We start from the raw sequence: 70,319 nt of genomic DNA, 5'->3' as shown, positions 1-70,319 counted from the left end.
CTGACCAAAAGGGTCGACGAGAAGTTAAGCCAACCATGACCCTTGAAGGTCTTTGAAAGAGGTCAAAAGGTCACACAGATGGATATTGAAAGGGTCACTAGAGGGTCAGGATTTGTGAATGGACCATATAAATTGCTGTTCACTGAAAGGACATCATTAATGTCAAATTAAGTTTGGGGAACTGAGAACCATTAATAAATAACCACTTGATTGGGACTAGTGGTTGCTTGAGCGGGATCATAGCCTTGCTAGTCCCTATCTAGTTAGCAATGCTACTAGGACTCCTTGGGGGTCCTTGGCCTATCCACAGGGGGTACTTGAGAAGACTCATGAGACCATAGGCCTACTGCTAAAATGCACAAGGGGGTACTTCAGGGGTACTCCGGGCAGAGCAAAATTCAATTGGTGGTACAGTAACTGGAAAAAGGTTGGGAACCACTGCACAAGGCTATGGTAGGGAGAGGGAAACTACTTATGCGTGTGCCATTCAGAACAGAGAATTATCCATGTATGGAGTTGATCAAAGGGATAGAAAATATCTCTTCCTGTTTCCTTAATGTGAAGCTGCACTTTTTATGGCTAGAATAGAACATAATTTTGTTAATTTGTTGGGTGGGTGTCACTCAAGCATATAAGGGCTTTCTTCCACACTTGCTTGTTAGGCAGATTTATTTTCCGCTTTAGCTAACAAGTTTGGAACAGCAAATGGTTTGGTGTGACGCCGACAAAGTAGTGGAAGAAAACAGATTGGCAACAAGGCTATAGTCTTTGGCTGCTGTTCAACTGTCCTCCTCCTCCTCCCCTATAGATCAACCCAGGAACAGTGGGCTTCTACAGGATCCAGTACAGCTCAGGCATGTTGGAGAGCCTGCTGCCTGGTATCAGAGACCTCACCCTGCTGCCTGTTGACCGTCTGGGCCTGCAGAACGACCTCTTCTCCCTGGTGACTGACACAGACTACCGTCAACACTACACCAACATGCCCTTTAGCTCAACGCTAACGCTCAATAATAAATTGGATATGTATGGTAATGGTGCTTGTATATAAAGGCAGTCATGGACAGGGGAAGGGTCAGTTCCTGTAACAATCATATTCAGCGAATGGCTTGAAAGTCACCATAGAAAAAGAATTCCTTTCTGCCACAAAACCCTTAGGTTCTTTCCTCTTCCATATAGCAAGGCCCCATCTGTCTAGCCTAGCGCTACAGTAGCAAAGAAACACAACCTTTAGTGTATAAACAGATCATTTTTGAGGAAGCCCAGGGTCAAAGCTTCCCCTAAAATAAACTCTAGCTGCTCAATGTTGTAAATGTGGAATCCACACATATACAAGTAAAGGAAACCCCAACATAAAGTGTCATATCAAATTTTATTTGTCACATGCGCCACAGTGAAATGCTTCCTTAAAAGCCCTTAACCAACAATGCAGTTTTAAGAAAAATAAGTGTTAAGTAAAATAGAACAAATGTCTTAATAGGGTGTTTGGCCACCACTAGCCAGAACAGCTTGAAAACACCTGCAAGTTTCTGGAACTATATTGGAGGGTGCGACACTGTTTTTCCATGGAAAAAATCCATCATTTGGTGTTTTGTTCATGGTCGTGGGAAAACGCTGTCTCAGGCGCCATTCCGGAATCTCCCATAAGTGTGCAATTGGTTTGAGATCTGGTGACAGACAGCCATGGCATATGGTTTACATTAGGGTTACCCAACCCTGTTCTTGGGCCACCACTAGCCAGAACAGTGTAGGGTTTCGCTCCAATCCCAGTTGTAACTAACCGGATCCATCTTATCAACCAGCTAATTATTAGAATCAGGTTGGCTAGATTAGGGTTGGAGTGGACCTACAGGACTGTAGCTCTCCAGGAACAGGGTTGGACAGCCCTGGTTTACATAGTTTTCATACTCATCAAACCATTCAGTGACCACTTATTCCCTGTGGCTGGGGGAATTGTCATCCTATGGGGGCGTAGTTGGATTGGTTGTTTAGCAACCAAACCAACGCGTGCACTACCTTGGCGTGATCCTGGACAACACCCTGTCGTTCTCCACTAACATCAAGGCGGTGACCCGATCCTGTAGGTTCATGCTCTACAACATTCGCAGAGTACGACCCTGCCTCACACAGGAAGCGACGCAGGTCCTAATCCAGGCACTTGTCATCTCCTGTCTGGATTACTGCAACTCGCTGTTGGCTGGGCTCCCTGCCTGTGCCATTAAACCCCTACAACTCATCCAGAACGCCGCAGCCCGTCTGGTGTTCAACCTTCCCAAGTTCTCTCACGTCACCCCGCTCCTCCGCTCTCTCCACTGGCTTCCAGTTGAAGCTCGCATCCGCTACAAGACCATGGTGCTTGCCTACGGAGCTGTGAGGGGAACGGCACCTCCATACCTTCAGGCTCTGATCAGGCCCTACACCCAAACAAGGGCACTGCGTTCATCCACCTCTGGCCTGCTCGCCTCCCTACCTCTGAGGAAGCACAGTTCCCGCTCAGCCCAGTCAAAACTGTTTGCTGCTCTGGCACCCCAATGGTGGAACAAGCTCCCTCACGACGCCAGGACAGCGGAGTCAATCACCACCTTCCGGAGACACCTGAAACCCCACCTCTTTAAGGAATACCTGGGATAGGATAAAGTAATCCTTCTAACCCCCCCCCCCTGAAAAGATTTAGATGCACTATTGTAAAGTGGTTGTTCCACTGGATATCATAAGGTGAATGCACCAATTTGTAAGTCGCTCTGGATAAGAGCGTCTGCTAAATGACTTAAATGTAAAATGTAAATGTAAATACTACTATGGGCCAGAATAGACAGGGTTGGTTTAGACTGACACGTAAATTATATTTGGTCTCCAAATGTTTATTGAAAACATACATTTGCACAATGAATACGTGTTGTCTCTCAAATAGTTGTTGGTTAGATAGCTAGTGAATTTGAGCCATATTAGTATAGACATGACATCAGTCAAAACAAGATACAACTAGCTGAAGCGAACCGTCTACGATTCCCCACATGGCAGCTTGTCATTGTTGCTATCTGACCGTTCAGAATCATAAAAACGCACACGTTCCGGACACATCGATGCACGTATGTCAGCCAACCTGTCTATAGCTGTGGTAGCCAAAATAATTCTCTGCCCAGCATTTTTATACATTACCCTAATCATCATGATGATAATTGCTTAATTAACTCAGGAACCACATCTGTGGTAGTGGTGCGTGGGTCATCCGCAACTGCACGACTATGTATTAAAAAAAGAAGCCATGGGCCGGACCCTAATCCGCAAATATAGGACATGCACTGTACTATAGGCTACAGTCAGACGGATGTAGGATTTATTTTTGCTTAATTTAGATGCGTTTCTGATTTATTTATATATATATATATATATATATATATTAATCTGACATTTTGGTATGCTATTTCGAGAGCTTGGGCCTCAGGTTTAGGCTGTCCCTGTGATTTTCAAATGCACATTTTTTAATCTCCGTGAAATGAATGAAAATTATACAATTCTAAAAGTAACTTCTATTGCCATTGCCAATATGTAAAAATAGCCTACATAAAGCTCAAATTATATTGCAACCTGCAGGTAAAAAATTTCCAGATAAAAATAAATATCCTATAAATCACATTGGCTTTGCCTGTCTGCAAGGAACTTGAAACATTGCATGAACTTGGTCCAGCCGGAATCTGGTGCTTGCAACATTGTGTGAAATATTCTGGGTCCTCAGTTTCCTGTACCAATGAGCTCCAGACACACAGCTGTAGGCTATTTGCGCAAGGGCTAAGAAGTAATCAGGAAGGCATATTTTATGACATTTATGACGTTTCCACCGGATCTGAGCTTTACTTTCTTTCCCCTTTCATGCTGAGTGGTAATCGAAAGGGAGAGAACTGGAAAGATTTTTCAAATAGGCTACGTTGAGGAAAATATTGTATTTCTCAATGGATGTAAAAACAGACTTTGTTTACTTGCTGTTTGAGGCAAATAAATTTCTTTGAGATGCTCCACAGTGATGTCAAGTTAAGACAATCAGAAATGGTATCAGATCACTTATAGGCCTACATTTAGTCCTAGTCCTACTTCTATGCGTAATCAGGTGTGTGTCCTTACTCAAAATTGACAGAAGCGCTTCAAACAAGGCAATGAATAAATTGACAACTTGTAAATGGAATGAAATAAAACCAAACTTTCTTTCTCACAAGTGTAGCCTACGTTGTGCGCTCTGCAAACATGCCCACTCCTAGAATGAGAACAGTAAGACTGTAATAATAATAATATATTGAATGCATTAACAGAAATAACTGTAACCAAACATTGTAGATTGGGAATTAACGGTAAATGTACTAGTGTGCCATCCAAGCGGCCTCCACGATGGATTAGTCCACTCAGAGGCGTGAATCAGACAGGTTTTATTTATTTTTTTATGTGTATGTGTGCGACTGCTCGAGTACAAAAAATATTGGTCGATCAATCAACAGCCTATCGACCAAACAATCTACCATGTCGGCTAAATGGGTTCAGCCCTACTAAGGTCCTATCTACATTTTTGTCAAAATCTAGTTATTGACTTGTTTTGTTCAATGGTCTCTACCTATATAGTACTCTAAATACCCCAATTCATGTTAAGTTCAAAAGAATACAAGATAAAAAATTAACACCATTCAAACCAATGAGTGTTTGGAACTTTAAAGCCACTTATCTCAATCGTCTTTTTGCGGATGGAACCTTATAGACCCAAGTTCTCTGTCGTTTTGACGGTTGTAAGGAAATAGGAAGCTGTGAAAACGACCCAACGTGTTTCTGATAAGTTTTCAGTTCGGCTTGGATGTATATTTGATGTGGTAGGAAATCTGATCAGCTTTTATGATGCTGATTTAAGATAGCACCTCTACAGACGTTCCCCCTAACTGCATTCGCATTCTCTCAAGATGCTGAAAGAAATCATATTTCAAAATATATATTTGGTGCTGCAAGAAATGCTTAATTCTGCAGGAGTTAATATTAAGGCTATGTGAGAGGTTATAGACCTACAGTCGGTGTGTCTCAGTGGATCGACATTCACTTTTTCTGTCCGTTCCCAAAAGTATTTGGTGATTGGCATGTAGGCTATTTGGTGCGTGTACAGTTAGGCCCAAAAGCTTATAGGCTTACTTACAAATGCCAGATGACCTAAAAAGAATGAAAGAAAAACCTCAATGTAACCTGAAGATATATAAATTAAACATTAAAAAAAAGTGTTTAATGTATTTTCTCTTTATTCAACCTGCCACCCACCTGCCCTTCATCTACACAATATTTAATGAGCCTAAACCCGCCCAGCGGATATACCCGCGGGGTCTGCGGCTTCTGAGTCAACCCGCGCCTCACTACTGTTTGGAAGCACCTGCTTTCGACATACTTTGTATCCCTCATTTACTCAAGTGTTTACATTATTTTGGCAGTTACCTGTACATGTTGTTGTGTGTTTTGTGGCCATGTAAACGTAACTTATGGTTGGGTAATGATACTTCTCCTTTCTCCCTCTGTACCCATGAGTATTAAGCTCTCCCGCTAAGATATGTCATGTGAATTGTTAAGCATTGATTCTTTGGCCTTTTTCTCACCAAAGCCTCTTATGAAGATGTTTACTGTAGACGTCAGATAAACAATGTGTAATCTAATCAACTTGTTTTCCTGCTTTATCCTATTCCTCAAAAGCTTTATTGTCCCATTCATTCAGGGCTCAATTACAAAAACTGTACATAACAATACTGTGACAATAATATTCCTTCTCTTCTATTCCTTTTACCTGTCCTTTATTTTCCTCTTCTACCTCTACCCCCCCATTCCTTCTCTTCTTGTCCCCCATGTTCATCCTATTAATCATTTTAATCTTCCTCAGTCGCGCGCTGGCATGATCAGCACGGTGGAGGTGCTGAAGCTGATGGAGGCCTTTGTCAACGAGCCCAACTACACGGTGTGGAGCGACCTGAGCTGCAACCTGGGCGTGCTCTCCTCCCTTCTCTCCCACACCGACTTCCACGAGGAGATCCAGGAGTTCATCCGGGACCTGTTCACTCCCATCGGCCTCAAGCTGGGCTGGGAATGCAAGCAGGGCGAAGGTGAGCCCCCTGGGGCCGGTGGTAAGAGCTAAGAACTGAGCTGCCGAGTCATTCCGGAGTCTATCCTCAGCCTTAAGCCCCAAGTCAATTGATGTAGCTCTGATTGGGTTGGATAGGTGTAAGAGATTGTAATCGGTCTATGTTGCACTCTTGATAGGCTTGGTGGGATTTATTTTCTGTTATATTGCTTACACCTATACGATCCTTTCAGATCTGCTCAAGTGCCTAAGGGTTAGGGGCTAAGGGTCAGGTTTGGAATTAGGCAAGTGTTTTGTGTAGTAGGGGTATCAGCCCAGAGCTGGTGATGTATGGATTTACTGGCTCCTGGATTACCTAGCAGTAGATAAATTCTGTCCTTCTGGATGAAGTTCAGTGTGTCAAAGCGCTTGTTTTTAACGTGTTTGAGACTGACTGGCGCTTTTTTTTCCTTTCTCCTTCTGTTCTCCGGCCCCCGGTTCTTCTCTCCTCTTCCCCCCTCCTCTCTCAGGTCACCTGGATGCCCTGCTGAGAGGTCTGGTTCTGGGGAAGCTGGGGAAGGCAGGACACAAGCCCACGCTGGAGGAGGCCCGGCGGAGATTCAAAGACCATGTGGAAGGCAAGCAGATCCTCTCTGCAGACCTCAGGAGCCCAGTAAGTTGTTCTGCCACCCACACACACACACACACATTTATTCATAGAAACACACATGTATTCTTAACATGTAGTTACATAAACAAAGGCCCCATTCCAAACTAACCTTTGACCTCTAACCCTAGGCTCTTGATGACTTTCATGAATGTTTAAAGGATTTGATTGGTCAGCAATTTGATAATGTCTTCACCTTGGCCTCTGGTTTGGCTAGGTGAAGCTTCTTCAGTACTGCTTTCAGTACTGTCCATTAATTTCAATCAATTGTGGTCAACATTTCAACAATGGGCCTGTGGTCATGTTATTGATCCTACTTTCAAACAGTGACTTCTCATTTGTAGATCATTTCTAAGTGCTAATGATAGTTATTTAGTACCATCATGACTGGAAGTAGATGCCGTTTATGATGAGACAAAGACATAAAATTATTGTAAAATCAAGTGATGAAACCATATTGAATGACCATGTGTATGGTTTTTGTTTCTCTTCAGGTGTACTTAACAGTACTGAAGCATGGCGACAGTGCCACGTTGGACACAATGCTGAAGGTAATTCACACCAGCTAACGGTGTATTCACTAGTGCACACCGTAGCAAAATGTTTTGCAACGAAAACAAGCATTGGATGAATTCAGATTAGTCCCTCCCTGTTTCGCCCCATTTGGTTCCTAGACAATACACCCCAGCCAGGCCAGCTGGTTGGAGATCAGTCTCCTCAATATCATGAGTCATATATTGTATCATGAATGATTTCAATTACATTTCCTCAGTCAGATGAACAGGATTACCAGCTTGTTCCATGTCCTAGACTCTCGTTAGAGCCCCACCAATAATCTGACAGATAAAGCTTTAATCACAGTCAACTGATGAGAATTGATATAATTTGATTTCGTCCCCTAAAAATCACATCAAAGGTAAATTATGTACCGTAATTTCCGGACTATTAAGCGCACCTGAATATAAGCCGCACCCACAGAATTAAAAAAATATATATTATTTTGAACATAAATAAGCCGCACATGTCTATAAGCCGCAGGTGCCTACCGGTACATTGAAACAAATGAACTTTACACAGGCTTTAACGAAACACGGCTTGTAACAAAAATAAATAGGCTTTAACGAAACACGACTTGTAACAAAAAATAAAAAATTAGCAGTAAGCTTTAGTTGTCTTTTTGCACTGAGTCAATTCCTCACGCTGCTGTTTCCAACGTCTTATCATCGACTCATTAAGACCAAGCTCCCGTGCAGCAGCTCTATTTCCTTTTCCAACAGCCAGATCAATCGCCTTCAACTTGAAAGCTGCATCATATGCATTTCTCCGTGTCTTTGCCATGATGAGGGTGACAAAAAGACTACCGTAATCAGAATGATGGGAAGTTTGAGAGCGCTCGATTTAATCTAAACAGTAAACAAAAAAGTTGTTTGACCGTAACCCATTCAGCAATTTCATTGGTCTAATGAAAGCTTCATGCCGCCAAAAAACTGAGCACGTCACAGAATGTGTTTTTTCGGAGAATTTTTTTTTTTAAAGCGGGAAAAATCCATATATTAGCCGCGTCATTGTTTAAGCCGCGTGGTTCAAAGCCTGGGAAAAAAGTTGCGGCTTATAGTCCGGAATTTACGGTATATGTTTTTCTTTCACATTATCGCTGTCTAATCTCTCCCATCCTCTTCAGCTTCACAAGCAGGCTGACATGCAGGAGGAGAAGAACCGCATAGAGAGAGTGCTGGGAGCCATCTCTGCCCCCGACCTCATCCAGAAAGTCCTCACCTTTGCCCTCTCGGTATGTACACACAACCATTCTTGCCCTGGCAACTGGAGTGTTACTTGCTCCTGCTATTTTGTCAGGAGAATATAAAAGACAAAACAAAAATCCCTAGAAGCATTAGTATTTACACCTGGTGTTCTATTTACACCTGGTGTTCTATTTACACCTGGTGTTCTATTTACACCTGGTGTTCTATTTACACCTGGTGTTCTATTTACACCTGGTGTTCTATTTACACCTGGTGTTCTATTTACACCTGGTGTTCTTTTGGTCTCACTTTTATGGTATTCTTTCTTGAATATAGCCGGTGCAATTGTTAACACTGGTGTTAACTAGCTTTGTAATTGTAGCCTTCCTAGTTGTTTTGGTCATAGGAGTTTGCTTATAGGGTGAGCATGATCAATTCATGGAAATTGGCAAAAAACAGACCCCTCTGTCTCCCCTACCCAGGAGGATGTGCGTCCGCAGGACACGGTGTCAGTAATCGGGGGCGTGGCCGGAAGCAGTAAGCATGGAAGGAAAGCCGCCTGGAAGTTTGTCAAAGACAACTGGGAGGAGCTTCACAACCGCTACCAGGGCGGCTTCCTCATATCACGGCTCATCAAGGTAAAGGCTCCGTTCATTAAGCAATTTTTCTCCAAAGCATTGTTTAACTGTTCTTATTCTCATATTTTCCTCAGCTCCTCAGAGGGCACTGTATACAGTGCATTTCGAGAGTATTCAGACCCCTTGACGTTTAACACATTTTGTTCTGTTACAGCCTTATTCTAAAATGTATTAAATAACAACAATTCCTCAGCAATGTACACACAATACCCCATAATGACAAAGAGAAGAAAGGTTTTTAGAAAAGTTTGCACATGTTATTAAAAACTAGAAACAGATACCTTATTTACATAAGTATTCAGACCCTTTGCTATGAGACTGGAAATTGAGCTCAGGTGCATCCTGTTTCTATTGATCATCCTTGATGTTTCAACAACTTGATTGGAGTCCACCTGTGGTAAATTCAATTGATTGAACATGATTTGGAAAGGCACACACCTGTCTATATAAGGTCCCACAGTTGACAGTGTACAGCTGAAGTCTGACGTTTACATACACCTTAGCCAAATACATTTAAGCACAGTTTTTCACAATTCCTGACATTTTAATCCTAGTAAAAATGCCCTGTCTTAGGTCAGTTAGGATCACCACTTTATTTTATGTGAAATGTCAGAATAATAGAGTGATTTTATTTCAGCTTTTATTTCTTTCATCACATTCCCAGTGGGTCAGAAGTTTACATACACTCAATTAGTATTTGGTAGCATTGCCTTTAAATTGCTTAACTTGGGTCAAACGTTTCGGGTAGCCTTCCACAAGCTTCCCACAATAAGTCGGGTGAATTATGGCCCATTCCTCCTGACAGAGCTGGTGTAACTAAGTCAGGTTTGTAGGCCTCCTTGCTCACACACGCCTTTTCAGTTCTACCCACACATTCTCTATGGGATTGAGGTCAGGGCTTTGTGATGGCCACTCCAATACCTTGACTTTGTTGTCCTTAAGCCATTTTGACAACATTGGAAGTATGCTTGGGGTCATTGTCCATTTGGAAGACCCATTTGCGACCAAGCTTTAACTTCCTGACTGATGTCTTGAGATGTTGCTTCAATATATCCACATAATTTTCCTTCCTCGTGATGCCATCTATTTTGTGAAGTCCACCAGTCCCTCCTGCAGCAAAGCACCCCCACTACATGATCCTGCCACCCCTGTGCTTCACGGTTGGGATGGTGTTCTTCGGTTTGCAAGCATCCCCCTTTTTCCAACAAACATGACAATGGTCATTATGGCCAAACAGTTCTATTTTTGTTTCATCAAACCAGAGGGCATTTCTCCAGAAAGTATGATCTTTGTCCCCATGTGCAGTTGCAAACCGTAGTCAGGCTTTTTTATGGCGGCTTTGGAGCAGTGGCTTCTTCCTTTCTGAGCGGCCTTTCAGGTTATGTCGATATATGACTAGTTTTTACAGTGGATATAGATACTTTTGTACCTGTTTCCTCCAGCATCTTCACAAGGTCCTTTGCTGCTGTTCTGGGATTGATTTGCACTTTTCGCACCAAAATACGTTCATCTATAGGAGACAGAACGCGTCTACTTCCTGAGCGATATGACGGCAGCGTGGTCCCATGGTGTTTATACTTGCCTACTATTGTTTGAACAGATGAATGTGGTACCTTCAGGCGTTTGGAAATTTCTCTCATGGATGAACCAGACTTGTGGAGGTTTCTTGTTAACAAGACATTTGTGGAGTGGTTGAAAAACGAGTTTTAATGACTCAAACCTAAGTGTATGTAAACTTCTGACTTCAACTGTATATCAGAGCAAAAACCAAGCCATGAGGTCGAAGGAATTGTCCATGAAGCTCAGTGACAGGATTGTCGCGGCACAGTTCTGGGGAAGGACAACCATCTCTGCAGCCCTCCACCAATCAGGCTTTTATTGTAGAGTGGCCAGACGGAAGCCACTCCTCAGTAAAAGCCACATGAAAGCCCGCTTGGAGTTTGCCAAAAGGCACCTAGGACTCTCCGACCATGAGAAACAAGACTCTCGGGTCTGATGAAACCAAGATTGAACTATTTGGCCTGAGTGCCAATCGTCACGTCTGGAGGAAACCTGGTACCATCCCTACGGTGGTGGCAGCATCCTGCTGTGGGGATGTTTTTCAGCAGCATGGACTGGGAGACTAGTCAGGATCGAGGCAAAGATGAACGGAGCAAAGTACAAAGAGATCCTTGATGAAAACCTGCTCCAGAGCGCTTGGGACCTGACTGGGGCAAAGTTTACCTTCCAACAGGACAACGACCCTAAGCACACAGCCCAGGAGTGGCCTCGGGACAAGTGTGAATATCCTTGAGTGGCCCAGTCAGAGCCCGGACTTGAACCCGATCGATCATCTCTGGAGAGACCTGAAAATAGCTGTGCAGTAACGCTCCCCATCCAACCTGACACAGCTTGAGAGGATCTGCAGATAGGAATGGGAGAAACTCTCAAAATACAGGTGTGCCAAGCTTGTAGCGTCATACTTGAGGATGTAATCGCTGCCAAAAGTGCTTTAACAAAGTACTGAGTAAAGAGTCTGAACACGTATGTAAATGTGATATTTCTGTTTTTCATTTTTAAATCTGCAAATATTTCTAAACCGGTTTTTGCTTTGTCATTATGGGGTATTGTGTATAGATTGAGGTGGAAAAAACATTTTAATCAATTTTAGAATAAGGCTGTTACGTAACAAATGTGGAAAAGTCAAGAGGTCTGAATAGTTTCCAAATGCTCTGTATATATTATAAGAGGAATCTATTATGGAAGACTGGTAGCTTTTGCCTTTGGCCCAATGACCTAAGGCAACTCACTTGTATTTTCACCCCTCTTCACAGCTCTCTGTGGATGGATTCGCCATTGACAAAATGGCTGCTGAAGTGAAGGTGAGCATCATATTGGTTTATACCTCTTAATATAGTGGTCTCGCTCAATAAAATGGTTTAATGTTAGCTATACTTATTTTAGTTAACTTCTCTCGTTCTAATTCTAAACGCGGCCATTTTGTGTCTTCCAGAGTTTCTTCGAGAGCCACCACGCGCCTGCGGCTGAGCGCACAGTGCAGCAGTGCTGCGAGAACATTCTCCTGAATGCCGCCTGGCTCAAGCGCGATGCCGACGACATTCACCAGTATCTACTGAAGCGCAAAGCTCCCCCGGTCTGAACAACCCAGTCCCCCCCCCTTCCAGCGCGGACCTCCCTGCATCATAGCTGCCTCGGCCCCCCCTTCTCAGTCCATAGACGGACGGAGAGCGAGCATACTCAAAGCAGGCTTAATTTCTCTAAAAGAAAAAAGAAAAACGACGATGACGTCAACAAACAAGCCAAGAATTTAACCAAGCGTTGAAAAAGAAAAGACTATTATACATAAATAACAAGGCAAATTCATTTTTCTGACAAGGAATGTAGTTACCCCCATTCTGCCCATTGGAAGATGATACATGAGTTAGGTTACTGGGGTTTAACACTCCCAGATATGATTTGCGAAATGGCTATCCCAGCGTGCATCCCAAATGGCACTCCATTCTCTACGTTGGTGCACTATTTTTGACTTGAGCCAAATGGGCCCTGGTTAGTGCACATTATAGGGTGCCATTTGAGATGCACACCAAGTCTGAGTGCGTACTCACACTCCCGTAGTTACGACACGCAAAATATGAACACTTGCATACACACACACACAGCCTTGCATCGTAGTTTGAAAACTGTGAATTTATTTTTCTCATCACCCGCTCCTACTCTATGGAGAAAAAAAAGCATGAATTATATGATATATCCTGTGTTGCTGTTCACTTTGTTTGTTTTCTGTACAAACAAATTATTTTTTTCCTGCCATCGGCGTTTCGCAGTTGCTGGTTTTTACCCAACAGGTGTTGTGATTGGGTAAGAGCACAGCTGGGCAGAATGGGGTTAATATAGCGTGTGATGTTTTGTTGGCGGTAGTTAAATGAACTCATAGCACTGATCTCCATCTCTAATAACGGTTAGGACAAAAGGTGAGCAGCGCTAGCATGGTACTACATGTATACTGTTTAATGCAAGCATTCTTGCAAAGACGTTCCACAAATCTCAATAGCGATGTTCATCGTTACCTTACCTGCCCCTCTTCCCCCTCCATCCATCATCCTACTCTGGCATTTGATACATACCATCCCCACATCAACCCCCACTCCCATCTTCTGTCGCCTGTATTCTCAGCCCTCTGTAAAGTTACAGAATGATGTATAGTATGGCAAAGGACAAACATGCATATTTAAATTGTTTCTTTATCTGCCACATTATATACAAAATGACATCTTGTTTTCAAAAACCTGTTTTTTTTAAGATGCAGTGATTTATTTTAACGTTGAGGAAAACTTTCATTTATTCTTAAGAATTAGTAAAACACTACTTGGGCCTTTAGTGCAGTTAACACCAGGAAACTTTAGTTTAAAAACTTAATGATGTACTGGCCCAATTTGAACTTTGAAATGATAGGATTTACTTAACACTGCTATTGAACTCTGAAGCCTTAAATTGGTAAAGTGGTTTGCAATAATTATTACACTGAAGTGGGTGATATTCCACTGCAAAGTAAAAATATTGTTTCTAACATAACAGATCTACACACAGACTTGTTGAACGAGTATATCTATATAAAATTTGATGTGGCTTAGAAAACATTTACCGGAGAAGATCATCAAAATAATTATCACTCTTTCCCTGGAACATTTGTTGTGCTTTTGTTTAAAAATACAGTTGGTGTTCATTAAAGTAAAAAAAAAAAAATGACTTCAATGTGAAACTATTACAGTTTATATATGATTGAGGTGTGAGTGTGCTTGCCTGGAAACCAGTTGATATGTAATTTAACAATTCTTAATCCAATTTAATACATTTTAGTATGATCGTAATAAGCAAAAACATGATCATAAATAGATTAAACGGTTCTAGGAAAAATGGCAATAGAAATGACCGATGTACATAATTAAAGTTGACCTAAATAAGAATAAAGAAAATGGGTATGATGTGTAGATGGTGGGAAGTAAAATCAGTCTATACATTTTGTTTCACAAGGTGTAAACTTGCGGTGGGGGATTTTGGTATATCTGAGGTTTACATCAAATCAAATCAAATTTATTTATATAGCCCTTCGTATATCAGCTGAAATCTCAAAGTGCTGTACAGAAACCCAGCCTAAAACCCCAAACAGCAAGCAATGCATGTGAAAGAGGCACGGTGGCTAGGAAAAACTCCCTTGGAAAAACTCCCTAGAAAGGCCAAAAACCTAGGAAGAAACCTAGAGAGGAACCAGGCTATGAGGGGTGGCCAGTCCTCTTCTGGCTGTGCCGGGTGGATGTTATAACAGAACATGGTCAAGATGTTAAAATGTTCATAAATGACCAGCATGGTCAAATAATAATAATCATTGTAGTTGTCGAGGGTGCAACAAGCACGTCCGGTGAACAGGTCAGGGTTCCGTAGCCGCAGGCAGAACAGTTGAAACTGGAGCAGCAGCATGGCCAGGTGGACTGGGGACAGCAAGGAGTCATCATGCCAGGTAGTCCCGAGGCATGGTCCTAGGGCTCAGGTCCTCCGAGAGAATTAGAGAGCGCATATTTAAATTCACACAGGACACCGGATAAGACGAGAATACTCCAGATGAAACAGACTGACCCTATACATGCCGTTATATTTTCATTGCAGTATTACGCTGCAGTCCATCGCTTTGTGGTAGTGGGTGGGGGAAAAAAGGACTCAGTTTTTCATCATCTGATTGGTCAAACTTCCTTTTGAATGTCAGGTTGCTTCCGAGAAAAAAAAACGTTATTGGTAGAACGGCTGTGACGCTAGTGGTACCAAAGCAGAAAGTAAGATGCAGTACAATAAAGTTAAAAAAAACACTATAAAGTAACGTGGAAATATCCTTCACTATGAGAGATTGTCTTTTCACCTTGGTTTACAGTACCGTGATCGGATGATGCATTGATATGCTAATAAGTCTTCAAATCCAGTTAATTTTTTTACCCCTTTCTATAATCCTACGCACAGTGCTTGGGAACTGTAATACTAGAAACCTGATCTTGACGGCTGTATATAGCGGGGTTGGGGACCGCTAGACTAACTGCACTTCATGCATTGATCAAAACATTGATGTAATGTGTAAGCATTTTCTACAAAGAAATATTGCTCACAACATTCGACCAATGTGTAGTAACTTTTTGTTGTAGGCTACTAAAATGGTGTTTCGGGTTCAGAGCTCCTCTAGCAACTACATTACTGCTGGGTGAAGCTTACAACCAAGTTACTGAGGGGTGTGGGTATGAACTTGACAAATAGATCAGGTTACTGTAAATAACTTAGAGAGAACTGGTTAGGATCACAATTGTCTATTTATATAGATGTTCCCATATCAAATGTACATTTTTTAGGATGACGTGATTAATATAGGCCCAGTGTTACTTGGTTGTTTGTGTTCAATTATGAATGTGCTACTTTCCCTGCACCGTAGGCGGCGCCAGAGGATGTTTAGGTGTGAGATACCCCGGAAAACGGAAGACGTGAACTTTACACTGACTGGTTCGTTAGTTAATGGCAAAACAATAACCATTACTAAATCTGTGCTCGGTACAATGTACTGGTGAGTAGCTAATTTTCTTGTTCCACAAACCTGCTAAATATTGTGATAACAGTAATTGTTGCTTCTCGTCGCCCCGGAAAGTTGTTTGTGCTAGACAACTAACGTTAACGTTAGATAGCTATGTAACGTTAATTTAGCGTAGCCAGTTAGCAAGCTAGCCAGCTTGCTCGGATGAAGAACGCTGGCAGCAGTAGTTTGCTCCTTGCAAGGCTGATGAAATGTAGCTATGTTCATATCAAGTAAAATCTATTTGCAAATGCATTGTTAAATATATACATTTTGTATATAGTTAACTAGCCACCAGAACAATACTTACTTGACGTTTTGCTATCTAGCTAAAGTGTCCACATCATGGCCACGCGCTGTCAAACGTTGCAAAGCAAACAATTGCTTTAGGACTGTAGTCTGCGTTGGCGCATAACTGAGTCTAGCTTTATAACCTATTTTGTTAATGGGATTAGCCCGTCTGTGGCTGCTCTAATAACTAATTCACAGGCCAGCGATTTAGACGGTCATGTGCAAGGCAGACAGACAGGGTGGGCGTAACGTCTTTACAGATAGCTACTCAAGAAGTAACTGCTAAACATGTGTCGTATAGTACAAGGTTGCAGAGCTCACACATTGCTAATCTTTAGAAGAAGCTAGCTTGCTACTGTATTTATAGAGCAGAGATAGTGCATGGCTTGTAGCCAATACAGTGCTCTACAGACAGGAGGTGTCAGTTTTCTAAACATCCCTTAAAAGTCAGTTGGCAGTCTGACACTGTTCTGGCTGACGACCATATTTCCCCCTTGAGGATTTGCCCTGTACAAGCTTTACCATGCTTATACTGTACTGTAGGTAATGCATTTGTTTCTGTGTTGCCCTTCAGGTTATCAACAGATGGTAGAAGGTGGGTGTTGTCCAGTTGGTGACTGACCATCCATCTCCGCTATGGTGCCGTGCAGCAGCCTGCTGGCTGTGGCGTTCCTCCTGTCTCAGGCTGGGGGGTTCCTGCACTCTTTGGAAGAGGACGCCATTCCTAAGGAGTGGGTCCTGCTCCACGTGGTGCAGGGCCACATCGGGGCGGGGAACTACAGCTACCTGCGGCTCAACCACGACGGCAAGATCATCCTGCACATGCGCAGCCTCAAGGGGGACGCAGACCTGTACGTCTCGGACAAAACTCTGCGGCCCAGCTTCGACACCTACAAGCTGCAGTCTGCCACCTGCGGCCAGGACGTGGTCGTTGTGCCTGGAGACTTTGTGAGGCCCGTGGGGATTGGCATTTACGGCCACCCGTCGCACCACGAGAGTGAGTTTGAGATGAGGGTGTTTTATGATCAGACTTCCCTCCAGGACCCGTTTGATAAAAGGTCGTACCCCTCTGAGGAGGACGGGGGGAAGCAGAGATATGCTCCAGAGGATGACTTTGAGGAAGAGGAGTCCATCTTCTGGACTATTTTAATCGGTATTCTGAAGATTATACTTGAAATTTTGTTCTAAGAAATGTGTGCTGCTGCTGTCTGCCATGTGCAGTTAGAATGAGAATACTTGTGGTGTAGTCGAGCTGAGCGCATGTGTTAATCTCTGGGCCCGGTTTCCCAAAAACATTTTAAGGCTAAGTAAATCTTTGAACCATAGGATGCTTTTGGGAAACCTGGGCCTGGCATTGGTGATCTGCAATTAACCTGAGGGGAAGAATTGGAAAAATCTAAGGGAATATTTTTTATTTCGTAATTCTTTTGATTAATGACAAAGGCAATGCCTCAATACGTTGCTTGTCAATCAGCCTCTAGGCTGAGGCTTACCTCTGTGAAAAAATTATTGAATCAAACCACTAGTATTTGCATATCTATATCAATTTTGCCATCTGATTTAAATGACTGGGTTATGTTCTGTATCTATGGACGCAAGCCAGACACATCTTAGGTTGCTACCCAGGCAGGCTGGTCATTAATTCTATCGGTTGCCAGAGACCCGACCCAGTCGTTCACTCTTTTTGTTCTGTATCTGTGGACGCAACCCAGTCGTTCATTCGAAATGTTCCCTTGCCAAGCTGGCTGGCAACATTCTTATCCCTTGCTTGCTAGCTAGCCAACTACGGTTAACTTAGTCAAGTCAAACAGCGCAACCAGAATAACAGCAACGTAGCTGCGTTTGTTTAAGCTGATTTCCAGAGACATTTCTCATCAGGACACTGTTCGGAGGAGTTAGCTAACACAATCCCTTCAAACTGAAGCTGGAAAGACTGCAAATTAGCTGCATTTCGTTTTACCGATCCTATTGACATTTCTTTGTGTATATCCATAAAAATGATGCCAGTTGATTCGTGATTGACTGGCTGAGAAAAGCTGCCTGCCTATCCTGTCCCGACTCCCGACACGTTCATTACTGTGGGACAGCTGGAGATCCAATTTCAATTTTGAAACAATTTTTCAAATGTCAGAGATGGACAGCAAGGTTTATACAAACCTCCGCTGTTGAAAATCAACTGCTAGTTGAAAAGATATGGGAGACAGGTATTTCAACGTCATAGCTTTAGCCGGTGGTAATTTTTGGAATAGACACCGGCTGGAATGCGTCCCAAAACACCAGACAGAGAGAGCGTTCACTAAGTGTGTCATTGAGGCATGTGTCGATACTGATAGGATTGGAATAAAGTCAACGCTGCTCTCTGATCAGCTTTCTCCATTCAAATCTTACCTTAACATTCAAATTATTCCACGATACTGACGATGGATCAGCTCATAGAAATCACATATGGCTAAAATATTAGGCAAATCAAGATTTGGCACATCATGAAATGTATATTAAGACAAATTACAGACAGTATCATACAAGTAGCAAAATGGAACTCAATTAATTGAACATGAAATGTATTTCAATATGATTTGAAATGGGCCTATATCCTACTTACTGTAGGCTATTTATATTTTAATGCAGTCATCTCGGTTTTAATTTGAAGCGCGTTTTTATACCTCGTTTGTATCAATTGCAAAGATGTTGGCATCTTTGTATTTGTAGTGAACTCTGTTCTTAAGTTATCAGCAGTCAGAAGTGAATTAACTGTGATTTTATGTTTAGTGGAGATCTGTGTATCAAGTGACGCCGGAGGGCAAAAAGCATCTAACGATGCACTTAGCTGTGCTACGAGTGGTCTGAGCCAGGCATTCGATTACGAGCGTTTAAGTCCAACGATGGTTTTTGGAAACAGCTCAGAGATTTAACCATGCGCCTACAAAGGTTCTAACGATGAACTTCGCCTTAAGATGTTTTTGTGAAACCGGGCCCTGTTCAATAGGTTCCAAATGGGAACAAATTACTTGAAGTGGAGGCGGCAGGCACTACCTGAAACTTTTCAATAGGAATGATCTTTTGCGTTTCCATTTGAAAACGTTTGCTCCCATGTGTGCCTAATGAACAAGACTCCGGTCTAAATTGGTGTCCTGGGTCTGAATTATGCAACAACTAAATATCAGTACACCAGAGAGCAGAGATGTTCAACAGTGCCTTTTGATCTGTCATGTCTTGGGTGAATGGCAATGCAACATCTCATGCAAATGGAATCATTTTATAAGATTTTCAAATAAAGATGTTTATCTTTGCAAAACACCTAGTGTCAGATTGTCTGTCTGGGATATCACAATATTTTTGTAAAATGAATTCGGATTCACTAAGTGCAATGATTATCACAGTTTTCACTTGACTGTACAAGTATCTGACTCAGTGAAATGCATATAGGTTTCTCTTACAAGCAATATTTGTATATTTTTCTTAACATTTTACATGCATGCATGCATGCTTGAACACACATCTGGCATGAGGCAAAAGCAAGAGGACCCTGCTCCACACACTTGAGGGTGTCCTCACAAAAGTTTCTAAACTAATTATAGATCGTTTCTTGTGAGTGTCCTACAGGTTTCATTCCATGGAGGTCACTTTTCCCAGTTGATAAACGCCTTTTTATTTACATTTTTTGTATCCTTTTCCTTTTTTCGTTATTTATGAACACAAATACAAAAACAAATATACAAAAAAGAGTACATAAAACTAACACACGGGCATTACATATCGAATACATTTTCAATTTGTCAAAGTTTTATGGTGCGTATTGCTTTTTTTGTTTTTACATTTACTGATTTCAAAATATAATTTAAATCATGTGAAGAGGGGTTTGCTTTTTGCCCACTTCATTTTATGGATAAAGGATCTTCCATGAAATATAAACAAATTAACAATGAAAGTTAAATCAGGGTCTATATCATTTGGATCAAAATAAAACAGTCGTTTAATAGTTGTTTCTTTTAAAATGTAACTCAAATCTTCTGACGTAAAAACAGTCCCAAAATAAATGGTCAGTTGATAAACTCGTCGGCGGTGATCCTGTTACCTGCCTCCATTTTGTGTTGGACGGCCCATTTCCGGGTTTCCGAGAAACAGTTGTGAAGGGAGAATCTCGCTTTGCTTGCTGGTCAAGACGAGAGCAGAATAAAAAGTACATGAAAATAGAATATAAACTGGAGATACGCGTACCTCGAATTAGCTTTTGCACATAAATAGAACTTGTTTACAGCCATAGTTCGCCAGCTAAATTCCACTTGACAGCTGTCGCGGGTAAACAGTAACTTAGCTAGCAAGCTAACTTTGGGTATCGGATTTAGTTGATTTCGCTAGCAAGCTAATTTAGCTGCTAGTGTCCCACAGTTTTTATTAGATTTTCTAAGCAAGTAACCAAGAGAGCCGCCTACTGTCTGCGATTGTGTTAACTAGCAAACTTGCCACAACTGCAGTTTCCATTCATGTTGTTATTGAAGACGAGACTCACAATCCTTCGAGACGGGGTAAGTCTGCCAATCCACCCAGCTAATGTTAGTTAGATCAACATGTTATCCAGATAATGACTAGTTAACACACTTTATATACATGCTACTTATATTGCTACATTAATTCAAACAGTAATGCCCAGTTAAGTAGTTCAACTTTTAGGCCAAGAGGAAGGAATTGCATTTCTTTCCCTAACTTTAATGTTTTTGGGCTCGCTCACCTGTCACCTCTTGTAGATTGACGGAGTGTGCATAGACATTGGCTAGCGACTCGAGACCACTTCTGATTTGGAATGTTCCCTTATCAAATCTGTGCTTACAGTTCAGTAACAAACTCGGTAACATTTTCTGCATATCAGAAAGTGAAATTCAAGTGACACTTCAGACTCAGGCCTGCTCGTTTTAGGGTTGCTAGTTTGTTTAATATGACTTTAGGCCCAAAATAGTTAATGACATCATGCACTTTTCCCCCTCTCATTTATTTCCCCGTCCACAAAAGCATAGAACTAACTCAATTGGTCACATATTAGGTTGGAGAAGCTGTACACTTCCACTACCTTGTAAGAATGTAATAAAACCTCAGACATAGGATTAACATTGTAGTCCATTGGCAATTCTCCAAGTAGGCGCATGTACAGGTGGTAACTGCCAAAAGAATGAAAACACTACAGTAAATCAGGAATGCAAAGTATATTGAAAGCAAGTGTTTCCACACAGGTGTGGTTCCTGTGTTAGTTAAGCAATTAACATCCCATCATGTACAAAAATGCTGGGCAGGCCATTATTTTGTCTACCATGGCTATGCCCCCATAGGATGACAATGCCCCGTGTGGAAGCATGAGGGGTCACTGAATGGTTTGATGAGCATGAAAATGATGTTACCCATATGCCATGGCTGCCTCAGTCACCAGATCTCAACACAATTGAACATTTATGGGAGATTCTAGAGACATTTTGATTGGTGTAAATGGTTGGTGCTGGTAGGGCAAAAACAATAACGTCAATGGATGAGTCATGAAGTGGTGGGCTGTGCTGTCCACTCTCGGTTTCTCTCACTCGAGGTAGCAACTTACAACAGCTGCTGCGTTTCCGTTCTTTATCGCCTCACTGGCAAGCTCACCCGATGACATTCCATTTGTTTCCCTCTTCTGTGAAAACCTTTTCAAACACTCTTGACAGGTAGCTTGTGGAATGGAGTTTAGGGGTGAGCGAAGGAGGGTGGTGTTTGCTGCGCGGCCTAGCTCAACGTGCTGTATGTCTGTATTCACAATGAGCTCCGCCCAGCCAGCGAACTGGTTTGGGGAGCTCTACTGAGCTGAATCATTCTAGAGTGAGTACATGCATGTAGAATTTGAGGATAGCTGTTTTTAGTGTGGGCCACGTCATCATTGTAGTCAACAACTACAAATAGAGGTGAATTGTAATGGTCCTTGAACAGATGTCCCAATGATATCTTGACTTGCCTGAATGACACTACAAGGATATATAATTTTACTCTGACCCCAGTTCAGTTCAGGAGTGTTCATTTTTGACCCTGTTGTGTGCATTTAATTGAGCCGAGTCTCCCCTCTGTCTTGTTTCGCAGGAGTTTGAGGGTGTACCCAGAGCTGAGACGGTGAACAAACCTCCCCCCAAGGTGCCCACAGAGGGACAGGATGCCCGTCCCTCCTCCTCCCCCTCCTCCTCCAGGACCACCCCCTCCCCCCACCTTCAACCAGGTCAGTCCAGCTCATAAACCGATGTTCAAAACATGATAAAACTCAGAAGTCCTCTGAAGGGTTTCTAGAGATTCATAATTACATGATAAAATAACTGAAGTCACTCATTATTTGCTGTTGTATTGTTAAGGATGATACGACACCTTCTGATGTTAGATACTATGCCTAATATTATTATGACCACATTTCCCATAGTATGATTTCTAGGGTTGATATGCCATGTTAATAAAGGCTGCAATTTAATGATGCAGTTTTTACCTTATAAACAAATCCAAACACAAACCAAGAAGGTCCAAGCTGGCCAAACACACACCCACGTAGGCACCATGTAGATTACTATCGACTTGCACCATAATGCTGCATTGCCATCTACTTTATCTGTTGCTATAACGACAGTACGTTATGCAGTTCATGTTATCATTTGCATGGTCAACCTAACTAACATGGTGGTTTGCTCATATCCTCTCCTCAGGCGAACACTACTGCACCTAAGTTGAATCGGGGTGAGGCGAAGGGGAGAGGAGCGTTGCTCTCTGACATCTCCAAAGGAGCCAGGCTGAAGAAGGTTGGAGTGGTCAATGACCGAAGTGCACCTATTATAGAGAGTAAGTAGCATAGTAAACATATTGGAGATAGAAACTAACTTTTGCAATCTCCTCATTTCCTGCTGACTCACACACACACACACACACAGACTATACATGTACGTTTATACATACATACAGTACCAGTCAAAAGTTTGGACACCTACTCATTCCAGGGTTTTTCTTTATTTGTACTATTTTCTACATTGTATAATAATAGGGAAGACATCAAAACTATGAAATAACACATGGAATCATGTAGTAACCAAGAAAGTGTTTAACAAATCAAAATATATTTTGGATTCTTCAAAGTAGCCACCGTTTGCCTTGATGATAGCCTTGCACACTCTTGGCATTCTTTCAACCCTCTTCATGAGGTAGTCACCTGGAATGCATTCCTATTAACAGGTGTTTTTTGTTAAAAGTTTATTTGTGGAATTTCTTTCCTTTCATTGCGTTTGAGCCAATGAGTTGTGTTGTGACAAGGTAGGGATGGTATACAGAAGATAGCCCTATTTGGTAAAAGACCAAGTCCATATTATGGAAAAAACAGCTCAAATAAGCAAAGAGAAATGACAGTCCATCATTACTTTAAGAAATGAAGGTCCTTCAATCCGGAAAATGTCAAGAACTTTGAAAGTTCTTCAAGTGCAGTTGCAAAAACCATCAAGCGCTATGATGAACTGACTCTCATGAGAACCGCCACAGGAATGGAAGACCCAGAGTTACCTCTGCTGAAGAGGATAAGTTCATTAGTTACCAGCCTCAGAAATTGCAGCCCAAATAAATGAACGGAGTTCAAGAAACAGACACATCTCAACATCAACTGTTCAGAGGAGACTGTGAATCAGGCCTTCATGGTCGAAGTACCGGAGTGCCAAGACTAGGACAAAAAGGCTTCTCAACAGTTTTTACCCCCAAGCCATAAGACTCCTGAACAGGTAATCAAATGGCTACCTGGACTATTTGCATTGTGTGTGTGTCCCCCCCCTCCTTTTACGCTGCTGTTACTCTCTGTTTATCATATATGCATAGTGACTTTAACTATACATTCATGTACATACTACCTCAATTGGACCGACCAACCAATGCTCCCGCACATTGGCTATCTGCATTGTGTCCCGCCACCCACTCTTTTACGCTACTGCTACTCTCTGTTCATCATATATGGTTAAAGTGACTACGCATATCTACATGTACATACTACCTCAATCAGCCTGATTAACCGGTGTCTGTATGCAGCCTCGCTACTTTTATAGCCTCGCTACTAAGCCATTTTGGGTTTACTACCTTTTTTGGGGGGCATTTTTATTGTTTAGAAATGTGGTGGGTACTATCTTTGTTCGCTGGACTTTATCCTGCTAACTGTTCCAAATGTCCAATCTGAATTTGGTAAAAGGGCTTTTATGTACTCTGCGCCATCGTCTTGGAACGCCTTACAAAATACTTTTAAACTGGAAGAACTTGTCCCGATTGGTATTTTTAAATCACTGATGAATGATCTTGAGACTGATTCCCTGACCTGTCAATGTTTTTAATTTGCTGTTTTTGATTTTGTTATACTCTTGTGAATTCTATGGTTTTTACTAGAATACTTGTAGTTTTTTATGTTTGTCTCTAATTTTTGTAATGACTTGGTGCTGCCTGTCTTGGCCAGGACGCTCTTGAAAAAGAGATTTTAAATCTCAATGAGCCCTTCCTGGTTAAATAAAGGTTTAATAATGATAAATAACTGTATATAGCCTGTCTTTTTACTGTTTTATTTCTTTACTTACCTATTGTTCACCTAATACCTTTTTTGCACTATTGGTTAGAGCCTGTAAGTAAGCATTTCACTGTTGTATTTGGTGCACGTGACAGACAAACTTTGATTTGGAATTGCTGCAAAGAAACCACTACTAAAGAACACCAATAAGAAGAAGAGACTTGCTTGGGCCAAGAAACACAAGCAATGGACATTAGGCTGGTGGAAATGTTTCCAAATTTGAGATTTTTAGTTCCAACTGCTGTATCTTCATGAGATGCATAGTAGGTGAACGGATGATCTCCGCATGTGGTTTGAAGCATGGAGGAGGAAGTGTGAGGGTGCTTTGCTGATGACACTGTCGGTGAGTTATTTAGAATTCAAGGCACACTTATCCAGCATGGCTACCACAGCATTCTCCAGCAATACCATCTGGGTTGGGCTTAGTGGGACGATCATTTTGTTTTTCAACAGGACAATGACCCAACACATCTCCAGGCTGTGCAAGGGCTATTTGACCAAGAGGGAGAGTGATGCATCAGATTACCTGGCCTCCACAATCACCCTACATCAACCCAATTGAGATGGTTTGGGATGAGTTGGACCGCAGAGTGAAGGAAAATCAGCCAACAAGTGCTCAGTATATGTGGGAACTCCTTCAAGACTGTTGGAAAAGCATTCCAGGTGAAGCTGGTTGAGAGAATGCCAAATATATACTTAAAATTTTTGGTTGCTACATGATTTCATAGTTTTGATGTCTTCACTAGTATTCTACAATGTAGAAAATAGTAAAAATAAAGAAAAACACTTGAATGAGTAGATGTCCAAACTTTTGACTGGTACTATACATGCAAAATTCCTTGCCACCAATGGCTTTCAACAATGTCAATGCAAGCATTATCAACACAACAGTGTAACAAGGACATTTGTATTTCTGCTTTCCCCAGAACCAAAGGAAAGTGGTGGTGGCTGTGGTAGAGGAGGAGGAGGGAGCAGTGGTGGGTCAGGGGGAGGCCCTGGAGGCCTTTTTGCTGGGGGCATGCCAAAACTACGATCAGTTGGAGCTGGAGGTAAGCAGAATTCACTTCATATGATTAGAATGTAAATGGGGCCCTATAAACTCAGCTTTATTTTTTTGCCTGGTTCTGTTTAGTTTTATCTTAAATTTGTTTTTCTAGGCCTCCCGAGTGGCGCAGTGGTCTAAGGCACTGCATCACAGTTGCAAGCTGTGCCACTAGAGATCCTGGTTCGACTCCAGGCTCTGTCGCAGCCGGCCACGACCGGGAGACCTGTGGGGCGGCAAATAATTGGCCCTGCGTCGTCCGCGTTAGGGGAGGGTTTGGCTGGCAGAGATGTCCTTGTCCCATCACGCTCTAGCGACTCCTGTGGCAGGCCAGGCGCAATGCACGCCGACACGGTCACCAGGTGCACGGTGTTTCTTCCGAGTGACTGTCTTCCGGGTTAAGCGGTCATTGAAGCGGTGCGGCTTGCTTGGGTCGTGTTTCGGAGGACGCATGGCTCTCGACCTTTGCGAGTCCGTACAGGAGTTGCAGCGATGCGACAAGACTGTAACTACCTATTGGATACCACAAAATATGGGAGAAAAGGGGGTAAAAAAAATACTTTTTTTCCCAGGTTTCTGTTTTCCCACGTTTTTTCAAGTTTTCACACTTTAAATGTGCACAATGCAGAAATCGCTCCTGGCTGATAAAATCAGTCTAATTGTATTTTATTTGTCACATGCGCGGAATACAACAACCTTACCGTGAAATGCTTAACCAACAATGCCATTAAATAAATAAGAAAATATTTATTGCCTGATTTCAAGCAAGAGAATCATTGTACCATCTAAAATGCTGAGAAATCTTTGCTATTTTCAGCTGTTTGACGCTGGTGTAAAAGACGCAAATATCAAAACTTAAGAACAGGAAGCATAGAAATAGCACACACAGAATAGATTTACCACTTCTTAAACTTGCTTTCAATAAGAGTGACATATGTATAACTCACATTTCTATGTGAATTTGTTCAGGTCGCCCCCAAAAAGTTACATATTGCAGCTTTAATAGAAAAAAAATATATAATGTTCTAAGTCCACAGCAATGCTTATTTTGATTTTTTGGTGTAGTTTAATGCAAGTTCGCACCAGCAAGAGACTGTTGTTCAGCAACGTTTCTGTAGCGCTCGTAATTGCAGTGTGTGCAAAACAAATGGCCACTGGATTGATGCAAATAATCATATCATTCTGCCAGGTAGGCATAGGCTACTTTGTAGTTAACGTTTAATTGGGAAGGTTTTTGGGAAAGCCTTTCCATCTCTACCAGAAGAAGGTTATCATTAGCATCATTGCTAACGGCTACACAAATTGTAGACATGCGCGCCCACACAGACGGGCATTCCTGTGCCATTTCAGAAAGTTGAATGAAAATTCGGAATCACTCATGCATTTTCTTTTTCAGGTCTTATGATTAACTTGGGCAAATTTATGACTAAGTTGAATACATTTTTTGGAATATTGTTGAATTCCATTTTGTCTGGATTCCGTCCACGTTCTCCACAACATGGATTTTATAGGGCCCTATATAAATACGCTACTATAAATATACTGCAGAAACAGACTGGCACCCAGGCTACTAGATGTTCTACATTTGCTATGAAGCTTGATGTGAATGGGTGTATTTATGCATAGTGTTCTAAAATGTGTTTCTATGCCTTCCTTCCAGACGCCTCAGTGGGCAGACCCGCCCTGCGTCCCCCAGGCTCCAGACCTGCAGCCCCCCGGCCCACCCCAGGCCGCTCTACCTCCCCCTCCCTAGGAGACAAACCCTCCCCAAGTGACAAACCTTCACCCCCGGAGCCCCAGCGCTCCCACCGCCCCTCTCTCCCCGACATCTCCCGCCCCACAACCAGTGCCAGCTCCTCCCACTCCTCCACTGGGGGCATGAAGCACAGTACTTCAGGCTCAGCTCCGCCCCCTCCTTCAGGCATGAAACACAGCACATCAGCCCCACCCGCTCCACCTTCTTTGACAGGGGGCATGAAGCCCAGCACATCCGCCCCAGCTCCTCCCCCGCCATTTAACCGAGGTGGTTACCGCAGCAATACCCCGTCAACCCCGCAACAAAAGGCCCCAGTAGGCATCAGCAACAGCCGGGAGAAGCCCCTCCCCCTGCCGCCCCAAAGAGGCCCGGCTCCGCCCAGCTCTGGCCCTCCTTCATCGAGACCGCCTCCTTCCTCCACGCGGCCGCCCACTGGAGGGTCCTCGGCGCCCCCGCCGCCCCCACCTTACAGGCACTCCTCTGGGGGCACCTCCAACGGCCCCATGGGGGACCATGGTGGAGATGGGGCTCCGAAACTTCCCCAGAGACACAACTCACTGCACAAGAAGAACACCTCAGGCGGCAGCTACGGCGGACGCAATCATGCACCTCCTCCACCCCCCTCGCCATCTCCAGGACCTCCAGGCGTTGGCAGACCACCCCCACCTGCCAGGGAGCCCCCCAGCAAGAGATCAGGTACTAGAACACAGCTCGATGTTTATAATGGGGAGCCATTGGTCTTATCAAGGGACTACTGTCACAAAGTTTAATGACCTTTTCCAGATCAATCCTTTCTTCCACACACAATTTCATGGTCTGAAAGGAAAGGATGTGTAGTAGCCATAGTCTTAGACATCTCAACATTGTATATGTCCCGTTATGGTGTCAGAGCATTGGACAGTGCCACTGAGTCAATTTTCTTCTACTACAACAATAAGTTGGCAAACGAACTGAAACGGGGCATACTGCTACCTGTAGTGTGTTGTTGGAACAGGTATGAAGCCAAGGTTGCCGTTTTTACCTCCACCTGCAGTTATAGAATGTTTGCTCACAAGTATACAGTGCATTCTGAAAGTATTCATACCCCTTGACTTTTTCCACATTTTGTTACGTTACAGCCTTATTCTAAAATTGATTAAATCGTTTTTTTCCCCTCATCAATCTACACACAATACCCCATAATGACGAAGCAAAAACAGGTTTTTAGGAATGTTTGCAAATTCATGAACATTTTTAATATCAAATTTATGTAAGTATTCGTACCCTTTACTCTGTACTTTGCTGAAGCACCTTTGGCAGCCTTGAGTCTTCTTGGGTATGATGCACCTGTATTTGGGGAGTTTCTCCCATTCTTCTCTGCAGATCCTCTCAAGCTATTTTCAGGTCTCCAGAGATGTTCGATCGGGTTCAAGTCTGGGCTCTGGCTGGGCTACTCAAGGACATTCAAAGACTTGTCCCGAAGCCACTCCTGCATTGTCTTGGCTGTGTGCTTAGAGTAGTTGTCCTGTCTGAGGTCCTGAGTGCTCTGGAGCAGGTTTTAATCAAGGATCTCTCTGTACTTTGCTCCGTTCATCTTTCCCTCGATCCTGACTAGTCTCCCAGTCCCTGTCGCAGAAAACATCCCCACAGCATGATGCTGCCACCACCATACTTCACCGTAGGGATGGTGCCAGGTTTCTTCCAGATGTGATGCTTGGCATTCAGGCTAAAAAGTTCAATCTTGGTTTCATCAGACCATAGAATCTTGTTTCTCATGGTCTGAGAGTCTTTAGGTGCCTTTTGGCAAACTCCAAGCGCGCTGTCATGTGCCTTTTACTGAGGAAGGGCTTCAGTCTAGCCACTCTACTATAAAGGCCTGATTGGTGGAGTGCTGCATAGATGGTTGTCCTTCTGAAAAATTCTCACATCTCCACAGAGGAACTCTAGAGCTCTGTCAGTGACCATCGGGTTCTTGGTCACTTCCCTGACCAAGGCCCTTCTTCCCCGGTTGCTCAGTTTGGCTGGGCGGCCAGCTCTAGGAAGAGTCTTGGTGGTTCCAAAGTTCTTCCATTTAAGAATGATGATGAGGCCACTGTGTTCATGGGGACCTTCAATACTGCAGATGTTTTTTGGTACCCTTCCCCAGATCTGTACCTCGACACAATCCTGTCTCTGAGCTATACGAACAATTCCTTCGACCTCATGGCTTGGTTTTTGCCCTGACATGCACTTTCAACTGTGGGACCTTATATAGACAGGTGTGTGTGCCTTTCCAAATCATGTCCAATCAATTGAATTTACCATAGGTGGACTCTAATCAAGTTGTAGAAATATCTCAAGGATGATCAATGGAAAACAGATGTACCTGAGCTCAATTTCAAGTCTCATAACAAAGGGTCTGAATACATATGTAAATAAGGTATTTCTGTTTTTTTATTTTTAATAAATTTGCAAATATTTAAAAAAAATCTGTCATTATGGTGTATTGTGTGTAGATTGTAATTGAATAAATTTTAGAGCAAGGCTGTAATGTAACAGTGAAAAAAGTCAAGGGGTCTCAGTACTTTCGGGATGCACTGTAATTTATTGGCTGATCCCTCCTGATGACCCGGATGGAATCCGGAATACTTAACCATAGAAAGTCCTCAATGGCACGGCCCATGCTAAATTGGGCTTTGGGAACTAGAGTCCTCTATCTATCTCTATGGTAATTAGGTCTGACCCCATTTAGTCGATTGTTTGGTCGTTAGGCTGATGGTCGACCCAATATAAAAAAAAAAAAAAAATTGTCTAGCAGTGGCAAATATGTATTTAAAAATTATGTCCGATTCATGCCTGTCTGAGTGGACTAATCCATTACGGAGGCTGCGGAAATGGCACACCAGTAGTACATTTACTGTTAATTCCCATCATTTCTAATCTGCAATGTTTATTTGGTTACTGTAATTTCTGTTAATGCAGTCATTACATTTTTATTACGGTCTTACTGTTCTCATTGTAGGAGTAGACACATTGTTTGCAGAGCACACAACCTAGGCTACACTTGCGAAGTTTTGGTTTATTTCATTCGATTTATGAGTTGTCAATGTGTTCATTTGTCTTTTGTTTGGAGTGCTATTGTCAATCTTGAGTAAGGACACGCACCTGATTTATACATATAGAAGTAGGACTACTCTTCCTGGCCTGCGTGCAAATGTAGGCCTATAAATGTGCCTATTTGGGGATCTGATACCATTTCTGATTTTCTTAACTCGCCATCACTGTGGAGCTTCTCAAAGTATATTTTTCTTCGCCTCAAACAGCAAGTTAACAAAGTCTGTTTTACATCCATTGAGAAATACAATAATTCCTCAACATAGCCTATTTGAAAAATCTTTCCAGCTTTCTCCCTTTCGATTACCACTCAGCATGAAAGGGGGAGAAAAGTCATGTTCAAATCTGGTGGAAACATCATAAAATAGGCCTAAGGATTACTTCTTAGCCTTTGCGCAAATAGCCTACAGCTGTGTCTGTCTGTCTGGAGCGTACTGGTGTGGGAAACTCTGAGTGCCCAGAATATTTTATACACGGTTGCAAGTTTGCTTGTTAATGGAAAAGGTTGCCTACCACTGGTGTAGCCTATTACCGGCAGCAGCGGGCAGAGGAGGGTCAGGAGTAGGTTTTTGTTCTTCTGGTTAGACTGTATAGATCTCTGGCTCCCTCCCTCTTTTAGCAATTTGTGTATTTTAATTGAAGCATCAGACAAGCTCAGTAGCCTACATATAGTTTATTTTGAAAAATAGAAAAATACACCTTTTTAAAAAAAAAAAAAAGCCAATCGATTGTTCGGGAGAACAGACGACTCTCGGTCAACCAATATTTTTTTTTGGGGGGGGGCAGCTCTAATGGTATTTGCAATATAACAATTGCTCCAACTTTTCGGACCTACATGAAGGAGGACCTAGGGGTTGATTTTGGATGAACATTTTGAATACGCAGCCGCAAATTGTCATTAGACGGCTGAGGCCTTTGCCATGAGGCCTCCTGGTTTCTCTGCATTCCACAAGTTCTGGAATATTCTGGCATTCCTTGCGCTCTCATTCTTTCTCTCTTTGCCAGCCTACAGTATCTAGTCTATCTTGCAACTTGACCAGTCCTGATCGCTTGGGCATGGTCTGTTATTTAAGGACATACAGTGTATTTGGAAAGTATTCAGACCCTCTTAATTTTTCCACGTTTTGTTACGTCACAGCCTTTTTAAAATGGATGAAAGAATTTTTGCCCTCATCTATCTACAGGCATTACCCCATAATGACAAAGCAAAACGGGTTTTTAAACATTTTTGCAAATGTATTAAAAATAAGAAACGATACCTTATTTACTTAAGTATTCTGACCTCAGGTGCATCCTTTTTCCATTGATCATCCTTGATGTTTCTACAACTTGATTGGAGTCCACCTGTGGAAAATGTCAATTGATTGGACATGATTTGGAATAGCACACACCTGTCTATATAAGGTCCCACAGTTGACAGTGTATATCAGAGCAAAAACCAAGCCATGAGGTCGAAGGAATTGTCCGTAGAGCTCCGAGACCGGATTGTGTTGACGAATAGATCTGTGGAAGGGTACCAACAAATTTCTGTAGCATTGAAGGTCCCCAAGAGCACAGTGCCCTCCATTCTTAAATGGAAGAAGTTTGGAATCACCAACACTCTTCCGAGAGCTGGCCGTCCGGCCAAACTGAGCAATCCAGGCAGAAGGGCCTTGCGTCAGGGAGGTGACCAAGAGCAACAATTTAATCAATTAGAATAAGGCTGTAGGGTAACAATTGTGGAAAAATCAAAGGGTCCGAATACTTTCCGAATGAGCTATACCACTTTTTCAGTTTACTGTAGAGTACAGTACATTTTTCAAAAAGTTACATGTCAGAAGGGATTGCGCCCTAACTGCTGCTATGTGATTATTTTAATCAGGCATCATCATGGTCTTACTATTGTGTGTTTGTTTGCTACCAATGCAGCCCCTTCTGCACCCAATCCTGGGTCACGAAACGGGGGTGGTGGGCAAGCCCCTCTTCCCCCACCCCCCTACCGGATCCACAGTGCTGTCACTCCCAACACCACCTCCTCCGAGCCACCCCACCACACCCGGGGGCCCAGGCCCCCTCCACCCCCTTCATCTTCCTCCCGCACCGGACCCCCGCCGCCTCCCCCGCCCATCCGCAACGGACACTCCTCATCCTCCAAGCCCAATATAGGTGAGTTAGGACAAGCTAATTTCCTCCATCTCCCAGTCCTGGTCCTCAGTGCCCCCTGTACATTCCGGTTTTCATGGAAGTCCAGTTTTTGAACAACTGTCACTGCGTTTGATTAATATGATGTGATTGACGGCTTTTCATAGATTCTAAAAAGCAATCTTGTGTTGAGTATTAGCCTCCACAGCCCTGAACACGGTGTATTTGGAACACTATTGCCATGTTAGCTCTCAAACCAACAGACATGTTGGAGACACTAGTAGCCTAGTTGTTGTTGGTAGTAGATTCAGGTATTCTAGCCCCATATTCAAATGCCAGCTCAGACAGGCAAATGTCCCCTGGTTGTTCCTCTTGCATTGTGACCAACCCAGTGTTCATAGACTTCATAGATTGCACAGTCAGATTAGTTTCCAGGAGAACTGACTGGCTTTGTTAATGGAAATGGAAATTACTAGAGCAAGCTCGAGAAGTCAAAAATGCATGACTTCTAATTTGTTTATGCAGGACCAATGCTAAAATGTTACTGTACTTTATTCATTCTATTACTATACTAAGGTGTTGGCCTTCATTTTTTGCTAGTTTAGTGTTATCTTGATTTAGTGTTGTGTTGACCTTTACCTTTCTGAACCCTCAGAGGATTTTGAGTCCAAGTTTGACTTCCACCCAGTGGAGGACTTCCCACCCCCTGAGGAATATAGGAATTTCACCAAGATCTACCCCAGCAAAAGCAATACGCCTGGACCAGGTACAGGCTTAGACTTAATTCATTCTCCACACCACTGCCTGCATACATACTGTACACAACATCCAGTATATGGCCTCTGCACTACTGTCACAATGTTATTACCATATGGAATGTCAGCTGGGATTGAGTTAAAGCGAATATGGGCTCTTTCAAATTTCTGTGATTCCTCGCATTCTGTCGACTTGCCTCCTTTGCAATCGTATTGGAGAAGGTCCATGATCCCTCCCCTTCTCGAATTTGTTTTGAGAATGATGCGAGGAATTGAGAAAAGATATTAATAGGGAATAAAAGAGCCACACGGTTGTTTTTGGAGGTAAGAACTGACCTGATGTAACCTTTGTTTCCTCTACTTCCTGTAGGCGTGATCCGAGGAGTACCTCCAGCGCCACCGGTGGCAAGGTGAACTATGGAATTCAGGAATAAAATGACTTTAATGAATAACTAATCAGAGGACGTTCAGGGGAGTGGCATGACACTCGAAACACATACAGGTCTAAACATAGACACTTTATAAGACCAGCCGGAAATAAGTCAACCCCAAACATTATAGAAACTTCAATAGTCTTGTTTGACGCTCCGTTTTTACAAAACCCTACACTACCAGTCGCTCTCTTTTTCACAAACACTTCAGACACTTCTGTTTCAGCATGATAGAGCAAAACCACTCTGAATTGAGGTGCTGAAGAACAGACCTGTTTGACTGTTGTGGCCACAAGCCAATCTTTCTGCAAGATGGGGGGGCGTTGCATTGATTATACTTTATAGCAGCAGGACCAACTAAGAAGTCTGCATTTCATCTTTTGAAATGTGTGCATAATCCACGATAATGATGTTGTTGATGATTTCCTGCAATTTATGAATGATGTTTTTAAAATGTTAACTGCAGTAACTGTGCCGTCAGTGGGAAAATATAGGACACACACCAACGTTGCCAACAATGCGTTGTCAATTGGTATCAATAATACATGGTGTTTTTTAAAATGCTGTGCTTCCAGTGCCCTGAGGAGGTGTGTGTGTGGAATAGAGTTCTCTCCCTTCTTGATGTGCCAATAGTTGGATGGAGTAGAATGAGGGGCCTCTCACACTTAGAAAAGTTGTCGTTTGCATCACACAGAAATGGCTTAGTTTTTTTGGTATCTTGTTTTTCATTACTTTGAGTAATGAAACGGGGACAGGAGAAATAACTTGAATGCTTGTCATGTTATGAGAGGTTGAGTCTTGCTGACAGTGAGTAACAGTCTTTACATTGTGTGAGGGGCATTCCCAATTAGATATTTTTTATTATTTCTTCCTCATGGCATTGCTCTGTGGCAGCATAACCGCTTAACCGGGGCACCTGTAAATGCCATGTTTTTACACTAGAGAACAAAGTGCTGCTCTGATCGGTTGCGTTCTAGGTTTTATCTGAAACAAAAACACTACGAAATGCTTCAGGGATCCACGTTGCCGCTCCTCTTTAATGGGCGTTAGCTGCCAAAGCTCCTTTACTTTATTGATCAAGGAAGGCGTTAGAGTACTTACTGTATGAAATTCTACTTTCATTTTATTCAATGCTGTTCCTGTTTCTTGCCACAAGGGGGTGATCATGGTTAAATTATTACCTTCATTCATTTCTTTGGACCAAGGGTAGCTTTGCAGGGCTGTCAGTCATTCAACCCTGTCTTTCAGGAGTTCCTTCAAGGAACAAAAAAAAATGTAATCTATTTTTTGGAAACTAAAATATTTGATTTTACTGCTGGTGACCCTTTTGGAATAGACCACATCATGGCCAGAGGGAAACCATAGTGCTTGAGTTTTTAATGCATTCCTATGCAAGAAACGGTTTTGTATGTATTCTCACTTCTCGTTGTAGCAACTAACCAAAAAGGAAACACCTAAGTGCCAGAAGAATGTGTAGGGTGAAGTTGCTCCTAGATGCTGATTTGGGGTCAGTTTTGTATATTCCCTACTAATGGTTAAGGTTAGGATTGGGGAAGGGAATTTTATCCTAGATCTGTACCTAGGGGAAACCTCACCTGGAGCACTATTTGGGCAGAGTAGGCCCCAGAAATGTCATCATGGTGGATTTATATAATTTTTATGACTTATGAGCTCCTAAATGTGTGATACCTATACTGTCACTACATTGTAGCATTGTGATTTCTGTTATGATTCCACTACAGTGAAAGAAAGCTACATGAGAATAGATTTATTTTCTCTTCTCCATTCCTTTTATGTAGTCCTCAGGCTGGTTGTTGCCTTACACATCTATTCTCATACTTATTGGTACCAGTGCATTTGTAAAAAAATATATATATATAATAACTTTTTTTAAATTATACTCACTTTTTGTATTAAAAATGCAATAAATAATGTATATTTACATAAAGTATGAGGAATATGGAAATTGTAGTTATTGATATCTTAATGTTTGTAAAAAGCTTGTAATATAGGGAGGAAATTGATTAAAAAGTTTATCAACAGGCCAGTTGTGGGCCAGAGAGACCGGTCTCTTTGCAGCACTTCTCTGTATACCTGACTGTGTGTGTGTAACTTATGTAATTGATGGATATGTTCAGTCTCTCACAGGTTTCTCATTGACTGTGATTCTCATGTTCTTCCCTGTTCATTCCTACCATGGTCATTTCACTTGTTAATCAATCATGTTTTATCATTTGAAATAAATATATGCTTTTGGGGGGAAAAGGGGTACATGAGTGTTTTGGTGTCCATTGTATTTTACTCTTTATCACCATGTCTATCATCCATCTTTTAAGCTTCTTGCAAATGCAATTTGCAGTCATTTATTGTGGAAGTTAACAATGATTGATATAGCTTACACAGAAACATAAAGAACTCAAATGAGTTGGTTGTACATTTACACACAAATGTATGCATTATTTCAATATGTATGCCAGAGCACATATAGTAATTCTCTCAAACAGCAATTAAGTTACTAACAACACCAGAGAATATTGTGTCAAATGTTAAACTAGACAATGCTGAATTTCCCGGGAAATTTCCAGTCAGCCAAAATATATATTATTGAAACTCCCGCCACCATGTACTTGTGTGACGTGGACACTGACTCTCCTGACAATCGAAGATGAACCAATGAGAGCCTGGGAAATAACAAAATGCCACAAGAAGGACAAATCGGATCGTAGCGGCGGGAAGTCCAGCTGACTGGGGGAGGAGTTGTGGAGACATTTGGCGCAAGTTTTGTTTCTTAGTCAGACTAGAGCGCGCCAGAGACACCACACGAAATCCATCAAGACGAATAGCCCAAATACTTCTTAATCAAGAACTTAAATAAGGTATCACTACTCTCAATGGGTGTTTTAAACGTGTGGCATTAAGTTTGATTTGACGAGATATTGTTGAATGTTTTGTCAGAATTTGTGGGGAGATATGTTGGCGAGGGAGTTGCCGTTGCGTACTGTTTTTCTTTTAATCGTCAATCAGTCAAGTTGAACTAGTTAGTCAGATATAAAACAGTTTGTCGAATACACCAATAAATGTATGGTTTTCTTTGATTGTGGTATTTTACGCCATTTCAGTGTTTTATAATAGTTGTGCTGTTGGCGCCACACATGAGGACACATATTGTTGTCGCCATTGAGTCTGCAGATACAGTAGTTACTGAGAATTCACACCATTGTGATTGATGGCCCTGATCTTTTGTAATGTTGATTTTACAACAGTGCAACGATCGAGTCATGCTTAGCGGTAATGACATTAACTTGCGTGGAAAATACTGAAACTACTTTGATCAGGGTAGACCTGATGGCTAGGATGGATGGTATCATTTACTATTGTGTGGTTTCGTATCTCTAAAGAATTTCACTCTTGATCATAATATAATTATTTTTCTTGCAGTCTATCTATTCATGGGTGTTGTCACAATGGCTGACCTTATCTCTTCCCCCTTCAGTCTTTTGAAACACGTCTGGACGCTAAGTGCTCACAGCGAAGATGCCCAGTACACGTTCCCAGGCTCAGCCCATCCTCCAGTTCCCCAGACGCAAGTCCTCCAGTGTTGACTCTAAAAGCACCAAGAGCACATCCCAGACGAAGGAGACCCAGTCCCTCAGCTCCGTGGAGTCTCCTAAACCGCAGCCCCTTCCAGAGAAGATCCAGCTGATGCCCCTCTCACGCAGGCCTGTGGCCCTCAAAGGCATAACTCTGTGCCCAAGGCTGGCCCCAAGAATACCCCTCAGCCCTCGCAAACGCACAGGTAATGGATGGGTTATTATACTCAACTTTGAAAGTGTTTCACTGTCTACAATTTTAGGTCATTTGTGATTTTTTTTTTTTTTTTTTTTTTTTTTGACATATTCTGTGCAACATTTAAACTGATAAACCACTTTAGGTCATTTGTAATTTTTACATATTCTGTGCAACATTTAAACTGATAAACCACTTTAGGTCATTTGTGATTTTTACATATTCTGTGCAACATTTTAAACTGATAAACCACTTTAGGTCATTTGTGATTTTTACATATTCTGTGCAACATTTAAGCTGATAAACCACAATGCTCAAAATGTAAGTAATTATTTCAACTCTTGATGCAAACGTGACATGCTATCCGAAAGACCGACATCTTGTTTCTAACCTAACCATGCGTCTTCTGTGTGTTTCTCAGGAGATGAAAATGGCTGTAACCTCAGTGCCAACCTACTGGGCACTCCTGCCAAGCAGCCCTGCCTTAACCTGGCCTCCCCCTGCGAGCTGGGCTTTGATGAGAACTCCCCTGTTCTATCCCAGAGGAGACTACTGACCCCCCTGTCACCAAAACGGCAGCCCCTCTCCCACCCCAGGGCTTCCCCCAGCAGACTCCATGAGACCCCCAGTGGGAGCCCATCATGTCCCCGATCAGAGAAGGCCACGGTGGTCCGCCTCTTTGCTGAAAGTAAGACATGTCTCTCTCTTCCTCTTCCTTTTCTCCTCCCTCACGTTCTATTCCTCGTAGCTTTTTCTGAAGTGCAAATGAAAAGCGTTAAACTCCAAAGAGAAATGTGTGCCTTTATTTGATTTGCTCATTATTCTAATGTTCACTTCATATAGACTTAAGGCAAACTATGAACCCCTTCTCCCTCTCTCCATCTCTCTCCAGAGTCTAAGTTCCATAGTGTGAAGCAGGCCCTCCACACGGCTGTCCCAGAGCGCCTGCTATCCCGGGAGGCTGAGAGGTCCTCCATCCGCTCCTTCCTGGAGGACAAGGCCCTGAAGGCCAGCCCAGCCAGCCTCTACATCTCTGGAGCCCCCGGCACCGGCAAGACCGCTTGCCTCAACTGTGTGTTGCAGGAGATGAAGGTTAGCATCACTGTTTGCATTAGTCTCCACTTTGTTAATGATGGGTTAATTGGTAGCATTAGCCTAGCATTGGATCTGTTGCCTTGACAGGATTCAAACACTCATTAGCCTAGTGTTTGATCTTGAGTGGATCCCAATACTCTAAAATGACCTTACACCTCTACCATAAGGCGCAGAATCACTTAATTCCACCCCTTGTGTACAGCCCTGAACCCTGTGTGAATTTAACCCCATTGATTTCTGTTACATGAATTTAACTATTTCCTCTCTTGATCCAGGATGAACTGAAGGAGATTGAGACAGTGGTGATCAACTGTATGGCTCTGCGTAGCGCCCACGCCATCTTCCCCCTGCTGGCAAAGAAACTGGGGGCCTCTGGGGGCCACACCGACACCAAGCTGCAGAAACTGCTGACCAGCAAGGGGCCCACTGTGTAAGTATCTAGCTACTGTGCCAAACCATAACCCTGAACTATAACTTAAATCCATGACACTTTCGTAAAAGTAGAGTTTTTCTTTATCCAACAACTCTGAATTTACACCGTTTAAAAAAAAAAAACTCATATTTGAGAAAGGAATTACATTTTGCCGACCGATAAGTTTTGTCTATTAACCTTCTCTCCCCAGTCTTCTAGTCCTGGATGAAATGGACCAGTTGGACAGCAAGGCCCAAGATGTTCTCTACACCATCTTTGAGTGGCCGTACCTGCCCAAGTCCCGCCTCTGTCTCATCGGTAACAACCCCTCAATATACAGTGTTAAACAATATACACCGTCTCTGGTATGCACACTTTATTGGACGTTACAATTTCTAGTTAATATCTAAGGATTCATCTGAAGATTTCACCCTAAAACTTCATACACACATCTACCCATCTCTATATTTAAAATCCATCCATTCAAGTCTCAGCCATTTCCTCATATGGGCTGTCGTTAGTCTTCCAGATGTAATGACGGTGTCGTGCCATTCTAGGTATCGCCAACTCTCTGGACCTGACGGACAGGATCCTCCCCAGGCTCCAGGCCCTGCCTCGCTGTCGGCCCCAGCTGTTACACTTCCCTCCCTACAGCCGCCAGGAGCTCGCCGCCATCGTACAGGACAGACTCGGACAGGTGTCCGGAGAAGGTTTACTAGACGCATCGGCCGTGCAGTTTTGTGCCAGGAAGGTGTCTGCTGTATCGGGAGACGCACGCAAAGCTCTGGATATCTGCCGGTAAGGGAATGAATTGCCGAAATATCTTAAATACACTATTAATACTAAATAACATGTTGGTTGCAATGATGACTTCTTAGGACACCTTTGGATTGCCCAGGAAAATAAATGTAAGATCAAATATGAGCAACCAAAAAATGTGCGTTTACTATGGCTAGTTATAAATGGTCTTGGAGAGTTGGTATGGGAAGAGGAAAGGGGATACTTAGTCAGTTGTACAATTGAATGCATTCAACTGAAATGTCTTCCGCATTCAACCCAAACTCTGAATCAGAGAGGTGCGCGGGGCTGCCTTAATCGACATCCACGTCTTCGGCGCCCGGGGAACAGCGGGTTAACTGGTTGAAGTTTTGTTTGAGAACAGAAAGTGTCATGCCGCCGGTTCCTCTGTGTTACAGGAGAGCTGTAGAGCTTGTGGAGTCTGACGACAGAAAGAAGGAAGCAGAAACTACAGCGTCTCGTGTGAGCGTGCCCCAGGTGGCCAGAGTGCTGTCGGAGGTGTACGGGGACCGCATGTCCTCGTCAGAGGGAGAGAGCTTCCCCATCCAGCAGAAACTCCTGGTCTGCTGTCTGCTACTGCTAACCCGCAACGGCAAGAACAAAGAGATCCCACTGGGCAAGGTGAGAGATGGGCACTGCATTGGTGCGAACAAAGTACTACAACACAAGTTTATAAATTGAAAGCAAACATTTAGTTTTTTTGCTGTTAGTCATTTTCTAATACACCTTGATATACACTGTACAAAACATTAAGAACGAGACTGTCCAGGTGAAAGCTATGATCCTTTATTGATGTCACTTGATAAATCCACTTCAATTAGTGTAGATGACGGGGAGGAGACATGTTAAATAATATTTTTTTTGCCGTACACAATCCATGTCTCAATTGTCCGTGTGCCATTCAGAGGGGGAATGGGCAAGACAAAATATTGAAGTGCCTTTGAACAGGGTATGGTAGTAGGTGCCAGGTGCACTGGTTTGTGTCAAGAACTGCAACGCTGCTGGGTTTTTCCACGCTTAGCCGTTTCCTGTGTGTGACAATGGTCCACCACCCAAAGGAGTAGAACGCATTGGAGTCAACATCCCTGTGGAATGCTTTCGACACCTTGTAGAGTCCATGCCCCGGCGAATTGAGGCTGTTCTGAGGGGGGAAAAGGGGGACAACGCAATAGTAGGACGGTGTTCCTAATGTTTTGTACACTCAGTGTACATGCATCATACAAGTCTAGGTAGCTAGTAAGAATTAAACGTAAAACGACAGTTACAGACGTTTCCTCTTGCATTGACCTAGTTACCACTGAAAGTCATTGGGTTGCTGAAGGTCGGTACCAATTATTTCTCAAGTCTGACTCTCTTCTCTATCCCTCAGCTCCATGAGGTGTACAGCCGTCTGTGTGCCAAGAGACAGCTGGGCGGCGTGGGCCAGGGCGAGTGCCTCTCCCTCTGCAGTCTGCTGGAGAGCCGGGGCATCTTTGCCCTGAAAAAAGCCAAGGAGGCTCGCCTCACCAAGGTTTCTCTGAAGATTGAGGAGAGGGATGTGGAGAATGCTCTGAAGGATCGCACCCTGCTGGGCAGTATCCTGTCCGCTGGCCTACCATGACCTTTCACCCTCGGGATGATATCAACTTCTCCATCTGACCAACCCAGATTAATATTTATTTGTGCCTTATTTTGTTTGTTTTTTGGGATTCCTTTTTTTCTGGTGGGGTAATGCATATCCAACTATGACCTCCCTTTTCAGAACAATGGGAAATGCAGCAATTTGTTAGATTTTTATTGACATATAAACATGGACTGGAAACATTTCAAATGGTCAGCCAAACTGACCAGCTGCTTTTAACTTGCGTTTTAAATGCTCATTTATTTTTTGTGGGTAAAAACCTTATGTACATTTATTTTGTAATAAATTCATGTACAAACTTAATTTGTTGCTCTTATTTTAATTCAGCAAGAGTTCTACTATTTTTGTTAATCATGGTGAATCAAAAAATAAACTCAAATAAAAACAATGTTTTTGTAAACTGTAGGCATACCTATCAAAATCATTAACTTTTTAGGAAATATAGCCTTAGTCCTTATTCAAAATAAATGAAAGGCCTGCCTGCTACTACTGAGCTTTCTGTGAAATATGCAGTACGCGAAAACGGGTACAATGACAAGTGAAAGTAAAATATTTCAGCCAGCAAAGCCATTGACAACCAAACAGCCGGGGGAAGCAAACAAGAAAGGTCAATCCTTCATTAGCTAATTGAATACAGTACCCACAATAATAGTACAGTGCACTTTCAATTGTTTAAGCCGAGGTTGAGTTTTAATTTGGAAACGGTATCAACACAGATCAAGTCATCCATATTGTGAGTTCAGGTGCAATTTCTGTTTCCCCCTTTGTGGTCCTTGTGAATAGCATGCTGTAGTTAAGATGCCGATCAGAGGTGGCGTTATAAAGGGTGTTTTATTTATTATTCTGGATTCACACTTGAGCATGGGTACCTCAAACAGCCCAGGCCTATAGCCTGCCAAATGCAATTTCCTGTAACAGAAATTGTTATTGGTAGGTTTCTGTCAGAACCAAAAATAGCCTAAATGCCTGTGTTCATGACCACCTGATCTGGATAGCAATACCTTTTACTCTATCCCACATGGCAGTCAAATTAAATATAATACTGAACGTGTGTATTTATAAAGATAGTAAACATGATAAATCACCGAACTGCGGAAAGCTGTCATGCGAAGTTAGCTGCGATATCATGCAACGTTGTTCTACACCGTTTGTGACGGGGTGGAAATTCCATTTCAACATGGGGGAAAACTACCAACTCAATTATGTAGTGCAGCTTTTATTATTCTTAGCAGTTTTCATAAGCAATGCCATATGATAAACACGACTTTATTAGCTTGGATAGTTACACTGCTGATATTCATATGAACGTGATGTATTATAGTAAACCAAGTGGTGAGCTGCCGCAATGTTGTTTTCCAAATTAAGGAGTGGGCCTTTATCTGCCATCACAATTCTATTCTCTCTACACAGTATGAGCATACTGGCTCTAAAAGGAGTCTCTCTGGGGAGAGAGTGCAGGGGGGCACTGCCTCGAAAAGGAGTCTCTGGGGAGAGAGTGCAGGGGGGCACTGCCTCGAAAAGGAGTCTCTGGGGAGAGAGTGCAGGCGGGCACTGCCTCAAAAAGGAGTCTCTGGGGAGAGAGTGCAGGGGGGCACTGCCTCGAAAAGGAGTCTCTGGGGAGAGAGTGCAGGGGGGCACTGCCTCGAAAAGGAGTCTCTGGGGAGAGAGTGCAGGGGGGCACTGCCTCGAAAAGGAGTCTCTCTGGGGAGAAAGCGGAGGGGGTCAGTGCCCCCCCAAAATGTTGCTCTGATGGAATTGACACTTGCTGGAAGGTGAGTTGTATGTATGGGACTGACACAGATTCCTAACATCATATCTATCACAAATATTGATATTCATTGTAGAGCTCAGAAGTAATATTACATCATTAGGCAGAAGTAGTCTGGGTACTAATCTGTTTGTGCCATCATGTCACTCCTTGGCATACAAGGAATGGCTTAATGGCACAAACAGATTGGAACCCAGGCTAAGGCAGAAGATATTATTGACCAAAGATCTGTCTCTGTTGTGTTGAAGCCAAATCGAGCAGGAGAGACCAGTCTCTGTACCCAGCTGTCTGTCCATGCAAACAGACACGTCTATTGATCCTCCATTCAACTTCAAGACAGAAAATATATCTACTGATCAACAGCTTGTCTGGTTTGTGTTCCCTTGTTCTGCTCATTTGTTTCTAATCAACATTTTGAAGCAAACAGTAAATCACCAACGTCCTGTAGTTTTATGAATATTGAATATGCTTCTTTACAGGGCCCAGCAGCAGAGACCAGACAGCTGTACCCAGCTGTCTGTCCACGAACAGTGACCAGTCAATGGGACATCAAGAACACTTCAGGGATGGGAACACTGGGCATGCGTAAGAATTTATCACGGTCCCCTCTTTTATCGTCTTTATGTCTCCACATTAAAGCATGGAGTCAGGACTCCCTTATGTTTATCCTTAGGTCTAAGTTGTCTGCTGACAGGATCCAACAGGAGAGAGCCAATTCCCCTGGACCAAGCTGTGAGTCCTTTAAGAGTGACTGGTCAATGGTTCATCTTAAAACACAATTCGGGTAGGAAGGCATTTCTACTGATCAAAGGTAGGTGCTTTAGATCTTAGAGCTAGACAGACAAATGCTGTATTCCACCATGTGCCAGATACTTTCTGGGGAAAAGATGATTATCGATAAGGTAGCACTTGTGTTGCGTGTTATGTCATGTGTGCAGAGACCAGCAAGAGAGATCGGAGTCAGACATTCCCGTGGCCGGTCTACGGCAGACACGTCCTCCATATTCAAGGTGAGCTGGCTCATGTCTTACAGTTAAAAGTGAATGGATAGTTTTGTGATATCTTTGTTTACCTTTAACCTCTGACTACTGTATGTAGTCTTTAAATCCCACAGGGCTCAATGACCCACCAGGAAATAGAAATGATGAAATATGATTACAGCATTAAACTTTCAGATAAAAATGTTTGTTCTTTACATATTAAGACCTGTTTTTGACTATTCCAGTTGGTTGAAGACCAAGTCATCACATTTGTAAAGAGTGAATTAAAGAAGTTCAAGAAGATTCGGAGTCCAGTTCACCCAGAATGCTCTAACAGTCAGGGGAAGGGTGGTGGTGTACGGTGAAGATGAGAACCAGGAGAGCAGTGCCAGAGAGGGGGCTCTGAAGATCACACTGCACATCCTGAGGAACATGAACCAGAAAGAGCTCACTGACACACTGGAGAACAGTAAGATCTTTAATTTTCTATTTAATATGCCCACAAACAGATGGCTTGATGTACAAAAAATATGTATTAAAAGTACTATGCCTTTATTAGTATGCTTCAAAGTACATTTGTCCTTGTCATTTTTAGATCTTTTAGGTGAGCTTGCTGTGTGTCAACCTAAACTCAAATTCAACTTGAAAAAAAGGAAGTTTGAATGTGTGTTTGAAGGAATGGCTACACAAGGAAACCCAACACTTCTCAATCAGATCTACACTGAGCTCTACATTCACAGAGGGTGGAAGTGGAGGTCAATAATGAACATGAGGTGAGACAGATTGAGACATCATCCAGGAGATCAGCAACACAAGAGACACCATTCAAAATGCAATGACATCTTTGAACCCTTACTTGAGCAAGACAAACCAACAGAACTGTCCTGACAAAGGGAGTTGTTGGCATTGGCAGAAGCTCATTCTGGACTGGGCTGAAGGAAAAGCCAATCAAGATATCCAGTTGATATTTTCACTTCCTTTTCGAGAGCACTTTTTTATGGAAATAAAATAGTCCGCAATCTCAGACTTCAACAAGTACAAAGTGCTGTTTGTATTTGATGGTCTGGATGAGTGTCGACTTGACTTCCAGAACAACGAGACCTGGTGTGATGTCCCAAAGTCAACATCAGTGGACGTGCTGCTGACAAACCTCATTCAGGGGAATCTGCTTCCCTATGCTCAGATCTGGATAACCTCCCGACCAGCAGCTGCTAGTCACTTTGAATTTGTATACCTGAGTTTTTCCAGTGTACATTGTGGATCCTCCAGTACGGCAGAGAGCAGCTTCACCCGAGTCTCCTGGGTGATTGTAGCTCAGGTCCAGCTTTCTCACATGAAGGTTTGGAACGCAACGCTTCAGCTAGAGAAGCACAGCCTTCCTTTGTGACTCCACAGAAGGACAAACTGCAAATAATATGAATTTCACTCTAAGTAATAGGTTGGAAGTAGGCTAGAGTGTGATTCGTCTCAATCCACGTTGAGTGAATCTAGTAATAAACCATTTGATGCTTAAAATGTGAGTTCACTTTAGTAATTTTAATAACATCAACTGAATTTACTAACCCGAGTGTCTCCAATTTGCAGTTTGGACCCTCCAGTCCAGCAGAGAGCAGCTTCACTCATGAATTCTGGTATGCAATATGTATATTATCATCATCATCATCGATTGTTGCCCTGCCTTTGTTGTACTGTATGGGAAGACCTCAATTGAATAATCCTCTCCTCATCTCGTTCTCAAAACCCATTGGATGAGAAAGGCAGAAGTTTCTCCCCTCTGACCTCCTCGAATGGGTTTTGAGAAGGAGATGAGGATGCAAGCAGTATGCAATTGAGATCTTCCCTATGTGTTTCTCAACCACTGTCTTGTGTTCTGCTTTTACAGTGTGAACCAGGATGCAGAACACTGGATAAAATCTGGCCTAAGAAAATGTAGCTGTTGATTTCTCTTGAAAGCTGCAAACACAAATGATTCAGTGAGAATACTTGAAAATGTTTATTTGTTGGATAGAAAGATTAAAAAGGGCAGTAATTAAACAAAATACTAATATTCGTGTCCTTCCATTAGATGCCTGTAAGCAAACACGGCACACAGGAAACTCTCTCTGGCAGAGGGGACCACGGGGGAGAGAAGAGCAGCCGCATCCTGATCACCCAGAGAGATTTGATGGCTGTTGGCAGGTGCTGTGTAAAGAGCGTCTGAATAGGCGCAGTTATTGGGAGTCAGAGTGAAGAGGAAACGGGAGTGACGTACAGAGAAAAATCAGCAGGAGTGGAGAGGTTGGGGACTGTTGGCTTGGATGTAATGACAAGTCCCGGAGTTTGCGATGCTTTGACAACAGTTACATCGCCTTCCATAATGCTAGGAGTATTGCTTTACCTGCTCCCTCGTCTTATTCGAACAGAGTAGGAGTGTAATCTGGACTGGCTGGCACTCTGTCCTTCTAGTGTCTCCCCTGGTACACTGACCCATCTGCATACATTCTACTCCACATTTTCTTACCCTCTTTACCCAGGGTTTAGGCTTTGGAATGATGACACGTCAGTGTGCCTGTGTCAGGTAGCGCAGCCTCCAATTTGAAACTCAGGCCAGAATTCCATCTAGTTGATTTTGGCATTGCGGTTTTAAGTACGTTTACGTTGCAGTGCAACGTGTTCGCTCCAGAATTGATACTCGATTTAGAAAATCAGTAGTCGCCTACTACCTGGTTTTAGCAGAAGCCCTGGTAGGATGTTGACAGTTACCCACCCTCCCTTCTATATCTTGATAATTCATTGCAGTCACGCAGATTTTAATCTGTGACACACTGCTGTGCAAATCAAACACCCAATTTCGGTGACCTTAAATAAAATAGCATTTATTTATTTTTCTACTCTGCTTCACCTACAGCAAATAACATTTTTGGTTTTGTTCAATTTAGGAGTTAAGCATCCTGAGTGAGAGAATTTGTTTTATCTGGAATACAAGTCTAAAATGTGCCCAGATCACAGCCTTAAACACCACTTGTAAATTAGGAAATCATTTAGGGTACATGTGTTGCACATTAATGTAGGCTAATTATAAGTTATAAATCACATACTATAGGCAGATCTCTAGGCCATTGAACTTCTGCTACCTGGTCTCCTGTTTCACAGCCACTAGATGGAGCCACAAACCATTATGTAGTGAAAGTGTCTGGATGAAAAGTGCTGTTGAAAGAGAATGTGACTGTTTTGGCTGAGACCACTGAAAACGTTATCCCGCTAGATAGTGATGCGATAAATACATGTAAGTAACTACTACCGACCCAAGATGAGTGGCGGTTCTGACATCAGCAGCACTAGCCATGCATCCTCATCGGATAAAGAGTACTTCCCCTATATTTGGGTAGGAAATATGTACTTTACTTGCCTCTATGCTATACAGAGCGACAACAAAAAAACAGTATGGCATTGCCCCAGATATTCTGTATTTCCCCAGACTCAATATTCCTACAGTAAAATCATAATCAATACCCAGTCTGCCTGTACTTTAATACATTCTTTATTTTCTTAAACAAAATTGGAAGTAAAAACCTTTATGTAGAAAGACAAATTCCCTGTCAGCGTTCCACCTAAGGTTCTTGATTTAGGGCCTCCAGTAGACTCCCGTCTATTTGGTTGTTCTCTTCTACTGTGTGAGTCAACGTAAGAACATTACACCACGGAGTCAGTACCAACTCTAACTCCCTACTAGCTCATGAATTAACTCACCAACTCGTGAATTAACTCACGCAGACTGTCGAGAAACACAGTGGGAAGAATGTTAACAGCAAATTGTGTTAAAAGAAAGCTAAAAACAGCAGTGTCCATTACAAAGGCTGAAGAAAGAAAGCAAACATGTGAGCTGTACAGTACACATCGTTGTCCAATCACCTCTGGCAGTGTTTTCAACTAGTATTGAAATCAGAAAAAAAAGGAAGCTACATGATTATCGTCACAAAATAAAATCTCTTTGGCATAGATTACCCACCCGAAAAGCGCACACAACCTTAAAACGTACTTGACTAAAAACCTATGTGCATCATCAATATTATTCTTAGAAAACAGAAGGTAAGCCCTGTTAGATTCTGAGCCTCACAGTCAGTGATAATTGCATATACTACATCGAGGTGAGCAGAGAGATTGACATCACTCCATTTGAAGATTCTCTGTGTGATCTCTCCTCTTCTTCCGCTTCTCCCTGCTTCTGATTCCCCCCCCCCATCTCTCCTCTTGTCCCTTCAGTGCCTGTCGAGAGAACAGCATCTTTATTAAAAGGGGTCCAACTGGTTGACTTGGTGTGTGACTTGTTTTTATAATAGGTGTATGTAACTAATGGCTGCTCTGTCTTCGTGCTTGACCATAAGAGCATGGGTACATTTGTCCGTATTATTGGGTGTATGCACTGACCGTTGTCCTAATAGCGCTCAGCATATCCCTGTCCCCTCATGTCATAGGCCATGCCGCCGCCACTGCCCTGGTATTCAACGTCAGACATCCCCATCTCTCCATCCATGGGCATGTCAGCAGGGTAGTCTCCATAGTGGTGGTAGCCTGCGTCCAGCTCTGAAACACACACACACACTTAGATCAACACTTTGCAAAATCTTTACATTTCTGGAGATGATACCCTTATATTTCATTCATAAAAAATGGGGGGGCCTCACTTTTAACATGGTTAAAGTTATATAGATCAATTGCCTTCTCTCCTTGACAATACAGTATAATCATATCAGAAAAATCCATGTCAGAAATTCAAATATAGCAAAGCAATACATTGACTAACATTAACTTTTACACAGAAACCGCCCATTGGAACAGTGACTAACTAGCACATTAACCCACTGGCACACCTGAATCCACACAATAGAGCTACAGCCAGTGTTCTGTTCTGCCCCGTGTGTCAGTCAATATGGGCACCTTTCCGCCAGAGTGAGTTACTCACCGTCTGCTGCGTAGCCTGCCTCCATGGGGACAGCGTTGTGGGCCTGGGGAGGGGTCACGAGAGGTGTAAGGTCAAAATGAAGTCGGCGAGTTGCCCATACATGGTCGACAGAAACCGTGTCACACCGTCACCTGTTTTCTTAAACTGCATCGTCTACCTACCTTTCTCTTAATACAAATATTACACTTTGCCATTTTACAGAAACTAAAAAAACTTCACATGTAGGAATCTACGAAAATGTAATAGATGCATTTATCAACGTTAAATTACCGATAGAAGCAAAGTATTTTTTTCAGTTTCATCGGAATTGAGAGAAGCTGCAATTCGTTATTAGATCCCGCAGTGGCTCCCTCCTCGCCATAGATGGCGCTAGAGGCCTCGAGCATAGGTACACTCACCATTTCCCAGGCGGCGGGGTCGTGCTTGAACAGGGAGTGCGTGAGCTCCACGGACACGCGCTTCTTGTAGTCGGAGTTCTTGTCCTCGGAGATGCGGAAGAGAACGGCGGCAGCATAGGTGGCTGGGAGAGAGGAGACATGATGACTAACAGTCAGATTATCACACGTACACATTGATTGGCAGACTAAGTTCGCCTGTACCCAGATCTGAGAGGACATATCAAATGTCTGCAGTGTGTAATGCTACTTCTCAACCCTCGTCTCTCATTCAACTGAGTTAAGGGATCAGATGTGGCCCAGACTCAATAATTGGTCAATTATGAGCGAGAGAGAGATGAAAGCCAGTAGAGACTTGCGCCTGTTGAGGTTCCACTGGTTTATGGAAATGCAGCCCATTATGCACAGGCCAAAAAAAACAAAAAAAACATGTTCCAGATAATAACTTCCTCTCAATGGACGCCAAACAACAACCTCTGAATCTATCCACATAGACCGCAAGGCCCTCCAGTGGGTGTGGATGACGGCCCAGTGCGTCGCTGGTCCAGTGTTTCTACCCATCAAGGACATCCTGCTGGAAACAGTGCCTGAGAAGGCATGCATCATCAAGGACCCCACACATCCCTTCGCGAGCTGTTCTCTCCTTCACCGTCGGGCGGACGGTTCGGATCATGCGGTCTGATACCAAGAAGCTATCAGACTCTTATTATACACTTGCCCCCCCCCCCATCCCCAAAACATGGAAATATTGGACTAGAAATTGTGCCTTCCTGTATTGTACTAAAATGTTTTCCATTTCTACTGAGCCATTTACTTTGTTCGTATTCTTATTGTCGTTGTTGCATTGTCGAGAAGGAACCTGCAAGTAAGGACTTCGTTGGACGATGTGTACCATTCGTATACCGTACGACTAATAAAAAATGTGAAACTAGTGACACATCTATCATAAATCCTGGTTTTTGATGTCGTTTCAATAGAAGCGGCCTCACCGATGCCCTCGTTGTTGGAGTGCAACAGCTCCATGAGCGGCGCGGAGGCTCCCTCCGCGTCGATCATCTCAGCAGACTGTTTGTCCAGGGCCAGTTCACACAGGGCCCCCGCTGACACACGCTTCACGTTCTCCACTGGAGAGTACAGCAGCTAGGCAGGAGGGAGACAACGGTTAACACACAATCTACAGGAGATAAAAGCAGCAACAGAGATATTGATGTCTTAAAAGTAAGAAAGAAATACGAGAAAAAAATTAAATAACTTACCTGTACAAAGAGTGGGATGGTCTGCATGCTGGCGATCTCTCCCCTGTTGATGGGGTCTCTGGCCATGATGTGCAGGGCCCCTGTGCACCCCTCCACGATCTCCTCCATCCTCACGCCATCCTGAGAGAGAGACAAAGAGAGAGAGAAAGCAAGAGTCAGTCAGCAACAAAAGAGACTAGGGAGGTTAAGAATAGGGCGAATTACTAATGTAACAGTTGGATACATTTATATATATTGTTTAAAATTTTAAGTCAATGATGCATTTAAGTACATAGATCTGTTTCTACATCTACCTGGTATGTCTGCTGTGCGGCGGAGCCGTGTTTCTGGGCGTCCTGATGGGCTTTGAGCAGCAGATTGACCAGGCGGGGGATGGCCCCCGCGTCCCTCAGAGGGGTCTGGTTGTCTGGGCACAGTGCCAGGTTACGGATCAGACCAACCACAGCCTGAGGACAAGAGAGGCGGGGTTAGAGACGGACGCCATTTTGATTGATCACAAAGAAAGCAACATTCTTTTTGGTTAGAGATGGTTTGTTTTACACATTTTCCCCCCATCTCATCATCGTTTACAGTTTCTCTCGCGCTACCATTTCTCTCCCTGTTCTCTCTATGTAGCTTCTTCCTTATCCCTCAATTTCCTCCTTCCATCACATCCTCATCTTCCTCTTTCCCTCGCTCCTAATGCCTCCTACTTCTTACCTCATAGCGAATTAAGTAGCCGTTTACGTGAATGGTTAGCCCTCTCCCTGGGAAACCATCTGTCAACTATTAATCTCCCTCTATCCCACCTTGATGTCAGGCCAGTAGTATGGCTGGTTGTCCCTCTATACACCCCTCCATCCTGCCTCCCCTATCCTCTCACCTTGATGACAGGCCAGTAGTATGGCTGGTTGTCCCTCTATACACCCCTCCATCCTGCCTCCCCTATCCTCTCACCTTGATGACAGGCCAGTAGTATGGCTGGTTGTCCCTCTATACACCCCTCCATCCTGCCTCCCCCATCCTCTCACCTTGATGACAGGCCAGTAGTATGGCTGGTTGAGCAGCTTGACGATCGCGGGAATGCCATAATGCATGCGCACGGCATTCTGGGCCACCTCGGCGTCGGAGTGGCGTGACGTCAGGTGACGCAGGGCGCACACGGCCGGCTCCGCCACATCCTCCTTCTCTCCCGCCCTCAGGACGGCGTGGATGAGCGCCTCGATGCCGTTGCTCTGGGTGACCATGGCCTTGTTGCGAGCGTTGTTGCAGGTGAGGTTGGAGAGGATGCCAGTGGAGCAGGTGAGCATGTTGACGTCGTCAGAGCTCAGGAGACCAACGAGAGTCTGAAGAAGACTGTCCAGACCCTCCTAGAGAGACAGAGAGAGAGTTTAGTTTATCTGTAATATATTAGTGGTTCTTAAAAAAAAACATTGTTACAATAAATAACAACATTTAGAGTAAATGCAAGTGAGGTAAAAATAGTAAGTTAAAAAGGTCAGAGGTTAGGACAAACACAAGAGAAACAGACAGCAGGATGGAAACAGTCTCTATACGTCTCTAGGTTGGAAGGTGGAAGTCTCACCTGTTTAGTGGCAGCGTCCGACAGGTTCCTCAGGGTCCACAGGCAGTTCTGCATCAGACGCTGACTGGAGCCCGTCAGGTGCATCCCCAGAGCCTGCATCCCACCTGACAGAGAGGAAAGAGAGTGAGGGATAGATGGAATGTGTATGAGAGGGTGGGAGAGAGAGAATCTCTTGTCTAACTCCTTTTACTGCAAAATATGTACGGAATTCATAATCTCATAGCTTTACAACTGAAAATTTAAAAAAAATGCCCATTTCTATTCATTAAAACCACAGTATCAGTCGTCGGAAATCTACAACAAGTAACTACAAATACACACACCCCCCTGTATTTCAAACACTTACCAGCATCCACGATGGCAGGTTTGTTGCTGGGGCAGACAGAGAGCACTTTGAGCACGCGGCTGGTGGTCCACAGGAGCTTCTCATAGCTGTAGTTCCTCATGATGTGGACCAGGCCCTCCGGACCACTGTTAGCCAGGATGATCAGCTGAGAGACGGAGAGAGAGGGATGATGGGAAATGGAGTTTAACAATATGAATCAAGCGATAGCATTTCTATGAGCAGCAAACAGTGTGGACATTCACTTTTAGTCCAGCTCGTGACATGTTCGGATGTGCCCAATTCCTCATTTTCCAGTAGGGGTTTAGGCATTCAAAGGTTAATGGGAACATCTTCAAAGGGTCAAAACATTCCATGTATCACTCCTGTCCAAACATGCACTTACCCATTAAACAACAGGCAAGCACACACAGGGCAGACATCCCTACCCGGCCACACCTGTCTCATATCCTCACATGCGCATAAGTGTGCAGTCACAGAATTACTATGGCAGCCACACCCATGCCAACACAGGGCTATCATTCAAACACACCCTCACTCACAATATTGACATGCATAACATCACACCCCTTACACTTAACACCCCCCCCCCCCTCCTCACCTTGCTCTCCTGGTTGCCGTAGGACAGCAGCTGCAGGCAGTCGGTGGTGATGGCCAGGAACTTGGGGTTGCTCTTCTTCAGCAGAGGCACCATTCGCTGCAGGCCGTCGGCCAGGCGCACCGCCATCTTGGCTCCCTCCTGGTGCAGTAGCAGGTTGTGGAGTGTGGTGATGGCATAGAACAGCACAGACTCCATGGGAGAACTGACAGAGGGAGAGAGAAAGAGAGTTATCCTAAGGATTTAGATAGTTCATTATGAGTCTTACTTTGAAATGCTTTGTCAATCTTGTGGTTGTACTGAGAGAGAAAGCGAGCAGAGAGAGACTTGCAACAACTTTCACCCCCAACATGTCATCCCCCACCCAGGTGTAGAAGGCCAAAGTAAAAGAGCTACGAGAGAGAATGAGAGGATGCATTCCCACACACACACTACACCCCCCCCCCAGACCCTCAGACTCCTACCTGAGCATGCGGACCAGGGCGGGGATGCCCCCACACTTGAAGATGGAGAGCAGGCCCTCTCTCTGGTGGGACAGGTTGTGGAGGATGCTGGCTGTAGCCCGGGCTGTCTCCATGTCCCCGGTGTTCTGCATGGCCCGCACCACCGCCGCCACCATCTGGGGGGACGCCATCAGCGCCCGGCGAGACGCCTCCTTACGGGTCAGCTGGTTGACGATCAGGGAGGCTTTGTTGACCACCACCTGGAAGACAGAGTGGAGATTGGTTAGTTTGAAAGGAGGGAAAATGCAGAGCTATTAACGGGGAAGGGTTGACTATTGGAGAAGTACAGCAATGTGAATGAATGACAGCCAGGTTGACTACCAACTAATGGTAAATAACATCAATGAATGAGTGATTTAATTAATTAATCAATGTCTAAATGACAAAGGTGGATTGATGGCTAGATAAAGAAAAATACACATGCATAGCAGGGCTGTGATCAATTCAGAATTGAATGGAAAATGCCTCAAATTCCAATTCAATTCATATTTGAATTGTAGTAGTAAACAGGGTACAGAATTGCAATTCAAATTAATTAAAGGAAATAGAATTTAATTCTGTGAAATTAAAATGTCTCTTCTATAATGGGTGTAGTCAAATGTGTATCTAGTAGATAAAATATATCAAACATTTTACATACATGCATATAAAATGTTTCAGATTTTCAGGACAAATTTCAAAAGAATGAGCAAAGTTATTTCATTAATACCACTTGCCCCAGAACGCATTAGTTTAACCCTCAAGTTGACCCTAAGACCTTCAAAAAGAAGCCAAACAAATGAAATCATTGGTGGAAATATAATGGTCTATTCTAAGCACTATATGAACACTGTTTCCAGAGAAGTGTGATAGATTCCTTGGTATCTGGAAGTGTGTCAGGGTCAATTAAACTGTCATGTTCTATGACTGAGTGCAATTTCTTTGAAAAGCACTGAATAAAATTGTACTTCCTGTTACTCAAACGCAAAAATTCTACATTCTGTGTGGCCAATTCAATTAATGAGCTGAATGGGAGAAGGTAAAAAAAAAATCTGAATTGAGCCCAACCCTGACGCAAAAGACAGACGTGTCAAACAACCAGTACTGTACCTGGTCCTCATCGTTGAGCAGCTTGGTGAGCTCGGGGATGGCGCGCGTGGCCAGCTCGGCGTCGTCCTGGTAGTTGATGAGGTGGACGATGGCCGTCTTGAGGAGCTGCGAGGGCTCAGCCAGTCGCTGGACGTTGGTCATCTGGGACGGGTCAGTCTGGGTGGACAGGATGGTCGTGCCCTCCATCACCGTCTCTGGGAACATGGCCGCTCGGACACGCTGGGCCCGGGTCAGGGCATACTGAGACTCCACTTCTACAGGGAGGGAGGAGAGGGGAGGGGGAGGAGGGGGAGAGGGTTGAGTGGTTTGTATTTTTAGATGGTGGGTTTGAATGATAGTTCAGTATTAAGCAGTAATAAGGTGTGCGTTTTAACTCCATGTTCCTAAGTGACAGTGCGTGTTTGTAGTGGGTTGTACTTTTGAATGTTTGTTTATGTCAATTTGAGCGCGTGTATTCAAGCATTAAACTGCGTGCGTCTCACCAGCAGGGTTCTCTGAGACGACGGTGGTGGTGACGGTGCTGTACTGCTTGGTGCTGTACTCGGTCCCGTCGTCATCGGTCCTCACTGTGGTGGCTCCTGACTGGATCCCAGAGTCACCGGCGTAGTACGTCTGCTGCCACTCTTTCACCTTCACCCTCCCCTCATTGCCCACTACGGAGGGAAGGAGGGCAGAGAGGTTAGAGTGGAAGTGCACTTTGAAGTAATATATTATCCATGTTCAACACACTCGTTAGTGCCCTCAGGGCTCGCACACTACAGAGGGAAAGAGGGAAGATCTATGGGGTTATTACAGACTGCACTTAGAATAATAGCTGACACTCTTGTTAATGCACTAGGAGGGAGAGCAAAGAGGGGTTATTACAGACAACACTGCACTTGGAAGTTACCCATGAGCCATTATGCGTCGAACATACTTGCTATTGCACTAAGGGGAAGACATTGTGTTCAGTTGAACAAAGGAGAGGAAGGGAAATGAGGGAGAGGAGGAATTAAAAGAGGAAGAAAAAGGGAGAAATAAAAATGTTGTGAAAGGGGGAGAATAATGTAGCCAGATTATGAACCCACTCTGCATTTCCATGGTGGCCTCCTGGGCTCAAACCAACAACAATGGAGAAGTCCTGAAACACAAAAAAAGAGAACATTTAGATCAATAATTATCTTCCACATTTTGCTACAAATTACAATCATACCACTCAATTATTTTACAGTATACAGCTTACCTTCATATTCTTCTAACCTGTTAAGGCTAAATATTAATTAGGCCATTAGTTAAAATACATTTTATTTCATACTCTTTCTCCCAGGTAAGAATACAGATAGGTGAATGAACGGCCTCCCTCTGAACAGTGCCAGAAATGACAACGCCGAGTCAGCAGCAAAGGCTGCTGGGATATGAGGGGAGGGTGAGGGGGCAGAGGGACAGCTGCAGGACAGGAACGCCAACTGCTAAGCCCCCACGGCCTTTAACCCCGGGCAGAGCCTCCGCCTATACATACAGCTGTGGGAGCTAGACACCTGCCTGCCGACTCACAGTATCAGCCACCAGAACCCGCTAGACAGGTTTCTCGCGCGTGTGTGTGCGCGCGCGCATGTGAGAGAAAGTAAGTAGTCATTCATACACACCCTATTCCTCCTAAGACCCTAAGACAACACCTTTATAGTGGACAGACAGACACATAGTTCCTCCTCAAAACACCACACCTCCTTCACCTGTAACTACAGGCCCAACATGTAATGACCATTTATCACTGGCTGATTTAAAATAAACACTCCCACCTCAGCTTTTCCCCCAATCCTTATCAAGTCATTTTCCCGGCAGTACCTGTCTCTTATCTCCATTCTGCTCTCTTGTCGTGACCATCTATCTATCATACACCCGGGCTCCGAAGACGTGGATGTCGATAAAGACAGCCCTCCGCACCTCTCTGATTCAGAGGGGTTGGGTTAAATGCGGAAGACACTTTTCAGTGAAATGCATTCAGTTGTACAACTGACTAGGTATCCCCTTTCCCTCCTGAACTATCCTTCATACAGCTAAAGTGCATTCCTTCTGCAGTGTTGGTTTGGACCTCATCTACTCTTTCCCCCATTTAAAATGATTCCTCTCCTGGTTCACTCAGTTGGCCCAATGCGGTTTCTGCATTATGATGCGTTTACATGCCGACTCATTCCATTGCAGCCATGTTAGCTCACCATTAACATTACATGGGGATATTTAACCAACGCTATCCAACTGAATGTCTAGAATTACACCAATATTCTAAAAAAGTTTCTTACAATTAAATGCATTTTAACTTTGTTTGGAGCCATTTCCCAAAGAGCAAAGGCCAAGTGTGTGAGTCTGTCCATGTGTTTAAGCGTTTGTTTATGGGCATATTATTTCCCGTGTGTGTGTCTCTCACATTGCACACATTCCTAATTCTGATGGTCTTCAGACTCAAAATAACCTCTGGTGCAGGAAAGAGCTAGTTGGAGGATGACCCCACATCCACTCCTCAATATAAACACTCAGTTTCACTGAAGAAAACATCACAACTTCTACACTCAACCCACCCCTCACTCAATACATGATCAATGCAGTTAAACGCGATGGGAGCAGCGCGTGATGTTACAGTCCACTCTACAATGTCACCAGTGTGTGGTTCAGATGTTTGCGGTGAAGGGAGTTACTGTAATTGAAGGGATGGGATTCTTTGCTGGACACAGACAATACTGACATGCTGTGTGTGTGTGTGTGTAAACTGGATAGGATTGTGGGAGAGTCCGTGGGAAGCGTGCATGATACAAGAGTCAGGCTGTTTAGAGCCATTTCTCCCAAAGACCAAAGGCCAAGTGTGTGTGTGTCAATGTGTTTACACGTTTCTGTTTACATGCATCTCATTTTTCATATGCATGAATGTAGCCGCTTGAGACGTCACACTTCCACATGAACGCGCCACACGTCCAAGAATTAGCTAAGATCAACTATGTATGATGAAGTCGATTTATTTTGCACTGCTATTCCTGATTTCATACGAGAGTGGGTATTCATTTGACACTTTTAAACCATTATATCTGCCTGCTTATTTCTAGACTCAGGCCGCAAACTCATACAATATGAAATACTTCCTGACAGAGTAGCCTACAGACTCACTTAATATTACCAGCAATGGAAAAGTCTGACAAACGTGTTTCTTTCCAAATAAATGCAGCTATGGAAATGTGGTGGAGGGTTGGACTGACTACCGTATGACAGGAATGAAGGAAAGCAGATCCATTTTCCACCTTGTAGTAGCTAGGAGAGATAATGTGGCAAGTCGTGACAGCATGTCCCCCTGGCGTGTTTGTACTTGATGGGCGATGCACTAACATTCCTGGCTACCTCTGCCTTACCTCGTACGCAATCCAGGCATCTCCAGGTACTGTATTTGCATATATGTGATTATGACCTAATACACTAAACATAATATATCCATCTTTGAGCTTTACTATGCAAAAGCATATTAGTTTCATCTCATATATAAGACTGTTTTAGAAATATAAATTGCCATCCCTCAGGAAATCACATGTAACACAAGTTATTTTTACGCCGCTCCAAAGTATTTTTGTACATGCGAGGCAGTAGAACTATTGTACCAGAGTGCATAACTATTCTTGTCTGAAATGAGTCTGGAGTTGCTCTGTGGGTCTGCCAAGCAGTGAGCCTGTTATGAATGTGAATGATAGTACCACACCCTTCTGCGTTAGCCCTGGGGCTCAGAACGGGGGATGTGTGTGTGTGTGTGTGTGTGTGTGTGTGTATGTTTCAATCTCTAGAACTGGAGAGTTTTCATGCATTTCCCACAGAGACCAGAAGTGTAGTGGAGATGCGTGTATAATTCTCACTAATGAACTTCCTGTGTTTTCCCCAGGGTTCAGAGAGAAATTAGATTGTGTGTGTTATTCTAGACCCTCCACCCAGAGAGCCCTCATGCGTACTTATCTCACTAGCATTTGGAACAACAGACTGGTGAGTCACAGGCAAGTCACCATGGGAGTGTCAGTGTATATACACACAGTATGCGTCGGTCTCTCTAGGCCCTCGAGAGGTACTTGTGCCTATCTCAGCTCCATCGGGAATAGTCGAGTCACAGCCCAGCTAGCTAGCTGACCTATGGGGGTTCACAGTGAACGGGGCGTTGGCGTTTCTGTCTGAGCTTGTATTTTACAGGTACGAGCTGACTCATCATGGACACAGAAAATGTCTCCCAAGCTCTTTCCCCACCTCTCCTACTCCCCGTTTCTCTCTCTCTCGCTCTGTGTTTAAATAGAGGTGTGGCACTCATTTCTCCTTTTCCCAAGCTTGGGAGTGTCTTGTCTTTTCAACTGTGCCAATTACCATTAGGTAATAATGAATTAGATTATACTGAAAAATGTAATACCATGGCAAAATACTAGGCATGCTGTATATCCTGGTTCCACAAGCTTATACAGACACACACCTGGAAGATGAAAAGTTCGCAGCTTTCTTTTTCATTGTTTTTGGTGAATCTGTAACAGTGTTTGTGCCGTCTGTTTACCTGGGCAAGGCAGCGGGTTCAGACAACGCGTTCCGTTTTGATTGTTGTGCTGTGGCGACACACCCCGCGTCACCTTAGTAACAAAGACTTCACTCTCACTATACTGTTGACTTTAGGTCTATCAACTCTTCCTGGTTGTCCATCAATCTTATTCTCACGCGTTTTTGTAACACTGCAAAACAGCCTCGGCAGCTTTGACCCTGACTGTACCAGACTATAGATGGCTATAGTGATAGAGTTGATATGATAGCAGAGAGGAACAGATAGGAGAGAGAGAGAGGGAGGCATGTTGAATGTGTTTTTACAGTGTTCTGGGTGCTGGTAAAACGGCAGACCTAGAACTTGTGGCTCCTTCACCACCCCCCCCCCAATTAGGAATCAACTGGACATGAAAAGCACGGATTGCTTGAGCTGTGTTGACCACGAGTTAAAAGCGGTAGTAGTATTGCAATATGCCGTCTACTGACAGAAAGACACTGTGTATACCTGCCAGTGAACACTGCTACACCGTGAGTAGTGGCCAGGGGCTGCTGTTGGATTGCATAGCGTGTACTTCAGAGTGGACTTTGCTCCTCAGCCCTGCATTCTAAGTAGTGTGGTTAGGTTAATGACTGATGGACTCACTCCCTCCTACTGTACCTTGTTCCATTATCTTTCACCACTGTACTAGGAGCTGTACTTTCCCTTTCCAAAGCCCTGCCCACCCCCACTCTATTGTTCTTCCTGAGTTACTGGGATAGTTTGGAGGATTCTGATCTTGGGTCAGTTTTGCATTTCCCCCACTAACGGTTAAGGTTAGGATTGAGGGAGGAGAATCTGATCATAGATATACCTAGGGGAAGCTTTACCCTAGAGCATTCTGGACTGACGGTCAGGCCTTCCAGGAAGCACAACACATTGAGGGCAGGAATGTCTGACTGTCAGAGCCCCCAGTGGACAAGAGTGTAGAGAGATGAATGCGGTTTGGCCCCATCGCTCTAATCCTGGTGTGACATTCCACACTAGCCCCATACATTTAGCCTCGTTCAACACACACTTTCCCGCTGCGAACATCAACCAAAATAGTCCTGAGCTAAAATCTCTCTTCTCGCTACACTGCAAACAAACACCATCACCTCCTCGCAGACAAACAAGTCATAATAGCCATTGTCACACATCCAAACGATCCCTTCCTGACTAAACGGGCGCACACAGACGCTGTGTCAGTGGATGAATAACTAGGTTCCACAGATGGTGTGAATACTGCTCATCATCTCCAGCCTCCACACACAGGCATGCCAGACTGGGGAGTGTCCTCATAACCCTGGCAAGGTGTGGCAGTGTGTGTGGTCTTTGGCTCCTATCTGGCAAAACACACCCATTCGCTGGAGTGTATAAACCGCAGCATTGCTACATTTAAATTGGATCCTCTTTCCAGCCCTATCCATTTATACACCGACTTGAAATCAAAAATGGGTATTAGCTTAAGCCTTGACACACAAAGAGAGATCCAGCAGGTTTACCAAGATACGGTTGACTAAACCAGGCTAGCATAAGCTACACCCAAAAGGAACGAAGAGGGCTAAATGACGGAGTGGAAGAACCCAGATCTAAGAAGATAAAAAGGGTTCAATCCGTGTCAAAAGCCTGATGGGGAAACAATGGTGGAGGTGTGGCTAGAGGCATCATAGACCTTCACAGTCTAAACATTGTGGGTCTCTAAGTCTACATCTGAGAGCAGTAATACAATGTGCAGAATTTCTTTGTGGTCTTGTAGACAGAGGTTTGTTTTCTTGATCCTTGATCCTGGTAGACTTGTTCCACAGACAGCCATAAGAGACAGAGGGATCAAGAGACTAGAGACAGTTGTGACAGAGGTGGGGGGGGGGGGGGTACAGATCAAGCAGATTAAGTCCCATTACCACACATCTGTAAAGCTGCATTCACCATCTGTGTATAAGATGGACCTGCCTCCCCTCACACACACACACACACACACAAGGGTTTAATAGCGGGAACTGGGTTAGCAAGATTAAGAGATTTTCCGCCCAAACCTACTCCTGTTTCCCGGGATAAATAACAGAGAAACCGGTAAATAATTTCTAAGAACAGCATGCTGTGAAATGGAACTGTTACTTTATAATGTCATGTCTAAATCAGTCTTTTCTTTATGATCAATCAACACTCAGGGTGGTGACAGACAGCGCATCTCATATGGAGCACAATTCACAATGCATGTCTTCACTCTTGCACAATACTCACCGGTCATCCGCTGGCCTCTCTCCTTAACTCTTGTGGAGTCCCAGGAAAAGCTAGGCTAGAATGTATTATATTTGTGGACTACGAGGGATGCAAGCTTGCTGAACGTTAAATGCTATGGTGATAGACTATAGCAGCTATTTATTCAGACCCATAGCCATTCAAACTCGGTGAAGAGAAGCGAAATCCGTCTGTATCTTATTCTAGTCCCATATTATTCACGCATGTCATTACAAGGAAGGATAACGATTTAACTGACGAGAGCGAGGAAGCAATGAAGCAACGAGAGAGAGAGGTAATACGTATTACTCACGTCGTACAACATTAGGAGAAATATTGCGAAAGGTAGGCTAATGAGTCAGCCTACTAATTATACAAATGTAAAATAGGCCATATTATAATTTCAAAACTAAAATCTAATTTACTAGCTTACACATGTCCTGCACCAGCATCACGTGTTCTCTCCTAGCTTCATGGTTTGAACAAGGTGCATAATTCCAGTCCATGTAAACACAATAATACAGCCCACAGTTAAAAAGTTTACTGGAGCTTGTTTGAATGTATTTACTATGGGCTTGGATCTTTTTCTGTCATGCGTAATGTGCAGTAGCCTATTGGATAACGGCACAATCATTTGGGATTTTTTGGGGCTTGGGCTATTTAAAATGTCTAATGTATGGCTCATCTGGCCCAGGTAGCATCAGGCTTGAATTTTCATGCCGACCAAAGCTCTAATCAAAGCCTAACATTTATATGACACTCCCGGTTTTGGTAGGAAATGTTATTACTCTGAAGAGGTAGGGTTTCAGGTGCTTTCGGAAAAGATGGGCAGGGACTCTGCTGTTCTAGCTTCAGGGGGAATCTGGTTCCACCACTGGGGTGCCAGGACAGAAACGAGCTTGGTCCTGCTGAGTCATAGCTACTTGGTGTTTCTGAGAAATACCAGGTTACCCAAGAGAAAAATTATTGTCGGGATGGAACATTTGTAAAATACCAGTGGGAAAATTCAACACACACACAAACTTTCTCTCTCTAAATGGATTTGTGAGTGGCTGGCTTGCCAGCTGAGCCCCACAGTCAGTAAGTGCTCTCTAGACATGGTACACACACAGCTGTGTGCCCCCTGTGTGTGTCTGGCAGGTGGTCTTGGTCCAGCTAGCCTGCCGAGAGAAAGCTTAACGCCCTCAGGACCCTCTCCCCTTCTTATTCACTCTCCCACTCACCCTTCACATTGTCCGCTGTGGGACTATGGGAAGAAATAGGGGTTAATTGGCCAATTGTGGAGTATAAAAATCTATACGGGAGGATGTGCAGTGGTGTGGAGCGTGATGCTAATGGATCTACTGTGTGGGCTACAGGAAGTTGTGGTTATTCCACAGTCAGACCAGGCTATGACTCAGCACCACCGGGGGTCTGGATTGTTTTTCCCCCCAGTCAGAGGGACAGGCTCAACAACATTTGCTACTCAGAATTGTTTACCATGTAGATACAACCACACCAAAAACTATGTTGGGACAATATTTAGTTACAGTCATCAGTCAAAACTGAAGAAAGGTGCAGGAAACTCCTGTGAATGTTTACTTTAGGCGAATGCTCCCACTTGAGTGTAGGCTACAGTCCATTTATACCAACTTCAGTGGCCCTCAACGTGAGCAAGACAACCTCTCCCTCTCCTCAAAGGAGATGATCGTAGACTACAGGAAAAGGAGGGCCGAACACAACCCCATTCACATTGACGGGGCTGTAGTGGAGCAGGTCGAGAGTTAAGTTCCTTGGTGGCCACATCACCAACTAACTATCATGGTCCAAACACACCAAGGCAGTCGTGAAGAGGGCACAACAACGCCTTCTCCCCCTCAGCAGACTGAAAAGATTTGGCATGGGTCCCCAAATCCTCAAAATGTTCTACAGCTGCACCATCGAGAGCATCCTGACCAGTTGCATCAGCGCCTGGTATAGCAACTGCTTTGCATCCGACCGTAATGCGCTACAGTGGCGAGTGCGTACGGCCCAGTACGTCACTGGGGCCAAGCTTCCTGCCATATAGGACCCATATACAAGGCAGTGTCAGAGGAAGGCACAAAAAATTGTCAAAGATTCCAGTCACCCATGTCATAGACCGTTCTCTCTGCTACCGCACAGCAAGCGGTACCGGAGCGCCAAGTCTAGGACCAAAAGGATCCTTAGCGGCTTCTACCACCAAGCCATAAGACTGCTAAACAATAAATCAAATGACCACCTGGATTATTTGCATTGAAACCACCCTCATTTTTACATTGCTGCTACTCCCTGTTAATTATCTATGCAGTCACTTTACCCCAACCTACATGTTACAAATGACCTCGACTAACCTGTACCCCTGCACATTGACTTGGTACCAGTACCCCCTGTATACAGCCTCATTATTGTTATTTTAATGTAATTTTTTAACTTTATTTAGTAAATATTTTCTTAAAACTGCATTGTTGGTTAAGGGGCTTATAAGTAAGCATTTCACGGTAAGGTCTGCACCTGCTGTATTCGGCACACGTGAAAAATAACATTTGATTTGAGGTTAGCGTCCACCCTGAGATTGGGAGTTCGATCCCCGGCCGAGTCATACCAAAGACTGTAAAAATGGGTCCCGATCAGTCTCTGCTTTGCACTCAGGAGATAGATTGGAGGTCAAGGCCCCGCGATAGACTAGCATCCTGTCCAGAGGGTTCCAGCCACTTTCTTACAGTCCATTTATCAGTCCACTGATGGAACTCCCCTCTCGGCTCCACTAGCATGCCAAACCCCCACCACAGCCAGGCACATTGAAAGGCTTAAGCAGACAAAGCAGGGCCCTGCTGGCAGGATCGCATGTGAACCAGAGCGCTAGCTCACATTCTACAACTTGAAAGAGGGGACGATATCTGATTCTGTAAAAATCCACGCCTGAGAGAACCTGCGTGTCGAAAGACATTTTACGTCTGTTTATAATATGCCTTCAAGAGTCAAAGCATGAAGATTCTCGGACATAAAAAAAAAAAAAATCAAGGATTAGGCCCAGTCTGAGTTTTAGAGTTTGGCTTACTGGACTTGGTGAAAAGCTTCATTATCACCCTAGCTAAACACAGTGACAGCATTCTAAAAACGGTGGCCATTCCCAAGACCAACAACACGGTTTTACATTACAGCAGCTACATGGTGTCATTAGCGGTGATTCGTCAGGAGAAATGCAATGCCTTAGCTAATGTTATTACTGTGTTAATTGACATAGCCCGGAAAAGACCTAGCAGTCAACTGACAAAAAATAAAACGATGACTTGCAAGTCATTCCACCAAGGCGATGTAGGTTTTTATTAGACATAGTGTAACACAATGTCTAACCAGTAACCGATTATATAACCATTCCAAAATAGTAGGCTTACGTCCATCAGTAGATGTGTCGAAAGAGTGTTACACCAGACCAGAGGGAGTCGAGTTGGCTCCTACTGGGACGAGCTATATGGGTAATTCATGTTTACTCCCTGTACGCTCCTCTCACTATGAATTATAGGAGGTCTGTGTTGTCTCTGAGGTGTGGAAGTGCAGACTAGGATCAGATTACACAGAGAAGGGAAGGAGGAGGGGCCAGGGCAAAGGGCAGGAGGAAAGTGTGTAGCAGTAGAACTAGGCCTTCATGTCTGTGTGGCTTCTCTGATGTAACAATGACTGCGAGGGCCTATGGAAGGCTGTGTGGTCTATGGAAGAAGGCTGAGCAGTCATTGTGGCATCTGAAGAGTTGAGCTTGCCTTGTTTCCGGTCTCCATTGTTATAGAGCCCTCAAACTCAACTCTGGACCAGAAGCCAGTTCCACTGCTTTCCCCCCCCCCCCCCCCCTCCCCCTCTAATCAAGGACTGATTTAGACCTGGGACACCAGGTGTGCGCAATTAATTATCAGGTAGAACAGAAAACCAGCAGGCTCCGGATCTTGTAGGGTAAGAGTTGAGTACCCTCGTTAGAGAGTAACGAGAGGCTGTGTTGTCACTGCAAGGAAGGACGACGCGGCATGAACTAATGTAACATGCTGGGATGCTGTCCACAATTACTATGTACAGAGGTAGAACGGACAAGGAGACTGGTGTCACACTATCTAGGGTGAATGGGAGGACGGCAATGGGAGTGAATTAAAATAAGTATTTTATAGTGAGCTCCGTTTCTCAGTTCTTGATGGGGACTAGACAATAGTTTTCTACAGAGCATCTAGAATGAATGTGTGTCCTCGTTTGGACAGCGAGGTTCGCTTGGTTCCATCTAAAGCCCTCCGTTAGGGTTAGTGGCGAGGCTTCGCCCGCTGCAGCGTGGATACATGCATGGCTGTGCTGGAGAGCATTGAGGCAATGCGACAGATGATGAATATTTCAGAAAGATCAGAGGCGGAAGGGAGGCTAGGGAGAGCACGGAGGATTAAATCTGAGGGGACGCTAAAGAATACCACACACCACCCAAAAGATGTTTGTCTGACAAAGCCTGTACCAGACATCCTTGGAGGGGAAGCTTGAGTAGCTACATTTACCTGCGGTGTTTATGCTTCCACTTCTAAAAATGTTCTTCGTGTAAACCGTGACCGATATAAAAAGACAGGGGACTGAAGCGCGGACGGAAGAGTACAGATATCTTTCTTTCTTTGGTGGAAGTGAGGTTATTGTGAGGTGTTGCTTCCATAAAAGGTCACCTACACGTCATTGTGCATCAACCATTCGAACAGACACTTCACATCTGTGTGTGACTTACAGAGTCACTCTTTTAGATGGCGGCTGACGATTCTCTTCTCGGATACTGCATGTCTCGACGGTGAGGAATTCCCCAGTCGTTAGCGTTCCTTTTCCACCACACCCGCACTCCTCCCTTCCTCTCCCGCTCATTGGAGTGCAATTAACGGATGAGTAGGAAGTGGGAGATGAGAGAGCAGAGTGACAGCACAGCAACGACTAGGAGTAATCATCCGAGTCAACTTACTGAGAAGCATTGCTCAGTGCAGACTAAGCGAACCAGCCCAACTGTAAAATCTGTATTTAAGTCACTCATGGATTCAGGAATCCAGTCCCTCCCTTCTCGTGAAACTATGTCAGTAATGAAAAAATTATCAATGGTAATATATTCATAAAAGAAACAGACGGTAATGAATGCAGCTATTTCCAGCATGCTGTCAGCAGATGTGGCCTGGTGGTTTATGAAGAGCTGTATGATAGGAGCCGACTTAAATAATACACTTGCAGAGCAGTACCAGACTTCCAGAGCACCAAGTGATGGGGAAAAACGGTTGTTAGGCCTCCCCAGAAAAAAAAAATGTATCGAGTGAATAATTCATATTTGTGACGGTAATGGGAGTACAGCTGTGTTGGTCACCCGGGCGATGCCAGCTTGGATGGATTCTTTCATATCGTGCCACCTCTGCCACGCCACTGATGACTGGGAAGAGGGTTCCAAGACGCTTTGGGCCTCTATTGTTTGTTTAATCATGGCATTCTCCAAGTCAGAGGCTCAGGCGTCAGACCTACCTGCTGTTCTGCGTCGATAGACTTTACTACGTCATATCTTCTGTTCTGCCCTTGTGTAACGTCCTTGACATTTGCAACAGCCGTCCAATATGGAAGTCGCCTTAGTCTGGGGATAACATATCAAAAGATAGGGATTTTTGTCTTTGACGTCCTTTGTTGTTCTATGCCAAGAATTTTAAAAATGGTGGCGATGGGGAGGGTAGAAGTCAGAGTAAATCTGCTTTGAGTTGATAACAGCATTGTCTGAGAAGATATCTTAAGCCCCTGCCCGGCGATTTAAGCCTTAGGAGATTAGGTCGCTATCGTCCCACCTCCTCTTTAACCCCAGATAGAAGACGAGTCCATATCATGGCTGACCAGAAAGAAAAAAACAGTCTTCCATCCCCATATGTAGCCTATACATGCTTGACCTGGATACACACATTGGCACTGAGGCCTGGTCCCACGCGTGGCCTGATTAGGTTCTGTGGTGTAACTGAGCCCTCTGTAGTGCTCAGGCGCCACCGGGGAGAGAGGGCAGGGGGTGAAGAGAGAGACTGAAGTCAAGACGAGGGAGGACAATTAGGTAGGGAAGGGTCAAACTTTAGAAGTGGCAAACGTGGAACAAAGTTAGAAACACATGTAACAAGGCAGCATGATCAAAAAAAAGGAAAAAAAAAGAGATATATGGAGTTGGTTGAACGGCGGTAATCCCCTCGCCCCATGCTGGCCTAATGTAGGACAATATCAAGGAATTAAGCAGGGGGAAGGATTAGCGCCAGTATGACCCCAGCTGCAGCTGAAAATCTCAGCCTAAACCCCCCCCCCCAGAGTCAGACAGCAGCCCCAGGCGAGCCAGACTGCACCTCATGGCACAGCACCAGCAGCATGGCAGGCCTGGCCAGGGCGGACCAGGAGAATGCACTGGCGTAGAGAATGTGTGAAAGGATGAAACTCAATTCAACCTGACATCCATTCAAAACATCAGCTGGGTTCACTGGCCCAGATTCAGTATGCTGTTGAATGCCAAAAACGTGGTTGTTTTGATGCGATTGTTCTTGGTTGTTTCTGGTCATTGGAATGGCATGATCATGACTGGTGTGACAGCTCTCCATTTTGACAGACATCTTTCCAGCCCTAATGCCAGGCTGTGCCATGTCAAATTTGACTTGGACAGTTATTAAAGTTGGTCTTGGGAGTATTTGAAAAGACTAAACCACATAAGATGAGCAAACAAGATAATGTTATTTCAGTTGCATGTTGGAAGTGGATTAACTTGTGAAATAAAATGAGAGGATCTGTGCTCTGCTATTGCAGTGGCATAGAGGGGGTAGTAAAACTACTGTAACTAATGGCATATGGTTCTCTTTGGACAAGGATGAAGTATGAGGCAATAGAGGTTCACTGGTATGGATAATGTCATCAGCCTGAACACCTGGTTTGTGTCCAATGGGCCTTGATCAAAAGTAGTGCGCACTATATAGGGAATAGGGTGCCAATTGGGACAAAGACCTGGACACTACTGTCACCACATCCCTTGTGGATCTGAACTGCCCTAAAAGAGAATGTATTGTAGGTGTGAAAGTCTTGTAAGGACATTTTGGTCTCACTGCCTCGTTGTTGATCAGTATTATTCATCCTAACCCGTTATGTATGTGTGAACCATGCAGGCACTCATCATGTCATGCCCCACCCCCAACTCACTGGGGTTGTCAAAGAGGCGGGGGGCAGTGGATTTTACAATGGATGTGGGGTAGACGAACTTCTATCATCTCTCACTCTCTACTGTGTACCCACACGGTCACACCACTAATGACTTTCAGCTCTATTCTATTCAAATGTGCATGAAGTCAAGAAGTTCATCAATAGTTTGTCCCCAAAAAAATTGCGCACAGTTATTTGACAGGAACAGCGTTTGACAAAACCTTGTAGCGACATAAACCATCAACATTTGCTCTTAAATAGGCAGGAAGGAGTAAACGGTTTCTGTTGCATAACGTTTTGTAACAGAGGAAACGTTTTACAACAGTATCGGCGTAATGAATACACCCACTTTAACTAATGTCCTACTTTTTAACGACGTTTGGGTGGTGACTAGACACTTGACAATAGGAAAGGAACATTACGTTATTCTGCCATCAGGTTCAGAGACGAATATAAACATTGACGGAGACAGAATGTCAGAGATAGGCTACATTGTATCCAGACCGGGAAGAACATTTATGGAACGCTGGGAAACCATGTTTCCAGTTTAGAGAAAAGCGCAACACAGGAATGGAGAAACTGTGATTATCCTATCCCACTCGACTCACTTGGCACGAATTTACTCTCTCCGAAGACTGTCAATACACGGGAATGTGACCATAAATACACATATTTCTTACCTGTCAAAATGCAAGAAGTTGTTTCGAATATTCCAAGTCTACGCAGGTCCACAAACAGACTTTTCCAACGATATACTCTGTCCTCTATGCCTCACCTCAAATGCGGTAGGATGATACTCAGAACAATGAGTAAAAAAGCCTAACACCGGAGACTCCGCCCCTCTTACCATAAACGCCGTCGACCCGACCCCACCCTTTACTTCACCACAATATGGAATTTAAACGCAATTGGCCAGAACAAAACAAAGGTGTGTTTACTTGAGTCTATCGACCCATTAAAATGAGACCTCTGTGCAGTAATATGAATATTAATTTTGTTTCACAAAGGTATTTTTGGTCAACTACATTACTAAAACATTGTTGTTGTTTTTTTTTCGAATTTCCAACTATGGATAAAATGTTAGTGGTTCGCATGCCCTGCTCACACACAGGGTATTAGTCTACCTGTGTGAGAAAGTAGCCTACAGAAAGGCCACACCTTAGGCTACGTCATGAAACTTGCCTAGACAGAAGGTGAGTCACATGGGTAGACTAGCTTTTATGTCGCGAAGTGGTGGCATAAATTCGTATCACATTTTTATAGAGAAGACAGCCCACAGTGGTGGAAAAAAGTACCCAATTGTCATAATAGAAAAATACTCAAGTAAAAGTGAGTCACCCAGTAAAACACTACTTGAGTAAAAGTCTAAAAGTATTTGGTTTTAAATATACTTAAGTATCAAAAGTAAAATTATTAATAATGTCAAGTTCCTTAAATTAAGCAAA

At 43.7% G+C, this 70,319-nt stretch overlaps 5 protein-coding genes, 1 long non-coding RNA gene and 1 other non-coding gene across 12 annotated transcripts in view; 6 read left to right on the top strand and 1 right to left on the bottom strand.

Annotated features, from left to right (window-relative positions):
- The window catches only part of LOC115208697 (puromycin-sensitive aminopeptidase), a 21,614-nt gene extending 7,743 nt beyond the window's left edge, over positions 1–13,871 (top strand). For 2 of the 4 annotated variants that reach the window (XM_029776987.1, XM_029776986.1), the window contains exons 16-23: positions 809–943; positions 5,888–6,107; positions 6,595–6,737; positions 7,226–7,282; positions 8,413–8,520; positions 8,956–9,111; positions 11,925–11,972; positions 12,104–13,871. In XM_029776987.1, the coding sequence (XP_029632847.1) occupies positions 809–943; positions 5,888–6,107; positions 6,595–6,737; positions 7,226–7,282; positions 8,413–8,520; positions 8,956–9,111; positions 11,925–11,972; positions 12,104–12,250 (1,014 nt within the window). In that variant the 3' untranslated portion in view covers positions 12,251–13,871. Of the gene's footprint in view, positions 1–808; positions 944–5,887; positions 6,129–6,594; positions 6,738–7,225; positions 7,283–8,412; positions 8,521–8,955; positions 9,112–11,924; positions 11,973–12,103 lie in introns of all 4 variants that reach the window. The other 2 variants (XM_029776985.1, XM_029776984.1) reach the window with 1 other exon arrangement.
- Positions 13,872–15,595: 1,724 nt separating this feature from the next.
- On the top strand, positions 15,596–19,300 carry LOC115208696 (UPF0669 protein C6orf120 homolog). Its single transcript, XM_029776983.1, has 2 exons — positions 15,596–15,706; positions 16,578–19,300. Exon 2 carries the CDS (start codon positions 16,640–16,642, stop codon positions 17,189–17,191), a length of 552 nt encoding a protein of 183 aa, XP_029632843.1. The 5' UTR covers positions 15,596–15,706; positions 16,578–16,639; the 3' UTR covers positions 17,192–19,300.
- Positions 19,301–19,916: 616 nt separating this feature from the next.
- LOC115208695 (WAS/WASL-interacting protein family member 2) lies at positions 19,917–36,026 on the top strand. The gene is made up of 8 exons (XM_029776982.1): positions 19,917–20,529; positions 22,097–22,229; positions 22,702–22,834; positions 25,505–25,627; positions 27,281–28,072; positions 32,357–32,593; positions 33,225–33,335; positions 33,695–36,026. The coding sequence occupies exons 2-8, from the start codon at positions 22,167–22,169 to the stop codon at positions 33,736–33,738; spliced, it is 1,503 nt and encodes a 500-aa protein (XP_029632842.1). The 5' UTR covers positions 19,917–20,529; positions 22,097–22,166; the 3' UTR covers positions 33,739–36,026.
- A 481-nt stretch (positions 36,027–36,507) lies between these two features.
- Positions 36,508–41,770, top strand: LOC115208694 (cell division control protein 6 homolog). Its single transcript, XM_029776981.1, has 9 exons — positions 36,508–36,631; positions 37,249–37,551; positions 37,963–38,229; positions 38,434–38,633; positions 38,912–39,066; positions 39,260–39,366; positions 39,606–39,846; positions 40,245–40,467; positions 41,216–41,770. Exons 2-9 carry the CDS (start codon positions 37,290–37,292, stop codon positions 41,444–41,446), a joined length of 1,686 nt encoding a protein of 561 aa, XP_029632841.1. The 5' UTR covers positions 36,508–36,631; positions 37,249–37,289; the 3' UTR covers positions 41,447–41,770.
- Positions 39,907–39,977, top strand: LOC115147938 (small nucleolar RNA SNORD58). Its single transcript, XR_003866521.1, has one exon. It is a non-coding gene; the product is annotated as a small nucleolar RNA SNORD58 (small nucleolar RNA).
- A 1,960-nt stretch (positions 41,771–43,730) lies between the features above and the next one.
- Positions 43,731–44,787, top strand: LOC115208693 (uncharacterized). Its single transcript, XR_003881222.1, has 4 exons — positions 43,731–43,820; positions 43,909–44,046; positions 44,174–44,245; positions 44,461–44,787. It is a non-coding gene; the product is annotated as an uncharacterized LOC115208693 (long non-coding RNA).
- A 2,926-nt stretch (positions 44,788–47,713) lies between these two features.
- On the bottom strand, positions 47,714–69,695 carry LOC115208692 (junction plakoglobin). Of its 3 annotated transcripts, none has more exons than XM_029776977.1 (16): positions 69,555–69,694; positions 55,973–56,025; positions 55,388–55,558; positions 54,906–55,159; positions 53,778–54,016; positions 53,317–53,518; positions 52,719–52,863; positions 52,373–52,476; positions 51,819–52,157; positions 51,102–51,254; positions 50,809–50,928; positions 50,542–50,692; positions 49,556–49,677; positions 49,158–49,200; positions 48,623–48,778; positions 47,714–48,460 (listed from the first exon to the last, which is right to left on the bottom strand). In XM_029776977.1, the coding sequence occupies exons 2-15, from the start codon at positions 55,983–55,985 to the stop codon at positions 48,630–48,632; spliced, it is 2,205 nt and encodes a 734-aa protein (XP_029632837.1). In that variant the 5' UTR covers positions 55,986–56,025; positions 69,555–69,694; the 3' UTR covers positions 47,714–48,460; positions 48,623–48,629. The 3 variants fall into 3 exon arrangements, with proteins under 3 accessions (XP_029632837.1, XP_029632839.1, XP_029632838.1); XM_029776979.1 differs by lacking the exon at positions 69,555–69,694 and adding an exon at positions 61,687–61,705; XM_029776978.1 differs by lacking the exon at positions 47,714–48,460 and having other exon boundaries at positions 48,622–48,778; positions 69,555–69,695.
- Positions 69,696–70,319: the final 624 nt, after the last annotated feature.

This window comes from Salmo trutta, chromosome 14 (genome assembly GCF_901001165.1).
Source record: "Salmo trutta chromosome 14, fSalTru1.1, whole genome shotgun sequence".
NCBI classification, from domain to species: Eukaryota; Metazoa; Chordata; class Actinopteri; order Salmoniformes; family Salmonidae; genus Salmo; species Salmo trutta.
The sequence above is the reverse complement of the archived record's forward strand: the minus strand, read 5'-3'. Positions and strand labels throughout refer to the sequence as shown.

Coding starts and splice junctions, on each gene's coding strand:
- LOC115208694 (XM_029776981.1), top strand. CDS start 37,290: ATGCCCAGTACACGTTCCCAGGCTCAGCCCATCCTCCAGTTCCCCAGA. Junction 37,552..37,962: donor CAGCCCTCGCAAACGCACAG/GTAATGGATGGG, acceptor TGTGTTTCTCAG/GAGATGAAAATGGCTGTAAC. Junction 39,367..39,605: donor GTCCCGCCTCTGTCTCATCG/GTAACAACCCCT, acceptor GTGCCATTCTAG/GTATCGCCAACTCTCTGGAC.
- LOC115208692 (XM_029776978.1), bottom strand. Junction 52,477..52,718: donor ACCTGCCATCGTGGATGCTG/GTAAGTGTTTGA, acceptor CCTCTCTGTCAG/GTGGGATGCAGGCTCTGGGG. Junction 50,929..51,101: donor CCGCACAGCAGACATACCAG/GTAGATGTAGAA, acceptor TCTCTCTCTCAG/GATGGCGTGAGGATGGAGGA.
- LOC115208696 (XM_029776983.1), top strand. CDS start 16,640: ATGGTGCCGTGCAGCAGCCTGCTGGCTGTGGCGTTCCTCCTGTCTCAG.
- LOC115208695 (XM_029776982.1), top strand. CDS start 22,167: ATGCCCGTCCCTCCTCCTCCCCCTCCTCCTCCAGGACCACCCCCTCCC. Junction 22,230..22,701: donor CTCCCCCCACCTTCAACCAG/GTCAGTCCAGCT, acceptor TCCTCTCCTCAG/GCGAACACTACTGCACCTAA. Junction 22,835..25,504: donor AAGTGCACCTATTATAGAGA/GTAAGTAGCATA, acceptor TGCTTTCCCCAG/AACCAAAGGAAAGTGGTGGT.